The sequence below is a fragment of the Coffea eugenioides genome, chromosome 1, assembly GCF_003713205.1.
Source record: "Coffea eugenioides isolate CCC68of chromosome 1, Ceug_1.0, whole genome shotgun sequence".
Taxonomy (NCBI): domain Eukaryota; kingdom Viridiplantae; phylum Streptophyta; class Magnoliopsida; order Gentianales; family Rubiaceae; genus Coffea; species Coffea eugenioides.
Genome location: NC_040035.1, coordinates 43,667,489 through 43,739,577, shown reverse-complemented (window position 1 = coordinate 43,739,577; position 72,089 = coordinate 43,667,489). Strand labels below are relative to the sequence as shown.

Here is a 72,089-nt window from a genome sequence, read left to right as displayed (position 1 = left end):
TGAAAGATATACTTTTTAGCATAATTAATAACTCCCTCGCAATAATTTTCGTACTTTTTATTTTATAAGAATTACTCTAAAAACTTACAAAATATTTTCTCTTGTCTACTCAATCAAATCAAACCCTTAGCTTGGATTTTCCCTTTGAAAATATGTCAATTTGGAGTGAACAAACCCTTAGCAACACTAGCCTGTGATTGTGGTGACTCACGAACTAGAAAAACAAATATTTCTTTGGTAAAATTGTATGCAGTTCACATTTGTGCTAATGATACAATAACGTACAATTCATCCATTATAATTAATTCATATTTAGTAGGATAAGCACTAATAGGACTGAAAGCAACCCTTAACGAGCTGGACAGAGGTGTGTTTAAGATTTGTTTGAAAATTAAAATGAATGTTTGAACTTGGGTTGTGTTTGATAATTTATTTGAAAGAAATTGATCGAATTTGGTTTGAAATTTCATATGTATGTTCACGAAAAACTTGGCTCCACTTGGCTTGTCAAAATATCGAGTTCAAATACATACAACCAAGCTTGGCTTGACTTGAAATTTTATGTTTTATGATATAGATATTTTCATCCTAATTTGTTGGTTTTTTCCATTAATTTTTGCTCTATGATATTCAAGAAATCTATTACAATGAATTGGAGATATGATTTCAATTTTGCCTATTCAAGAAATCTACTGATGAATTAAAGATGTGATTAAAATTAATTATACCTATTCAAGAGATAAGAGTATTACATGCTTGCTATTTTATAAAATAAATAATATGTGGGAAGGAAAGAAGTGGAGTTAAAGAAGAAAACTATAGTATATTTTTATAAAATTTACTTACCTTATATGTTCCTGAACATATCAAGTCAAACAGCATGAAGATCGTGACTGGTTCGTTAATATTTTTGAGTTTGAAATCATGTTCGAGTTTGGATTGATACCTAAACAAACAAGTTTGAATGAGTCTGATTTGAATCGAGTTCAAGTCGAGTACCAAGTTGCTTAATTCGATTTACAGCTCTAAGCACTAACATAAAGTTAGACTCATAGTTATTAAACCTAGTTTGGAGTTCAACTTAAAGGGATGACTAGATCAGCGGCTCAACCGCGAGTTGCACAATAGTTATATTATATAATGTAATAATATAATTTAAATTATAAAAATAGTAAAACTTTTAAGCTAGTAGTTCAATCGGGGATTGTTTATTTTCAATTCATCGGTTGAACAGTCGGATCGTTGACTTGTCAACAAACTTGTTGCTTAATTGATTAATTAGCAGCCCAATCCGGTCTTATGACCGGTTCATCAGCTTGACCGCCTGGTCAAGCTGGGTTTATAACTATGGTTAGACTAATAACTTTTGAGACGTGGTTCCAAAACCTCTCGACTCCTCAGCCTTCAACTAGTAAATTAATATATCAGGGGAGGACTATTCAATCAGGAATGGCCGGGGATGACCCAAGTTTGTCGGGAGTTATTGCATCTTTAAAAAAAAAAAAAAAGGGTTTGTCGGGAGTTACATATAGTCTTAAATTAACAATCTTGAGAAACTAAAGTCATATACTTTTGAATAAATTGGTATAACTTACTTCTTTTATCGGTGCCCAAAAAAAGGATAACCTTCATTAAACGTGTATGAAATGACTTCTTTTACTACTAGCAGTGCCACAATTATGTTAAATGGAAAGAGTTTTCTTGCATCAATCAAGTTTCAGCTGACAAAACCAACCTGGTTCCAAATTATATTCTATGTTCACTTTCTTGTGCGAATGATGGACGGTATGTATCCCCGGATTAACACCTGGAAATCATGATTTTGAGAGATGACACAAGCCCTTTTGTCCCTCACAATAATAAAAAAAATCTGATTATGCACCGTAATCGGTTGATATGGTCTTTGCATTAAGGGTTTAACTAATGAGTATTTAGTGGACATTTATTAGTAAACTTATTTTCACGTTCAACTTATATGTAGCTACATTAATTTACTATCCTTATCATTATATGCATTTCTAATATAACTTTATTTTGTTTAAAAAAAATTAACATCTGCACTCTATCTTAATCAGTGCCCAATAACCCTAACTTTATGATTAAATACTTGCACTTCAGTTTCTTGATTAGATTGTGAGTTCAAAACCCCTTTCATCTTCTACAATTAAGGCCTTGTTTGGATTGCTTGTTTCCGTCGGAAAATATTATCGTTTTCCGTGATCACATTTCCCTATCACCTTTTTCCCTTACATATATCAAATCGCTACAATAATTTTTTCATGAAAAATGACGGAAATTGCAATCCAAACACAACCTAAACTTTCTGGGGAGAGCCCTTTTTCTCCGCCAACTTTGTTGAACAATACTGACTTACTAATGATGTGACTTACTGACGATTAGCAACTTATACAATAATGTGTCAGGATTGTAATGATTCCAAAAAAACATATAATAGTATCTCATAAAATCAATCTCAATTTATTACTGATTTAAGTAGAGTTGTGATTTGGAGGTTAGGCGTACAAGGTTAGGTATATCGTGTGATAGGCAATTGTCCACGAGGCAGTATAATGCTGGTACCGATAGGAACCTTAGCATCGTATTGGAGTGTCCGCATCTGATATGCCAGCTGAAAACCCAAAAAGCAACTCTATATAGACTTCTGTGAGAGAGAGGTCATATTCCTTTTCTTTTGTCTTCTTTGAATCATAAGAGACTGTTCTTTTCTCCGATCATAATTTCTTTTGATGTAAAAGTGAAAATGGCAATAAGACTTGTTAGATAACTCAACTTCACCCAGTTACAAAAAATGATTTCAGTCAGAAATCTACTGGAGCGAAGTACAAATGTACTGTAAGTACGAAAAAAGGAGCTTAACAATCAAAGTTTACAGAAGTTGCCGGCTTTTGGAGGTTCTTCTGGGGTTTAGGTTTGTAAAAGCCGTAACTCTAACTTCGGTTAGAAAAGGTCAAGATCAAAGTTTACAGGACAATTTCAGAAACGTCCCCTAAGGTTTGTTATAATATCACTCAGTTCCTCTAAAGTTTTTAAAATTTCACTTACCACCCTTATTAACTTGACAAGACTAAATATTCCTATCAAAATCACAAATTGACAATGTTACCTTTGCTCTTAATAACTATTTAACCAAAAAACCAAAACAAAATAAAATTTTAAAACCAAAAAATGTAAATTAAAAAAATAAATTGCTAGCTAATAATGATCCATATTTCTTTACGTTGAGGTTATGGTGGAACAGAAAAGGACATGGATAAATTAAATCTAATCAAGATCAGCCATTTAAGAGAATTTCGATGAGTAATTAACACTTTAAAAAATTTCGTGCACAGTTATAATTAAGAAAATCAAGATATTTTTTTGGGAAAATATGTTTTAATTCATGATGTGGTTTAAATTGTATTAAAAACTAAAATCATCTCTTCATACATGTGAATTTTTCAAGGTATAAATTTTACTTTTGTTTCAATACAACTAAATTAAATAGTTTATGTCAAGTAATTTACACTTCATACAAATTTAACCTTATTTTAATTTTTTATTGTTGTTATAAATTTCATAAGTTGGATAACATAAGGGTAGTATTGGAACAAAAATTTTATCTTCCTTGTATTTCCTCTAAAGGGGTTAAAATGTTATAAGAAATATCAATCCAAGAGAGATAAGTGAGATTTTAAACAACTCCAAGAGGATTGAGTGATATTATAAGAAATCTCGGGAGAAATTTCTGAAATTATCCCTAAGTTTACTTTCCCTTTTTCCTTCTATTCAATTCCAAGTGGACTAGCTGCATAAGAGTTTCAATGCATAAGAGTTTCAATCAGACGACCCCATACCAACCTTTTTAGCTTAGATCCTTGAAGAACGCTCTGAGAACATTATGAGAACACTATGAGAAACTTCGGAGCAACTAAACAAAGACGACAATTTACGCACGTCTGTAATTCAACCATTAAGAGTTTTGTTTTCAGTTTTAGTTAGAACGTAATACCACCCTCATATCTGCTTCCGAGTTTAGATCATCAGTCAACAATCGAAGGATAGGTTGGTGCAAATTTTCCAAGAACGTTTGCTCTACACATTAGGTTGATCAATAGCACGTGCCGAACAAACTTGAAGTAAAAACGAAGAAATAGAATCTGATTTCGCATCTGCCCAATTGGAAGGGAAAAAAAAAAAAAAAAAGCAAAGAAAGACGGTCACAGCATTGCCACGATACTCTTGTACCGTACCATGCTAATGCTGCCATGCAATGAAAATTACCTCTTGGAATCGCTTACGTACGTGCTGGACAAGAAACAAGTTGTCTATCCTCATCCAGGTCCATCTATTTTTTTATTTTTTTATTTTTTTTGTCTGACACAGAGGATGTCCAGTCAATTCTTATTGAGCCCGACTAATTTTCCTGCGCTCCGAGAGAGGAGACCCCACTCCACACCGAAGACATAAGCCACGGGACTTGAACCCTAATTGCCAGGTAAATAGCTATACCCTAAAGAGGGGGCACACCGTCCGAGCTACTCCGTGTGCGGTCCATCTATATATCTTGATTTATTGGCACATTCAGAAATTTCAATGTCATGTACTTGACAGTACGTGGGACCTAGTCCAAGAAAATTCAATTCACTCTGGACACATTACGTTGCAGTCTTTTTTGACTTCCCACTCTTCTCCATTCTCCTCAATGGTTTCATGAAAATCATATCTTGTTTGCTAGATTTTCATGGTAATAGTATAGTGTTACATTGAATTATTGAACAAGTTTTTCCTAATAAATATTGGTTATGGAAGTTAAAATATTGTAGCAGACCAATTACAACTATTTATAAGCGAAATTTTCACTATAGATGTTTGTTTCTTGTTATTTTTATTATTTGTATTTTTTTTTCTGGTTCGGCCAATCATTGAAATGAGGGTTGATTCGGATAGTGAGGGTTTTGTGCAGCTGATCAGTTAGAAATGGAGAAGGTTGGCACGTTGTTGTTTTTTTTATACTAATTATTGATGAATTATTTGGTCAAAGGATATCCACTTGTTCGACCCCAAAAATATATATTATTGTTTCTAAACTCTTTTTTTTTTTTTTTGTATGTCCTAAAGATTTGTCCATTTAAGTCTCTGCAGCATCTGAATCCTGAGTACTTCTCTTTCATGTGCAAAAAATGGCGGGCTGGTGATATATATATATAAATATGTATATATTTTGAGCCTGCTGCGGCGTTTGGTCAATGATGCTGACTCATTGCATTTATGAGAGAAGAAAAAAAAGGGTTGTATATGAATCGCACCAAACCAACTAAATGACCATTTCCTTCACCTAATTTAGCAGCTACGCCGATCATTTGGAGGGTGTTACCTACTGACGGTCTTGTTGGTAGCTGCTCCAATCCAAATTAGTTTACCAAATTTTAACATTTTCTTACATTCCTCGGTCATACTTTTCTGATAAAAATTGGTCCGTCTATGCTCTTGTGCTGAACTGTCATAAAATTTTCTATTCCTATGATTAAGTAGAAATTTTTGGACTTGAAACAGATACGGTTATGTTACGTGCTTTTATATTTGGTTGCTGTGTATTTACTATAATTTTTAGCGTACAATCACGTTACATTATTAAATCGAATATAAATTAAATATATTTTTATTCGTGTACGTCAATATTTTCACTAATACAACAAAATATTATTATTATTATACATCAAATTACAGAACAAGTACAATATTATTATGTTCGAATCGGAACTGTTCGTGTGGACCTTGAATTGTTTGGAGTTACACATGGAAACTGGAGAGAAACATAGTGTGATACCGATTAAACTTTATCCACATTTTTGGATATCGATAGAGTACTGGCGCAAGAGTGCAATAGCTTATCTTTTTTTTTTTTTTTTTTGCCTGAAACGATAAACCCTATATTTATTTTATTCTATTCTATATTATGGGTCAAGGGGAATCAAAGAGGTCAGGGAAAATCGAAGGGGACTGAACCACCTATCGATCCAGACGAGTGCAGTGCACACTCGTCCGATAGCCACTTGAAAGACGAGTGCAATAGCTTATCAGTCTATGAAGACTTGGATACGAGAAGAGAGAGAGAGAGAGAGAACCTAGAACCATGCATTTCCTCCTTTGTGTCTGTCTCTCTACCTCTGGTTCATTTCGCTCTCCTCTTCTCCACTTCATAAATGAGAAAGACGAACAATAACTTCACAAATGTGACGCAGGAGGGGGGCATCAACTTTTTCTTAAATGCGGATCAAATTCCTACCAGAAAAAAAACTGGCTGCTCAGTTATAACACAGACGAATGAACTGGCCTGAGAAGATTTTTATTTATTTAAGTCTCCTGCTTTTATGAGTTGTAAAAGAAGAAGAACAACGTTGAGAAAGCGTATGTTGATTATATATCCCAAGACTTACGTGTTTCTTTTTGTACGCTTTTCAAATCTTCCTTCAACAGGCTTGAATGTATCTTGTTGGTGCAGCCAAAATTTTGTAGTAGTGGGATGAACTCATAAATATCCATAATTTAATACTGAGTAAAATGCGTTAAGGACAACTAAATTTGTTAATATCCATAATTTAATACTGAGTAAATGCGTTAATATCCAAAATGCGTTAAAATGCGTTAAGCAATCCAAACAAGGCCTTAGGCCTTGTTTGGATTGCTTGTTTCCGTCGGAAAATATTGTCATTTTCCGTGATCACATTTCCCTATCATCTTTTTCCCTCACATATATCAAATCGCTACAGTATTTTTTCCATGAAAAATGACGGAAAATGCAATCCAAACACAAGCCAAGTGCGTTATGCAAATGAAAAAAATTCTTGAGGAGGAGTAGGGGCTAAAACTTTCGGATAACTTCATAAACCTCCCGAGTCTATGACAATTTCACTTTGTATCACTCTTATTTTGAATATTACACTTACCTCTCTTGTGTTTATTATTTGGATAACAAAATATAACAAACATTACAAATTTTGAATGGAAATCACAGACTACCTTTTTGCTTAAAAGAAAATAAATAGAAAAAGAGAAGAAGAAAAGAAACTACTGTAATGCCTTTCGTTTAAGTGTTACAAACCAGTACTACCACTAGAAACGAAGCTGGAGATGGACAAAAGTCCCTTCTTGTGTTGTGTGTAGGTAAGCAAGGGGTTTGAAATCCCTTGCCTGCATTTCTCGTTCAAGATTTTCTTGAACATTTTCAGAAATAGTTTAGTTGCGAATTTTCAATAGTTTGTTGGGCCCTTCCCCATCCCTTTCCCCCTACTATGCACTCAAAAAAAAAAAAAGAAGGTACTGCCACTAATGCCACGGCGTTACTACTGCCATCTTTGCTACGACAAGTAATCACAAAGCACTAGTCAGACAGCAATAAATAAATAAATAAATAATAACTGAAGGACCGACATAGACTTTTTCCTTTTTTTGGGCAAGAATTAACTTCTTCATTAATTAGAAAAGAATATTAAAGAAGGACATTGAATGGCTCGAAGTACATCCAGGATCATTATAACAAGGCAAAAAGAAAAAAAAAGAAAAGAAAAAAGCTTGAAAAGAAGGTGACTTGTATTTTGTTTCCTTTTTCTTTAATTTATTAGGTCCTCTTATTTGGTAGGTGAATCGAGTCTTGAGTGGGGGCTAGTATGATCATTTCAAAGTAACAAAGGAGTTAAGTGCAATACTCAAAATTAAGAGGGACTAGGTAAGAAAATCGAAAACATCGAGAGAGATTTCTGAAATTATCCCTCAAACTAAAACTTTCTATATGCATAAGCCAGGAGCAAACAAACCTATCTTTTTCGAGTGATGGTTTTTCTCTGCCTTCTTTTTAGAGTTCTGGAAAATATTTCTCTTAGATCTCTAAGCTAAATAGTATTTCTGTCTAAAAAGATAAAAAGAAGAAAAACCAACTTTTTGCTGTCTAAAAGATAACTAAAAACCATATAGATATTGCACAAAAAGGATCATTATTAGTGGCTCATCCAAAGAAAAGATCAAAAGCATAATCTCGGTTTTATGAAAGTTAAGAGCATTTTTTTAATCAGCCAGAAAACATCAACTAATCTGTAAGAGAATGCTTGTTCATGGCAATTATATAGTCTCGTTTTAATGAAAATTATGTTAATTGCGAATGATGAAGAAGGACGAACTCGACATGGAAAAAGACTAAGGAATATCTGCAAGAGTGCATCTAGAAAAAGTTATATTGGAAGGTAAGGCCGTGGAAAACGAAAGTCAATTTCCTACCAAACAAACGCGTATAAAAGGTGCTCGTAAGCCTTTTTTTTTTTTGTAACTTTCCTACCAAACAAACACCTATAAAAGAAAAAGTAGCTGTCTTTTCAAATGTTTCAACACATTTTTTTTTTTTGGTAAAACACTTCGTGCTAGCAACCAATCACGAGTAAGGCAAAATTAGCTTGAGAGAAATGTATACTTCTGGCCCAAAGAGAGAGTAAAACTACTCCTAAACACATCTCAAGGATTTGTTTAAACTAATATTCTGACTTGTGCTATGTGTGAGTTTATATTTTAAATTAAAATAATATTTATATTGTATGGGACAAAGTATATAAAAAATTCTAAAAAGAATTCAAAGAAGTGTCTGCTTTGCATATTAAAAAAAAAAAAAAGAAGGGTCTGCCTTTTCCAAGACAACATGTTAAGGCTCACAGCTTATCTTGGGCCAAATTCCAATTCTTACTCATTCTCCTAGAATTTGATATGACACCCCAGAAAATAAAGTTGAAAAAAGAAAAGACATGCTTTTAAGCTTACAGTAAGTGCATGGTAGCACTCCAAAACATCTCTGTTCTTTGAAACTAATTTTTACATATTCACATCAGGGGGGAAAATGGAAAGAAAGAACAACGACGTTATTGTGAAGGATGATGCATTTTCACTGTGAAAGGTGATAAGGTGCTTAAATTCTAGAGCATAAAAGGGGACCAAGCAGTGTACAATTAAAACACAATTCCGGGCAAGTGGGAAACACAAGTCTCAAATGCCCGGAACTTCCAGGTTGGTTGGTTGGTTGATATCATTTCACATGTGCAAGCTGGATGGTGCAGAGACTGTAAAAAGCTTTATTAAATTCTCATAATTGCTTAATTTTTTTCTACAACCATAACTATCTAATCTATTCCCACTCCATGATGCAGAGATGGTAAAAAGATTCACTGCAATTTCTAAATTTTTTAAGAACAAAAAGATTACACTTCTTGTGTGATGCACTAGGCAAGGCAAGGTTTGAACTTCGACCTAGTGTATGGAAGAGTTTTAAAAATATTCTCCTTGATCGGTCCAATGGTTTCAAAATTGCTTAATTAGATGGAGAAATTTTATACCTTTTTAACTCGATCAATTTCTTGCACCACCTAATCTAGAACGAAATAAGTAATAGGATGATTTCAGAAACCTCTTTCTGACAGTCTCTCTCCCCTTCCCATATAGGGTTTTCAAAATATCAGAGGTCTGCCCTGGTAGAATATTGGGTCCCACCTCTTACATCATCATGGGCAAAATGACTTAAATACCGGCACAACTTATTAGATATTTCACAATTATTTGGACAAATTTATTTAAATTAGTTATAAATATGGTTAATTGAATTAACGATAATTTAGAAGTGCAAATAATATCTAAAATGCCATGAGAAAAAGGGCACTAAATTCAGGCGCCCTAAAATTGCAAGAGCAAGAGATCACTTCAACTAGAGCAAGAAAAGTAGAGGTTTTTAAGCCATATGTGAAGATTTTCACCTTTATTGCAGAGGATTCAAGAGTTCTTTAAACCACATCTTCTGTTAAGTCTCTAAGAATTTTGTACAGAAAAATTTTTATTCTTTCGTAGCTTATGTTGATGTAGATGTTGTTTGTGTATGACAGATTATGCTTAGCTGATTTTCCATTTCAAAAACCTCCTCTAAAATTTCATTCTTGTTAAATTGCCTAGATACTGCTCATATGAAATTATCTCACTAATGCAAGGCTGAAGGGCATTTGTGGTATCAGGTTGTTCTCTCTCTCCAGCTCCCAAATTTTTTTATTGTTTGTATTTTTGAATTGTGTCGGATTTAATACTAGCTACTTACTTCTATGGGAGGTCTCTTATATTTTGGAAATCTCAGGAAAGGGGAGTGAGACCGTGGAAAAGCTCAAGGGAGGTTTCTGAAATTATCCCAATAAGTAACCCAAATATGACTACATCGATCCCGGCTACCTTGAGACAAATATGATGTAGACTCATTTTTATAAAAAAAAAAAAGAAAAAATTATTCTGATAAAGATGTTTTAGCCCTTCTGGAATGGGAGTCTTACCACTCTTATTACCAGATAGCAGCAAATCTAATTGGGGACAAATCTAATTGCAAGTCATCAGCTATCAAATATCTTTTTTGTCTTTCTAATACCGGAGATAACGTTGACTTAACTCCCAATTTGCTCTGGTGCATCCCATGTAGTTAGGTAGCCAACCTACTCTAATTTTTTGCACTTGTTTGGATTTTGTCAATAGTTTTCTAAACTCGATTTTTTTTTTTTTTGGTTTCATCTTTTCAGGTATATTATATCATTAATTCTTTTCATATAGGATTACCTCAATGATACATCTAATCAATTGTGCTGATATTGGAATAAGAGGTAGAAAGATGTGATGAATTTTACACTTGAGAGACCAATTATTTAAAGTGAAACATGGACAATGAAAAATTGAAATCGATACTGAACAAAATTGATGAAAAATGAAAATTTATCGTTCGAAATCCATATTTAGCCTTGTACTTATGGTTAGGAATTCAACACATTTTACGTAATTATTATTATTAGAGAAAATGACTTGTTTCATCCCTCACATTTCGTAAAAATATTATTTTCATCCCTCACATTTAAAACGAAGCAAATTGGTCCTTCACATTTAAAAACCCAAGCTTGTACATCCTAGAAATAAACTCTCAATTGTGAATCAAACCATCTAACAACCCGGTTACAAATTTTGGGGATAGAATTGATAGATCACTTGCAAAAACATATTTCCAACAAATAAATTAAAGCAATTAAAAAATCTTAATTAAAACCCGTTTGCTTCTTCAAAAGAACGAAATAGTGCTAAAGCTCTCAAGCACTAAACCCTTAGAGAACGAAATAGTGCTAAAGCTCTCAAGCACTAAACCCTTAGACATATTCCTCAGTTTTGTTGCACTAAGGGTTTAGTGCTTGAGAGTTTTAGCACTATTTTGTTCATTTGAAGAAACAAATGGGTTTTAATTAAGATTTTTTAATTATTTTAATTTATTTGTTGGAAATATGTTTCTGCGAGTGATCTACCAATTCTACCTCCAAATTTTGTAATCGGGTTGTTAGATGGTTTGATTCACAACTGAGAGTTTATTTCTAGGATGTAAAAACTTGGGTTTTTAAATGTGAAGGACTAATTTGCTTCGTTTTAAATGTAAAAGACGAAAATAATATTTTTACGAAATGTGAGGATGCAACGTGTCATTTTCCCTTATTATGATTACTCCATTTTACTTTAGTACGTTGTGGGCAATTGAAAAGAGGTACTGCTACGCATAAAAGTATAGTAAGAGCCAAATCATAACATAAGGCTGCCTAAACAGAAATGCATGAAACACGATGTGGGCACGGAAACTTTCAATGAAGGATGCGTTTTAAACTTTCATGTACATTGTAGTCACCAAAGAAAAGGTGGACAATTACAAATTTTCGAGTACGACTATCACGTGGGTTTTTTTGATCGACAATTTTTGATGTCTTTGTCAGAATAGACTAGACGAGATGCCTCGAGTAAATGGCAGATTCTTTGGTTACGTCTACATATTCAAGATTCATTGACGCACACACCATTCGTGCTGCCACTATGAGCTTAACGCAAAACCAACCCACGGCGGCCGTGGGCGCACGATTTCCACTTAAATTAATCTGTCATCATAAAATTCTAATTTGACTTCATATAACGTACATACAAATTGAGAATAGATGGGTCCTAATTATCTTGAGAAAGTGTAATATAAGAACGCATGAATCGTGGCAAATTTTCCTTTTCTCACTTAGTCAAAATATAAAAATATTCCCATTTGAATTGCTATTTTTAGAAGTTTAAAAAAAAATACATATCGTACCGATTTGATATCATGAGGTGATTCGAAAATGCGTTTGCAGAAACTATAAAAATTTCTCTACGAAAAATTGCAATCCAAAGGGTAGGGTTAACAATTGGGACCAGTGCCCGCGGGAAGCGGGGCAGGGCGGGGGAGTATGCCCCATCCCCTGCCCCGCCACCCGTTAAAAAAAATATTAAAAAATACTCATATATGTATATAATTATATATATAATATTTAATTTAATTAATTACAAATTTATAATAATATTATTATTAGTTATATGTATTATATATTATATATTAGTATATGTAATATAATTGATATTATCAATTATACTAATAATTATATATGTCTACTAATATAAATTATTAATTAGTTATAATAAATTTACTAATACATTTATACTAAATTTCTAATTATACTTGATACAATAACACTTTTTTCTAAAAAAAAAATACAATAATGATTTAGTGATTGTATTTGTATCAAAAAGTGAAAATTGACTGTTTTAGTTGTATTTGTTTCGTTACGTTGGATTGTATTCAAATAATTTTTATTTGAATGTTTTTATAAATTTCAATTATGAAATTACAATGGATAAGAACTTTGTGATGTGTTCATATTTTAGCATTTGATTATTTACTAAAATTTAACTATAATAAAATTATATAACAAATTTTATTAGTCACATGGATGCCTCTGCGGAGGAAGCAGGGCGCGGCGGTGGAAGCGGTTTCTAGAATTATATATTGGAATAACAAAATTAGGACCGGGAGCCATGAAGAACTGGTGGTTGGAACGAAAATTCGTAGACAGGAGATATTTTATTTTATTTTATTTATGGATCAAAAGGTGCCTAGTGTAAACAAAAACATTTGAGGCACTTTTTAGGAAAGAAAAAAATTTATTTAAATTGTATATAGTAGCATACTTTGTGAGGTATATTATTAGAATAAATCTTTTCTATACTGACAGTGTATACACTATCAATGTTGAATTCATGACATGTGTAAAAATTAAATTTTAAATTTAAATTTTACATAGTTATCGTTCATTTCAATATTGACAGTGTATATATTGTCTGTGTAAGAAAGATTAATCCATATGATTATACCTATTAATTGCATAGTCAACAACCACGGGGGCCACCCACCACCCCATAAATCTTGACGGGAAGTTCCACGCAGCTCACATTTGCACCTGACCCCCGGGGCCTACGTGTCACACATTTTATCCGTCAGATCACATGATGATCCTTCGGCCCAAATAAATTCTCAGCTAACCACCCAACACTCTTTGAGTCGCACCCTTTATTTAAAGAATGCCAATTTACAGTTGAACCAACTCTCCATACCCTTATTCCTTCCATTGATTTTTTCCTTTCTTCCTAAACATCATCCATTTCTAGTCTTGGCACAGAACAGAACAGAAAGCCACTCCACTTTCTTTCTTGCTTTCTGTTTCTGTGCGGCCTTTTCTTTTAAGGGGAAAAAAAGAGAGTCTCGTACCCAACATTTGTAAGTGTAACATTTGCTTTCTTGCCCGTGACCCCAAAAAAAAAAAGAAAAATTTATTTGTTCACCCAGGGAAAAAAAAGGATATGGAGCACGTACATGAAAATGGAAATGTCCATCATTCCAATCGCTTCTGCGTCCAAGATGATCCCTTGAATTGGAACGCGGCGGCGGAGTCATTGAAGGGGAGCCATTTGGATGAAGTGAAGAAAATGGTACGCGAATATCGGAAGCCACTAGTGAAGCTAGGTGGTGAAACGTTGACGGTAGCCCAGGTGGCAGCGGTGGCCGCAGTGCATGCAGGTGGTGGTGGTGGTGGGACGGTGGTGGAGCTGTGTGAGTCGGCCAAGGCTGGTGTGAAGGCCAGCAGTGAGTGGGTGGTGGAGAGCATGAACAATGGTACAGACAGTTATGGGGTCACAACTGGATTTGGCGCCACTTCTCACAGGAGAACAAAACAGGGAACTGCTTTGCAGACTGAGCTGATCAGGTTAGATTAATTATATATTAAGTGTGTGTATTAGCTAGTGTTTCACTGGTCCTTCCGTAAAAAATCTGGATATCTGCATATTCATATTCTACATTTCATAAATTTAAATGTTCAATGGCAACTTTGGAAATAAATTCACTAATATTCCGTTTGGATAGTGCCAAAATTTTTAAAAAAAAAAGACAGTAGATTATTTGGAATAATTTTTTTGAAAAAAATATCATAGAATTTTTTGATTTGATATATGTGAGATAAACAGATGAACAAATGATATAAGTAAATAAATTTTTACAAATAATTTACTATTCACTATTTTTAAAGAAGAACAGTTAAATTCTCAAATGCAGCAAATAATTTGAAACGGAGGAGGAAGTATATACCAAGCGACAGGGCAGGAAAAAAGAGGGTGACTGGTTGGGTTCAAAAGAGTTGATTAAGTTATTGGTTGCCGAGGGGAATTGTTGTCAGTCAAACAAGTTACAGAAAAAAAGGAGGGCTCTTGCATTGGTTTTGGGTTGATGAGGGGTAAATAATTAAGAGGATGGGACAAAGAGTAAAAGAATCTTTCCTGATTTCTTCCCTCTTATGTCATTACATCGATTTTAGCTTTTTTTAAGTGTAAAGTAGGGTCTTTACTCTTTATGGACCAAATTGTTAGGTACGTTGCTCAACTAATAATAATGAGAACTTGTTGTCTAGAGTAGTTGGTTGGCCCAGCTGGGAGAGCTTTAAAGTTCTGCTTGAATATCTTTTGACTTGCATTCTTGTCCAACATTTCTTGGAAATTTCATCAGTCTTGTAGCGGTTCCGTACCTTTCAGATTCCCCAGATATAGAATATAGAATTTTTTTCTGTCTCGAAAAAAGGGAGAACTTTTTGTCAAAAATGAATAAGTTAGGTGCATTGTCTATTTTATTTTTTTGCTAGGAGTCTTTTTAATACAGTTCATTGGGAAAAAAAACAAAAAGATGGAATATAGAAGAAAAAAAAATTTATTTCTAGTACAGTTAGATAGTAGAGAAAACAATTTTCGTTTTCTTGTAATCGCACGAGGTGGGAAGTGAAAACTTAAAATGTCACTTAAAGGACAGAGGAATAAGTGGAGAATTAATTCTGCCTTTCAGTCTAATACCAAGAGCCTGCCAACATAAAGGAAGTAGTGTAAAACTACTACGTACTGTCTTCTACCTAACCCCACCTTGACTGTAGGCGACATCGCCCGGCCCCCAGCAAGGATTAATTATCAAGCTTGTATCCTTGAGCAGGGCTGCTTTGCAAGCTAGGGCCTAGGAGTACTTGGCTAAATTGGGACACTACCTTCTGTTGAAAAAACAACTAAAAGTAGTAGGCGAGATAGCCCATAATATAGCCTACCATTGGAAGCTCCTTGCCGATTTTGTTGCCTAAATAAAATTGAAAACCCACACTTTTTTTTTTTGCATTTTGTATGAAAATGGTTTACTTGTGATAGTAAGCTGTCAATTGTGTTTTATGCCGACCCCAGTAGTTAACTGATTAACCTTTATCCCATCCCTGAGGGCATGGGTCCTGTGTTGATTGGACCATAGTTATGAAGAGCCAACATGGCCGATCACTGAAAATTAAATGTCAGGGCAGAATTGTTGCCCACCCTATCATTAATGTCATGAAAAAATACCATGCTCTTGGACATTATAGCGTGAAATATTTATGAATGTTATAAATTACTAATATGTTAATTAGTGTAAATCAATTTTGTAAAACCACTGAAAAAGAAACTATTTGACCCAATGCTGTTGAAAAATCAGGTTCTTGAATGCTGGAATTTTTGGAAATGGAGCAGAGTCAGGTCACACGTTGCCACATTCTGCAACAAGGGCTGCAATGCTAGTAAGGATCAACACCCTTCTACAGGGGTATTCAGGGATCAGATTTGAGATATTAGAAGCTCTTACAAGGCTTCTCAATCACAACGTCACTCCATGTTTGCCTCTCCGCGGCACGATCACTGCCTCTGGCGATTTAGTTCCTTTGTCATACATTGCAGGACTGTTGACTGGCCGTCCTAATTCTAGGTGTGTTGGGCCTAATGGTCGGTCCCTTGATGCCACGGAGGCATTTCAGATTGCTGGGATAAATTGCGGGTTCTTTGAGTTGCAGCCTAAGGAGGGTCTAGCACTGGTTAATGGCACAGCTGTAGGGTCGGGTTTGGCCTCCATGGTTCTGTTTGAGGCAAATTTATTGGTAATCTTATCTGAAGTTTTATCAGCAATTTTTGCTGAAGTTATGCACGGGAAACCGGAGTTCATTGATCATTTGATGCATAAACTGAAGCACCACCCTGGTCAGATAGAAGCCGCAGCCATAATGGAACACATTTTAGATGGCAGTTCCTATGTCAAGGCAGCAAAGGTTTTGCATGAAACGGATCCCCTCCAGAAGCCTAAACAGGATAGATATGCACTGCGTACTTCACCACAGTGGCTAGGACCTCAAATTGAAGTTATTAGATCATCCACAAAATCGATTGAACGGGAGATCAATTCTGTCAATGACAACCCTTTGATTGACGTGTCGAGAAACAAAGCCTTGCATGGAGGGAATTTTCAGGGGACTCCAATTGGTGTGTCAATGGACAACACCAGATTAGCTATAGCGTCCATAGGGAAACTCATGTTTGCTCAATTTTCTGAGCTCGTCAATGATTTCTACAATAATGGCTTGCCTTCTAATCTATCTGGAGGAAGAAATCCTAGCTTGGATTACGGGTTCAAAGGGGCCGAAATTGCAATGGCCGCCTATTGTTCTGAGCTTCAATTTTTGGCCAACCCTGTCACAAATCATGTACAGAGTGCCGAGCAACACAATCAGGATGTTAACTCTTTAGGATTGATTTCTTCTAGAAAAGCAGCTGAAGCAGTGGATATCTTGAAACTGATGTCTTCAACTTACCTAGTGGCACTTTGTCAGGCAATTGATCTGAGGCATTTGGAGGAAAATTTGAAAAACGCTGTCAAGAACACAGTTCACCAAGTGGCTAAAAAGGTTCTGACCACAGGCATCAATGGGGAGCTTCATCCTTCAAGATTCTGTGAAAAAGATTTACTTAAAGTGGTTGAGCGTGAATACGTGTTTACATATATAGATGATCCTTGCAGTGCAACTTATCCACTGATGCAAAAGCTAAGGCAAGTCCTTGTTGATCATGCCCTGATCAACAATGATGACCTAAATCCGAACACTTCGATTTTCCTCAAAGTTGGAGCTTTTGAAGAAGAGCTGAAGACCCTTTTGCCAATAGAAGTTGAAAGTGCAAGAAATGCATGTGAAAGTGGTAATCCTGCAGTCCCAAATAGGATCAAGAAATGCAGGTCTTACCCTTTATACAAATTTGTGAGGGAAGATTTGGCGACTGGATTCTTGACAGGAGAAAAGGCAAAGTCACCTGGAGAGGAATTTGATAAGGTTTTCTCCGCAATTTGTGATGGTAAGATGGTCGATCCATTGCTCGAGTGTCTCAAAGATTGGAATGGTGCTCCGCTACCCTTGTGTTAGATGCCACTCCACGGCACATTGAGCAGATTTTAGCTGTTGTACTCGGTGAAGACCGACAGAAGAGCAGGCTTCCTTAAGGAATATTTTGTTTTACTGTAGTAGCAAACTGTTTTTCTCTATATTTTTTTTTTGTCAATTGTCACCGTCTACTCTTACTCCCATCTATTGTTTTTTTCTACCTTTTTGTCTCTCGTGATTGATGTACAGATAAATTATTGTAATTTGTTGGAATTTCTTAGATTTTGTGAGGATTTTAATCATCATATATTATTGTTTTGACTAACATCCTATTTCCATACATGATTAACTTCCACGAGCTAACAAATTGAGTTACGCACTTGATCAACTCGAGCTTTAACCGAGATGCCTTATGAGCGCTCTTGATTCGTGCAATCGTAAATACCAGCTTAGGGTTGTGGAATAACTACTTAACCACTAAACCAACTTTTTGGAAAAAAAAAAAAAAATTGGTTCATACCTTATCAAACTTCTAATAAAAAAACTTAGAATGCATCCTACTGCCGTAAAACTTCAATTATCACCGTTCCCCTCCATCCCCCCCCCCCCCCCCCCTCCAATACCCTTCCTTGTGAGGGGTTGAGGACTAAATGGGCATTAAACAAGTAAACCCACGTCATGAATTACATCCTAACCAACAAGTCACTGAGCGAGGAGGCCGCTGAAACGCTAATATCCATTCGCACCTCCAATTTCCTCCATGTTATCTACCCGATCATCCAATTCTCTTTATGCACAAAAAAGAATTGCTATATTGCCAAGGCACATTTGGTCACTGGCCCAAATCTAACAGATACTATCACTATAAGGACCTACAGCAGTTCCCTACACCAAGTCTAATTCCCATAGGAGAACGTGACACTAGCGCCACCTGCCTGCCTCTACACTTCTTCCCGTGCGCTGGTCACAATTTGGGGTAACAACAGTACAGGCACTTTGCAGTTGTGACACACTTATTTCAGGAAATGTCCTTAAATCCACTAAAGAAGATAAATAGCTACATTTTCTTTTACATGCATCCAACTTTTAATCGTAGCCAGCGACTTCCATGGAAAGCTGTTTGAAGCGGCTTTCCTGCATTAGAGTTTGAAGCAGCCATCATACATCTTTGGGGGATATTGATACCACCAAAAAAGGTTTGAATCTAGTCAAGCATCAGGGATCAACAAATTTAATGCTAGAAAACCAGAAATTGCAACTTATTCGTGTTTGATTATGATTCCGAAGGCTGCAGCACGCTACGAGAGTCGAGAGTTTGATTCGATGAATGACAGTAACTGAAAATTCTATTCAGGTGAAGAGGAATGGAAATCGTACAACCCCCGATGAAGAGGAATGGATTCATTCATGCTGAGTATGAGACGAACTTGCAAACAAAGAAAAAAAATGTACTCCGTCTACACATATGTATACCTCAGGATACATGGAAAAAGTCAATCTTAAGGTGGACTGAACGCTACCCATGTAAACAACAGAGGAATATATACAGGGACCTTAAAATATAGAGTTGCTCCATCCCAAATGACTGAATTAACGAATAAGCTTCCTTCGCATGCCTTTAGATCTCAAAACATACTGTTGGCAAATCGTTTATTAGCTGTTAACAAGTCATATGCAACTGTCATTTGTAAACTAACAGGATTAGTGAGAGCTCTTATGGAAAGCTGTCAGCTGAACATGTACCCCAACTTCCATTCCATTTTATAGAGGGACATGATCAAACGTCCCACTGAAAACACACTAGACAGGTTACTTGGCAAAAGATGTGCATTTGCCAGTGGGCAACAATACATGCGTTTTACATTGGTCAGTCTTCATCATCAGACAAGCAAACAACATCAGAAGCTACAGCTGGAAGTTTTAGGCTACGGTCCACATTACCCGGTGCTCTGGTGACTGATGGATCTAGCATGCTCGTATTTAAACCAGAGCCAGCTAAGTGCTGCAATATAGTAGGCAGGTGGCCACCAGCTTGATTATCAATATCCATGAGCAACTCCACCGCAGATTGACTGGGGTTATGACAACCTGGCTGCACTCCACTTTCAGGTTGAGAAGGCCTACTACTAGAAACAGCTTGACTGATCCTGCTCGGTTGCAGTGCAGCTGTTGGTTGGGTTGGGGGTGAGGGGTTTTGTTGCAGCAAGAATTGTGAAGGCAATGGCAGTGGTTGTTGATTTGGAACAGGGGGAAGTGACACAGATCTTGCAGGCAAGTTGATTGGCACCTGTTGATTGGGAATATTGCCGGGAATGCACGAGCTACTAGCAGCGGCAGACGTGCAACCAGGTGGTCTGAAAGGTTGAAGATGTGGGGCTGGCGCACGTTTCTCTCCACTAACTCGAACACCACCAGTAGAAGGGGTAATGGCACTGATTTGGGGAGGTCTTGCAGGAACACTTGGAAAAAGTCCTGAAGAACGATGAAGAGATTGTACAGGTGGCATTGCAGTCTGTTGACTCACAGAAGGTAGGCCAGCAGGAGACAAGGTAGCAACAAAGGGATGTCTCCCTGTAGGCTGCAAGGATAACTGATTCACCCGCTGAATGAAACTGACAGGAGCACCTGCGGAAAAGAACATGTACTAAATTTAGATCTCAAAATTTCTAAAAATAGAAAAAAAAAATCCCCGAAAAGAAAAGCCCAATTAATAGTTCAGATAAAGGTCCAGCACTAGTGGCATTTTTCATCTTTGAAAAGTTCCAAATCAGTTTGTCTTGGAAAATCACACTCAAATACTTTACCAAATAATAAGAGGATATGCCGCATAGAAAAGTTCTTATTACAAAAGAAGATAAAAGTAATTCAGTCAATGCAGCAAAATTAACGTTCAGTGGCATATCCTTGACTTTAAGCTTAAAAGAGTCAAGTGTTACAAACTTAGATCAAGGAATAAATTTGACCGCAAATACACTTGAAGATCAGCAGTTTAGATATTGAATCAGCAATTTTTTTAATTTTCTACTTGAGAAGTGTCTTCCTCGGTCAGGCAGGAGGAGCATCAAGCAGCTTGAAGGATTAGTCCAAAGTTTCTAATACTCTAAAGAACATTTTGACTCCAGAGCAATTAACCATACATTAGTACAAAATTATGATACATTAGCATTGCAAACATAAAGTGCCAATGCAAGATCTAAATGCCAAACAAGAATGCCAACTTTACAATGGTTGAATTAAGTGCTTAATACTGTATTAACCCCCACACATAAAACAAGGGCTGTAACATTTCACACATATCAAGACATGCCAAAAGCTCAGTACCTTGCTGCATCGATAAAACCGCAGAAGGCTTAAGATCCAAGCATTTAGAGCGAAAAGCTTCAGCTAATATCTTGTTCATAAGAACCTTCTTCTGGTTTGTATCCAGTTCAGTCTTTTTCAACAGAAATGCTGTCTCAGCATCTCTATGTTTTGCTTCATATTTGCTACGAATTTGAGCAATCATTTCCTCTATTTCCTTTTCACATTCAGATTGAAACCGCAGCTTCTGTTGAATGCCAAAAAAGCTGTGTCATGAAAAAGATTTTGCTCTACACGTGCAGTAACCAAGAAGCAAGCTTAAACTTTACCGTGCTATCATGAAGTGTAGTAGTTTGTTCCACTTCTTTACGTATCCTCTCCAATTCATTTTGAAGTGGGTCAACCTGAAGAGGTAGAGGTAGATTCGAAGAAGCTACATGGTGCGGTTGACGTACTGAAAGGTGAGCTGATCCTTCAGCTACGGCCACGTTAGGCCTGGATTGTTGTAGAGCTTGGTTAATGAGTTCAGCTGCATTGTCAACCACTTGAGTTGGAACCACGCTATTGTGGGACACCACAGACAGCTCCGCACTGCAGTCATGATTAGTTCCATTGATTGTCTGTAAATTTAAGCCTGATCTGCCTTCAGTTGAAGGAGGTGGCACCAAGTTTTCCCCATTCAGAGAAACAGCTAGCTGAGAAAGCAGCACTGACCCTTCAACCACAGGGGAAGAAGCCTCAGAGGTCTGTAACGAGTTGCCCGTCTCAATATGGCCTTGATCAACAGATTCAGCTGCAGAAGGAAGACTACACACAGGAGGAGATGAACAATTGGAAACAAAATGGACAAAGTTCTCGCTGCTCTGGGGAACATCATCACGTGAATGCTCTGCACACCTGTCAACCAATTGGATAGAGGCCTCAGAGGTCTGCAGTGCATTGCTCCCTGCAATTTGACCTTGGTGAACAGCTTCAGTTATAGCAGGCTGCCTGCAGACAGGAGATGAAAGATTGGAAGCCTCAGAGATCCGCAGCGAGTTGGCCCTCTCAATATGGCCTTGATCAACAGATGCAGCCATGGTAGGTTGACTATACAGAGGAGTAAAACTATTGGAAGCGGGATGGATCAAGTTTTCACAGTTCTGGGGAACATTATCAAGTGAGAGCTCAGCAGATGTGTCAACCAATTGGATAGAGCCCTGCAGTGAGTTTCTCCCTTCGATTTGACCTTCATGAACAGCTTCAGCTATAGGAGGCAGCCTGCAGACAGGAGATGAAAGATTAGAAGCCAGCTGCACCAAGCGATCCACTGTCAAAGCCTCAGAGGTCTGCACAGAGTTGCTCCCATCGACATTATTTTGGTAAGCAGCTTCAGCAAAAGCTGGTTGACTACGAACAGGAGATGAATGGTGGGAAGCCAGCTGCACCAAGTTTTCTCCATCCTGAGAAAGAGCTTGGTGAGAAAGCTCCAGTGATTCCTCAACTAATTGGGTTGAAGTGTCAGAGGTCTGTCTAGAGTTGCTCCCTTCAACATGACTTTGCTGAACAGCTTCTGCAGTAGCAGGTTGACTGCAGACACGTGAAGAAAAATCAGAAGCTGGGTGCACCAAGTTCTCTCCAATACAAGCCTCAGAAGTCTCAGTATGAGCTTGGCCAACAGCATTAGCAGCAGTAGATTGACTGCAGACGGAAGGTGAACATTCAGAAACCAGCTGCACCAAGTTTTCCCCAGCCAGCAAAACAGCTTCATGAGAGAGATTCGCCGACCGCTCAAAGAATTGGGGAGAAGCATCAGAGTTCTGTAGAGGATTACTCCCTTCAATTGGAACTTGGTGAACGGCTTCAGCAGCAGGTTGACTTTGTTCAGGAGATGAAGAACTGGAAGCCAGCTGCAACGGCTCACTAGTTGCAGCTAATTGTGCATCACAATCTAACTGAATGTTTAATCCAGCTTCAAGCGGTGTAGAGCTTACCAATCCCACTGCTGTGTTCAGATCTCCTGCAATTGGCAAGTCTTCAATCTGCATATAAGCTGAATCCATATTAGGAATTTCATCATGCATCACCTAACAATTTAATATCTAACTTTAACATTCTCCCAATAATAATATCCATATTAGACCACATTTGAACTACCTTCTTGACAGCACTGAAAACACTAGACAACCGGACAAATGACAAAGGCCCATATTTCAATTGTCGAATACTTATTAATCTATGATACATACATCAGCTTAACTGTGATAATGTCAACAAATCTCAACCTAACAAAGAACATAAGACAGAAATTTAAATGTAGCAGAAAGTAAAAGGAGAGATCAACTAATTCACATAAAATGACACTAGTTACTCATCCATTTCCAAAAAGTCAGTAAAAGGAGAGATGAACTAATTCACATAAAATGAAACTAGTAACTCATCCAGTCCAAAAAGTCATTGAAAGCAGAGACGAACTAATTCACATACAATGACACTACTTACTCATCCGGTTCCAAAATAGACTTTCAACTTCCCTTCTTTGACAATTGCCAACATAACATTCAGAATACTCAAGACTGAATGATTTTTAACTATAAAATAACATAAACTGTCAATCTAAGTGCACTCTACAACCAAAAGTTGCAAACCACATCTTCTTCAATTAACTTGAACACTGCAACAAATCTCACTTTCCTGTCAAACATACTTTAAGTACTAAATCTATTTTCAAATAGGTGACTAATATTTTAACTGTGAAAACTGTTGGCTGTTATAAATCAAAACTAATCCATGTAATAAAAATCAATTAAAATCAATCATGAATATTAAATACACCTATACAAAATTGATTGAGGAAAACATCTTTCATTGCACCTCCAATGCTGCAATGGATTTTGTTAAAAAGAAAAAAATTGAGAGGGTTTGGCTAGAGAAATTGTTACGTACACATTGTGTAGGCGATTCTGGAGGAGGAAATGTTTGCACCATAATTAGATCTACTGATTGCATTTGTCCAGAGAGAGCAGTTCCGCAAATGGAGTTATGAGTCCGACCTTCCTGGTTCCCCCTGACATCAGAACCTATTGAATTTCCTGTACCATTTTCTGTATTAAACTCGAGAAGAGCACCCATTTCTGAAGTGCAGGCATTCCCAATTTCAGATCCAGCTGTCCTAGGCAGCCCTGAAGGTATCTCATAATCTTGACCACTTGATGAAATTTCACGAGTATTTTGCCCATTATAAGTAGCTAGATTAATGCAAACGATCTCCTCAGCTCCATTAGAGGAACAATTAGGAGTAATCTCCTGGGATGTCTGAGATAAATATTCTGCTGTTTTGGGCTGATCAAATCTGATAAAAGATGATGTGCCAACTGGTATAGTCTCTGATGCCTTTTCAGAAGTTGGATGCAGCAAAACAGGTGATGTTTCATCAGGAACACTACAAGAACCTGCATGCTTTGCGTTAACCTCAGGAGTAAAGTTAGAGGTGCGACTTGATTCTTTGGACTGGTCAACTCTGGTAACAGATGATGCTTCAGCTGCCACAATCTCTAATGCCTCATCTGAGACTGAATTCACTGCAATGGGTACTGTTTTAGATTGTGTACTATAGCCAGTAGCATCATCTGCTGCAGTCACTGGTATGTGAGACACTATCACAATACTACCTCGACTTACATGCACTATTCTATCTGGACTTTGTTCTCCCAAATCAGGTCTAGAATGATGGACCTCATTCTCAGGACACATCGAAGTAATACGTCCAGAACCCTCAGAAGACCCCATTTCACAATATTCAGATCCATGCATATGCTGCTCATTGACATTTCTCTGTTCGCTCAAGCCAGACTTCATCTGGGCTAACCAATCAGCAGCTCTTTTACTCTCTTCTTCAATTGCAGCTGCATGCCTTGCCTCAAGCTGTTTAAGTTGCATCTCCATGATACATTCATGCTCTTGAATTTTCTTCTCAAATTCACTGTCTGCTATCTTAAGCTTATCCATCTCCATTGCAGTTTGATTGTATGTTGTGCGTATGAAAGCTGACTCCAGCCGGTGTTCATTCTCTAATTGTACCCTCGTCTGCTCTCGCATTTTGTGGAACTTTTGAATTTCCTCCTCTTGCTTTTGATGAAGCTTTAACATGTCTTTACGTTTCTTCTGAAACTTTTTGAACTTCTTTCTAACCACATCATGTACTGTTAACTGATCTATTGTTCCCCACTGGGAAGGTTCCAGATTAAATGAGCTCTCTTCAACTTCAACTTTCACATTTTGCAGCTTAAAAAACTCTGATGGTGGCTCCCCTGCCTTTAGTGACTGTTCTGTAACATCTTCTGAAGCTGATACAACACTCTTTGAAGGCATTAAACCATTCTTGTTTCTTAAAAGCTGCAAAAATGTGCTCTTCAATGGCCGTAATTTATCATAAACTATGTCTGTCTCTTCTTTGGTGCATTGAAAATTCAATATCTGTTTCGCTAGATTAAGAGAATCCCTTCGTTCAATTTTTTCTTTCATGATTGAAGCTGCAATCCAACACTGGAAAATAAAGTAATGCAACATCATATTATTATAATCATTCCCAGAGGCAAAAACATTGACACTCATCAGCCTTCTTTAAACTTCAATAAATTTGTATGCTTGCAGCTGAGCATGCAAAAGAGATTACTTCTCCACAAAAGTTCTGCATGTTCAGAAGCCACTGGATGGCCGACTATGAGATGCTAAGTGCATTCAGAGTAGTTCTATGTAATGATACCATGATAAATAACTATATCACATTATGGTCAAAAGAATGTCTTCACAAAGTGCCCAAGCATAAAAATGTCACTTCCAATCAAAATCTCAAACAGTAAATGATAGAGATAAGTGGCAAATATCCACTAAGGTTTATAGGAGACGTGGGAAGGATGTGTTGAATGCCCAAGCATTGATTTGGCATGCTTTTGATGACAAGGAACCAACTTGGGAGTTGGTTTGAATTTTATGGAGTTTATTTTCTGATTTTCGCCTGCAGGGGTATTTTAGTAATTTGAATTAGCTGCAGGAATTTTATGTTTATGGTAATTTTCTGTTTAGTAGTTATTTTTGGTAATTAGTATTTTAGTTGTTATAGGGAATAAGAAAGCTTGCTTTCTAGCTTTCTACTAGAATTCTATTCTAGTTAGGAGTCCTAATTAGGATTGGAATGAGCTTTGTTCTAAGGTCTATAAATAACCACTTCTCCACAAAGAGAAGTCAGTTTTTTGGTCATTAATAAAATTTTCCTGCAGACTTAACGTCTTTCTTAGGGTTGTGTGATACATCCCAACTTTAGGTGTGATGCCTAAAGATTCCTAGGAGTGATTCCTAGAATTACCAATCGGTTTTCACCTTCTCAAGCATATTCTCCCATCCTATTCCAAGTTGCTATTATAAGTTCGGTGACATTCAATATCTAAGCTTTTCTACAAAGCTGTTGTGCCTACCAAGCTTTTGTGCTGCGTCAGTAAATATCAACAGCATATGTCCAGCTGTAAAATTAATTAAATTGGCTCAAATCATTGGTATACAAGCGCTAGGATAAAATTGCTTAATGCTACAATAAGATGACACAGCCACTTATTTTAACGAGACAGACTTAGAGCAGAGGGAATCTATAGACCCATGGAAGTGCTCGACTGTTAGCAAATCCAAGCAAGTGATGGATAAGAATAGAGAGGAGTACCTACTCAATTTACTAATGTCAATCTTCAGAATACTGCCATGGATCTTCTTAGGGGGTGTTTAATTCAAGCTCCAGAATTGGAATTGGAAACAGAATGATATAAAGAGAATCGGCATGGGTACATATGACTGGGATCATTGTAATTATTAGTGCTTGGTACAAAATCCATTGGAATGGGACTCAAAATTAATATTTTCTTTTTCTTTTCACAGTATGTTTCCTCTGCTTATATCAATCTTGAGCCTTTTTTGGTTTTTTACTCTCCAATCACCAATCAACAGCATAAACTCCCAAATAGAAGATTTGGCAAGTTCGTCTTTACGTTTCTCCTTGCCAATAGTTGGAACTTGGAACACGAGTAGAAAAATCCAAAAATTATCCAAGGAACCAAATAGCAATTTCCATCCTCCATCAAGATTTAATCTCCAGCAGCCCCAAATATTGTCCACCTAATGGCACAACTCAATGTTGCTATGAGCCATCACTTTGATTTCACAAGGAGAAGGAAGAAGTCAATTGGGGTAAGGATTGGGGATGACTTGACAGTAAGTGAGAAGTGGTGTGTTGAAGGGAAGACTGGTCAATGCTAAAGGTGGATGGAGGATGAGAAATCGGAGGGAAAAGGGGCATACTGGAGGTAAGAAGAGGGGAATTTTTGAAGGAGAGAAGAGGAATGGGTTTACTGGGGGTGGGGGGGGGAGGAGAGGAAAGGGAGGAGGAAGGAGTCGGTCAGAGGGGAGAGAAGGGAAGGTGATTGATCCAAAAAAAGGTTTAATAAAACTTATTTTGGAATCAGATGGAGGATTTGACAAAACCTCCCAACTTACTCGGGAATGAGAGTTACCAAGTTTTTAGAAATCATTCCAAAATTTCAAACCCCATACCCATTCGCCAAACATAAAAATTGGACATGATTCCAAATCCTGATTCTCATACCCTTGAACCAAATGCCACCCTAATTCATGCCATGAGACCAAAAGCGATCCTCTAAGGGTCTCTACTTTACATTCCTAACCCCCAACTGATTCACAACTGTATATCAACAGATATTGCAGAAAGAAAGACCATGCAAAGTAATACTGTGTAAAGAAAGCTTCTACTTAATATGCACGTCAAGTTGTTTCATTGAGTAATTATGATATCAGAAAATCAAACTCTCATGGTACCGAATCTTTCTAATTGCATGACCTTCAATGCATATCAACATTACACACTTTAGTAGCTAATTAAACCAAAGAAAGCATTCAGGGAAATGACTCCATAAAAACCCAAGGAATTGTCAAACATTCATAAATAACTGCGCCTGTCTTCTTCATAACCAGCCTGATAGGTAAGACTGTTAGGAAATTAGAACAAGTAATATTTAAGACACTAGCTAATATGATGATATTTGACAATGTTATGATCTTGGCATGCTGATTAGTTCATGGAAGATATGCAAGGGTAATAAGAAAATACTACAGGACTAAAGCCTATGAGGACTATGAACTGAGCATTCCTTTCTTTCAACTTCTAGTACTGCAACGTACAAAAGAGATTGATAAATCAGCAAAACCTGCCTAAAAAAGAGGAAATGGGTTGCCCAATTAATGCTACCACGGGTAGTGGATTGTTAAGATAACAAACTGAACTCAAGGCAAACCAGAGATGGCAACTAAATCTACAATCCATGGATACTGAACCCAATTCATCATTCTGAAGCATCACCCTTAAACTTGTAGGATATTTTCCCTCTCAATCTTTTGGTGGGAAGAGGGAAGTGTGGGTGGCAAAGAGGAGTTTCTCAGCCCACGTAAATGTCCCTAGAAGACTAGAAGAAGAATGAGTAAATCATCTTCCTTGAAGATGGGTGTGGAAAGGTGGGATGCATAGCTGCCTGCATTTCAATAAAATGTTGCCCCGAAAAAAGAAAAAATCGTTCTGCAATTTCTCTTGCACTATTAAGCCCTAAATATCCCAACCATAAAATTAGTTGGAAATGTCTTCCACAGAATAATTTGAAAAATTAGGGTAATGTAAATCTGTGTCACTAAGCATAAACAAACTAGGCTGCAACAGTTGAAACTTAGGATAAGTGTTCTTTTAATAGTGAACCCACTTAGGTATCATCTAAGGGAATGACGAATAAATGATCAGTCTAGAGCACGACACAAAAGATAGATGAGGCAGAAAATACGAACCAGAGACATCTGAAAAGCCTGTAGGATAGAGGCTCGTTCCTTGTTAACATGACGATTCTCCATGACATATTCCAGAAAGTTTTGTACCATAGAATTCACACCATTCTGCATTTAGAGAAGTGGACCCCACATTAGAGACTGCACAAAAACAGCAGTTCAAACAGCCAAACATCAGAATTAGACATACTAGGTGCTTGGACATACTTGTCTAACCAGCAAGGACATTTCAGTTCAAGACAAATAATGATCTGCATAGGAGAATAACATGGAAAGTAACCATTGGCTTCAACTAGACTAGAGGAAGCATTGTCACTGATGGACATAAGTTAAAAATGGAAAATTCGTGGCAGTACTCAACACTGAATTTCCCCACTAGTACAGAATCAGCATCCCAGATAACAGAATAGGCATACTACTAGTGCGTGCAGTTGATATAATTGGAGGTGCAAACCACAATGCTCCACAGAGATTGCGCAGTTCCATTTTTCCAATGTATAGTAAATTACCATGCGCTGTCATCTTCAAGACTATAAAGAAACTGCCTCAGCTAAAAGAGTTCATTTACCAAACATTAATCAGCAACTGGAGGCAAGCATGAAAAGTTTTCTGAAGCAAATCAAGCTGCTTCCCGTTCCCACCATAGGAATGCCATTGACCACAAGTCTTCATATAGGCAAAACCGAGATGAAGAAACAAGCTTGAATTTCAAACAAAATGTCCAGTTGACACCTTAATAACACTGCAAAAGGTTCTGCTAGATTCTTACATCAACAAACATGATTTCATTTTTCATTTTTGTATAAAATTGGCTGCCATTCCTAGGTTTTTTAATCTAAGCATTGCACTACAAACCACCTCCCAAAGATAGCATATAATTTTGGGAATGAGTTATAATAGTAAAAAATGGAAAAGGAAATTATTAGAGGCCAATGACTACCCATCACATGCAAGTAATCTCTCAGAATAATAAGAAAGAAATGGGTACTCAAACAATCACATTCTGCTTTCTATAAATCTTCATAAAGCATTTCACTATCCAAGCACTACCCAAGTCATCAACCTTAACTCCTAAAATCCAAATATCAATGAACAACAAAAAGTGGAGAAAAGTTTACTAAAAGTAGAATTCAACATTATCCAGCCTTAATACTTCTTATCATCCATCCCAGCCCGTAGCAGCTCACTCATTCCTAAGCCCAATCCATGCCCCATATATGCCAAAAAGAAAGTAACAACAAAAATGGGAAAAGAATGTGATATTTACCGAAAGCTTTAGAACATCACAAAGTTTAGCCATCTCTGCTCTCAGAAGAATATGAAGGCTCTTCTGTTCATTTGGTGTTCTTTCTTCAAGATGAGCCATGTCACTCTCATGTGAGAAAGGATTCTCACCAGAAAGAGGAATAGCTTTGTTTGCATTGCCCAATGTACAAGAAACTGATATTGGCAAAGACTCAGATTGATTGGCAGCTGCAGACACAGATGCTTCTGCTTAAGTATAGACCCTCTCACCAATCAAAGAGATGAAACAACTTAACTAGGATGGAGTAAAGAAGATTAAGTAAACAAAAGCTTTCGATTTATCAAGTATGACAGTGAGCATTTCCTTTAACATTTACCTGCCTTTGATCCTGGAGCTTGAATTCTCTCTTCAACCTCAGGTTGAAAAGATGGAGAATCAGAACCATCTAACACCTTCTGGTGCTTCTTTGCAGGTTCATCATTCTCAGCATAATGAACTCTCTTCCTGCTTCTCAAAGTTGATCCAGGCAACAATTTCCACCGAGGATTCCGTCCCTCCAACAGCTTCTTCCAATATATCTGGCGTTCTTCTCCATCAGTTGACTTAACCTCTCTCTCCCCAAGCAACAAACAATCTGAATGGTAAACACCCTCACTATGAAAAACTTTTGAAATTATAGAATCATGTTCATTGTTGTTCTTAGAAACATCGAGAAGTTTGGCCATGAAATCCTTAACAATATCATCCAATAGCCGCTGTTGTCCAGATGAAACATCGGCAGCAGATGCAGTGCTCTTTTCTGCATGATAATTGTCCAACCTCCTAAACAAGTATGAGGCACCCCACATGAGAAGAGTGTCATCAGTAGCACGACTTGAGCTTCGCAAGTTACTTTCAACATTCTTGTTGTGTTTTGCAAGTATCAATACTTTTTCTTCTAAAGTATACGATGAATAGAGCCTAAAAACTTTGATCTGGTCACTCTGTGAAATGATGGAAATTCGTTGTAGAGCCTTCATGTCATTTGCAGGATTCCAGTCAGTATCAAACAAGACAACAATGTCCACTGACAACTTGATGCTTGGCATACAAGCCCGAATGTCTAACAAAAACACGAACTCTCCGCCTTCCTTACTGTTGAACCTGTCCATAGTAGCCTGTCTTTTTGTCATTATGTCAAAAGTTGCTCCAAAACCCTCGTAAGAATTTTGTCCAAACCTTTGAGCCAGAAAATCTTCCAATATGCTTCCAATAGGTGTTCCCTCAGAACTGCCATTTGACTATCATTGGAAGGGGAAAACAAAAGCAAATTATAAGCCATGACAGAAGAAGGTAACAGGTCTATCCCAAAATGCATATGCTTGAAAATGATTCCCCATAGAAGAATGCAAGCTGTCAGTAAAAGGCGCAACAATACACTATGCAAACACAATGAATCCTCCTTCAACTTCAAATAAAAAGAATGTATTTCCAATTCCCCTCCATGTGTATATCTTCATGCATGTGAAAGACCATTAAAAGAATGATAAAAGAATGTCTGCACGTATGCACATGTGTGTGTGTGAGAGAAAGAGAGAGAGAGAGAGATCTGAAGTTTAACAAATGAAACTGCACCACAATAATACAGTTGCAGCCATAACTCAACACTTCCCCAAGTAGAAGAAAGTCAAAGGCCCAAGAAACCTAAGACACAAGCATCAAAAGAATGGCTAATAAACATTAATTGACAAACCCTAGAAATAATGTGTTCCTCACGGATCCAGATGTCCCATATAGTACAAATAAAATTTGGCCCAAAAAAATCAAATGGGAAAAGAGTTCACACAGATTCTGTGACCACATGCGATGACATTTACTGAAATACTCAACAGTCCACCTGGCACTCCAAAGAAAATAAAATCCGAGATACTAGTATGTATACTCCAGATTATTACACCTGCTGCTTGACAAACAACCACATTAATTTACTATAATGCTCCAAAATAAACTACAGCTATTCCTTCCTGTCAACCACCAATTCAAAAGGGAATACAGGTAAGATTGTTAGAGGGCCACCAATAGAATTTAAAATAGAATTTAACTATCTTACAGAATGACTTCAATGCCAAATTGTAAGAGAAAGCACTTAATCTTCTTATATTTTTCAACCAAAGTCTCCATATCCTGCTTTGCCTCAGCTATGTTACCACTTCCAAAAATTCGCTCATACGAAAAACTGAAGGTTCTTTATACTTCCACCAAAATCAGAAGATCAAGGTTCAATGCTGACAGCAGGATTTTAACTAGCAAGGGGAAGGTTGTATACAACTAGCTTTAGGAAGAAGCCATGCATACTAGATCGGATCTAATAGAATAACAAATCTGTCTTGAGAAAAAAACAAGATTACAATAATTCTTCACCATTTTATCCCCACAAAATTTACTTCAACACCTTTCACACTTGAGGGAATCATGAATGAAGATGTAAATTAGAAAAAATCAACCTCTCAAAGAATTTGCATCATTCACAAAGATAAAAGGCTTCATATTTAAGGATCTATGGACAAGAATTTGCCGAACTTGAAGGAGACAGACCCTAGAGACAACCCCTTTTTTGGTCTCTAAAGACAAACTTATTCCTCAGCAAACCAAAAGAATCAGCACTTAAAGGTGTATCATCACAAATGCTGGACCAAAGCAGAGCAAGGGGTAGGCACTCCCAAAGTTCCATGTGATATAAGTACAAAATCAAAGGAATCAATTCCTCATCTCCTTTTGCGTTCTTCTTGTTCATGGGATGGCATTGCAAATGCAACTGCACTTTGAAAAGGGGCAGGTTTTACTGATCCCAAAATGTGCAGAAAATTTTTTATACGCTCTTTGCGGTGACAAGAAGGGAAAGAAAATGACATGAGGTATTCACCATTTGGAAGGTAAGTAGGAATAATAGGAGGGAAAACAAATATGAGCTCCTCTTTCTTTGTCATACTTTTGGTTCACTTGTTTTCTTGCACTAAGAAAATTTTCCAATTCAGACATATCCTCAAACAACTGCCGTTTCCTTAGATTACAACATCCAACAATCAGGATGATGTGCTTGAAACCAAATATAGCCACCGCCATCGATCTGTCTTAAAAGGGGTTCAATCCTAGTCACTACCATTCCCTGCCTGCTATTTCCTCTCCAACCACCCTCACCCCAAAAAAAAATTTTCTTTGAAAGAAAAAGGGAAAATTCAACAACAGCAGCAGCAGTGGCAGTAGCAACAAAAAAATAATTTCCTGGAGACAGAAAGTTCCACAATTGTATGTCAACAGAATAGACAAATTATATACCTGGAAAAGGATGAGAACTCTAAGCTTGCGTCTTCTAATCTTAGAAAGAATCAGATCGAGAAGATGTAGTTTGCCACTAGCCGTTATTCCAACATCCAACATCTCAGGTGGTTGGAGTCCCTTAATGACTGAGGTTTTAGTATACAAGTCCACAGTATAGGGATGACTACAACACTGTAAAGGAAAACCAGAAATGAAAATTAAAATATTTCCAGTTCAACTGTAAGAAGAGAAACATTCTACATATGTTTTTAACACACCATCTCTAATTATTAGATGTAAAAGAGGAAATCAAGACAGGTTCCCTTAAAGAGAACCAAGACAGCATATTCGAGCTAGATAACATCAATGCAAACACATAGATGAAAATAGCATTGTGTACTGTAAAACACAGAAAAAATTATATGCAAAGCTGCAAACCGATTGTGTATACCTTCCGAAGTGTCTTCAGAATATCTAAGAGGGCCCCAACACCATCCCTCTTTGAAGGAGAGCAAAGAGCAATAGTGTTTTTAAGTAGCATGGAACAGTACTGCTCCAGCTGCAAGTTTGATATCGGAACAGGGACCCAGTACTCCACAAACTTAGAAGACTCAAATTTGCTTCCATATGCTGTAAAATGTGATAAGCTCTCCTTCAGTTTAACAAGATTATCACTCAGGTTCAACTTCAGATCTCCAGAAGAATCAAGCAATGACAACACATACTGGTACTCAGCTACAACATCCTGCGCATTTTGGAAGGTTTTACAGCCCCTTTATTTCCCTCTCTTAAATCTCCTTCACATTCCACACGAATCAAACAACTAGAAAAAGCTAAAAGGAGAAAAGTACCTTTAGTTGACTGCTAAAAAGAAGCAGCCTCACATTCGTTTGAAGCACCTTAATAAGTGCCACATTTGTGTTCATACTCCTTGATTGGCACTCATCAACTATAACTGCTTCCCATTTAATCTCTTTAAAAGTTTGTAAATCCTGCAGCCAATAGCATAACCAGCACAAATCAGAGACCATAAAACCCATCACTGTACCAGCACTTTTTCTTCCACACAAAATTTCCCACATTCCCAACACCCCATCTATACTGTAAAAATAACATCTGACTAGCAAAGAATCTTACACAGAATATTCAGTTGCTGCCACAACCTAAAGTAGTAGAACTCAATCCCCAAAAATTTTTTGATCACTAACAAATTGGACACAGAACCAATTATCATCTAAATGTTCTGTGGCCTAAAAGATTGTGCAGCAATGTACTGAAACAGGACCATACCTCACTAACAATTTCCATAGTAGATAACAATACTTGAAGCAATATACCACCACTTTCATCATAGAACTCCAGTGTCCTGATGATGCTCCTGGTATCCCTATTTCCACTGTAAACTACGACATCAACTGACAGTGCTATTCGCATAAATTCAACTTCCCACTGGGACAAAGCAGCGGAAGTTGTAACAATGAGAAAAGGCTGATGATGTTCAGACAATGCTTTGATGAATAAGATCACAGTCTCCAATTGATCCTGCAAAGACATAGTCAATGCTACATCTTAGCTTTCTTGAGGAAAAATAAATGCCAAAAGTTCAGCCTTCCTACTCGAGACACAAAGATGATCCATTAACAGCAAACTGCAATAAAGATACTGAAAGTAGCAGCAATACTAGTTTACAGGAAGCAATTGAGACTCCCATCAAAGACAATCAAGCACCACATTCAATACACAGTAAGTGCACAAATAATCCATATGCATGATAATACTGCATTAGCTTTCAACGGAGAAAATCACCTTCAGACTTATACCCAAATTTTCAATGACATCAAGAAAAACAATTAAACCTCCACCTCAACTCCATCTCATTGATAGAATTAACATTTTCCATGAATTTCCTCATTGCAAGAAAGGAAAATAAATAAATAAAAAGTGGCTACTAAAAAATTACCCAAAATACCATAAAATTGCTAATAGTTTACCTACAATACCACACAGTAGGTTAATGTTGGTCCACAGAAAACAACACATCTACTCTCATGCCAGCTCTAAAGCAGCATAGAGCACAAGCAAGCTCTAGGTGCCTTACAGATATCCAGAAACTTACAGCAAATTCACTCTTCTACAGAATAGATGGGTAAATATTCACTAACACATTTTAAAGGACTATCAAAAGGAAAGGACAAATGATTTCCAAATAGCAGTACAACAGACAAAAGTCACAAACTCACTCAATAAAAGTAAAGACACAATAAAGACCTATGCACCTGAATTCTAATCAACAATCAACAAATCACAAAATCAACCAAATAGGCAACTTTCAAGAGGATGGATCAATTAAACCAATTGCAGTAGCCAGCTCTTCCTTACCAGACAATTGACACGTCAACATCCAAAAGTTTAATCGCCTATTTAGCTTCGAATAATGTTGTTTTCAAAATATAATGAAGCTAAAAAGTGCACTAACCAAAAATAAACATTAACTTGTAAGTTTTTTAATCAGACATTTTCTACCGTTCTGTACAACCAGGAGGAAATAATACAGACCTAAAACAGTTGCAGCAGTACTTGAATCAAATCAATGATGTATCAACTCCGAAAATTTCACGTGCATTCAATGCCTATTCAGCAATTAAGTTAATGCAACCCCTAATGATGAATGGTAATGAATAGTCATTCAGATGTCTGTTGTTGCATCACGTTCTTGGTCTCATCCTCACAGTTTCACATCTACTCTACTCATGCAGTTCATGTGTACTTAAAAAAAGAGAAAGAAATTCATAGTCTGAAGTTTTCTTTCTAAGAAGTTAGCAAACAAGAACAGCTTCTTCTTTTGAGGCACAACTTTTATCTTTTGTAACTATAATATAATAGATAATGATAAGTTTGATAAAAAGTTTGAATATGACTACTTTAAGAACTCCGTACTGTTGCTGAAATATTACTAAAATCCCTCCCTCTGAAATTACTTCTAAAATCAAATTGCCTTTTGAGCAACAGCTAATATTCTTTTATTAGAGGTGTGTGTTCTGCTAACAAGAGAAAATCTGACAGAGAATCTGCAATTACAATTGTTATGGTATACTTGTAGTTTTTAACATCCTTATGTATGGTTAACCAGTTTCCCAAAAAATACTGCAAATTTTAAAGGACACAAGTTGCAGGAAAATGCAGGAAACTTTTACTGCCTTCCTGACAACAAGACACCCTGTAAAAAGAAAATAACTCCCTTCAATTTCCTACACTTCTTCTCGCAACCAAAGGTTAGGTAAATGTTCCAATCATACAACTGAGCAGGCCCATGCTAACACCTTAAGCCTCAAGGCAGCTATTATTACCAGAAAAGGGACACTTGTAAACACATCCGTTGGATTTTCAAACAAAAACATAACTATTTAAAGATTTAGGCTAAAGATCTGTGACTTGAGCAAATGGAACCAGAAAAGAAATTATGTATGCGCAACATTAAATTTCATCTGGTCCAAATTTGCATGTGACAACACAGCCATGAAAGCAGGTAGCTGACACTGACACTGAAATTTCATAGGCAGGGCGAACATGTGGACTGCCCTAATGCAAAAAAAGATTAAAAACAGCAAAAATGAAAGAAGCAGAAAGAAAGAAACTTGAGCATAGCTGTCAAACAAGCTCACCTGTTCATCAAAGACAACAACACTCTGGTTCTTATACCAAAACTCCCGCAGCTTGTTCACATTGTTTAACATATTGTCATCAGCTCTAAATGATCCTCCTGCTGGAAGTTTCTGCAGTTCAGTAAAAGCTCCCTTTGCACTCTGCAGTATCAGCAAGCAAAGACAAATGAAAATTGCAATTCTGTCGCACACAACTCTTTACACTTCATATTTTCACCACAAAAAATTTTTGCCACAAAACTCACTTACGGTACAATGACAAGTGAACATAAGCATCTCAATAGATGAAATAGAGAGCAGTTAGTAACATACAGCCTCCATCCCATTTTATATGTCATGGTCAACTTTGCACAAAGTTTAGAAAAAGTAACTTTGATCAAAACATATCAACTACCAATGCAACTCTTTCCATTATTGCCCCTCAAACTCCAATGTTATGTTAGTTGAACATGGAATATTAGAAAAGGAACAACTACCAAAAATATGAAGATGATTTGTAACCTTATTTACTGAAGGAACATCGCTAAAACGTTTTTTTTGGGGAATTGTATGAAGGGTACAATAGGAAAGTTGAGCTCTATATATTTCCATTTTTAAACCATAACAATTATTTTAGGACAAAGCAAAATAGTAACCAGGATATGAAAAGCAAGAAGCGTAGAAGTCTCTGCCATAAAGACTCCCCACTTAAGAAACTCCTCTTTTGTGTGTGCATATTTATATGCATACTTTTCAACAATAAATACCCTAAGTGGAAATTAGAATGTATTTCTAGGTGGAGACCAGAGGATACTAAAACTTTATGTTGAGGGAGAACCGATGATAATCCCCAAACCAGATTCAACACAATTATGCATCCAGGAACCTGGCACGCCATATCAAGGTGAAACCTCCAAATTTTACTAAAGTTTCTGGGACTACATTCCACTAAGGAGAAACTAAAGGCCAAAGTTAATGCATCCATGATCCAGCTCAACATCCAATCACTTGTTGAGACAAATATCCTCCAGCTCTTTAAAAAAAATACCCAGACAAACTAAAGAGAAAATGCAACCCACATGAAGATCCACTCTCTGAGTGATGGACAGCGTCAGAAAGAACTTAGATCCAAATCAGCAAGAAAGTTCTCAAGAAAGGAGGTAAAAATAAAGAAAATACTGATGCCCAGCATGCCAATTTACAGGCATTTTGTTGATCCAACAAGCACTAAACAATATATCAACTTAAAACAATTTAAAGTACGTTGCACATTTAACAGTGTAATTAAAGTCACCTTGTCAGACACTTTTCTTGTCTTCTGATGACGAATTTCATACTCTCTCACAAGTCTCTGCCCTTGAGGTGAATGTAGGAACTTCATGCTATCAACTTCCCATGTAGCATGCTCATAATCAAGCCCACGCCATTTGACAAGCCATTCAAATTGGCAATAGGGAACAGCATCATTATTTGAACTTGGATACTCATCCTGATGACTAAAGGACATTAAACGTCTCTTTCTAAGCAAACGATGTGGCAACCTCCACTCTGGGTTCCATGTAACAATCTGAAGCCCAAAAATAGAATCACCATATATCCCGAACAAAGTATAGTAAACTTTTAAGCAGAGTAAATGATCCAATTACTTTAAGCCATGAAAATATTGACCTGATGCTCTCTATTAAACTTTTCAACCAGAGAAGGAGATTCATGAAGCATCAATGTTTCTGATACCCAATGATTGTAAACGTGAGCAAGACCTTGATACTTAACAAGATACTGCTTCTGCCTACGTATTCCTGAGAAGCAATAAAGACAAAATTGGCATAACAAGAATAATTCCTAAATAAATCACAGTCAAGTAATAGAAATCATTTCTGAACATCATGCCAAATATTTTTGTCCCACGAAGCAAGTTAAAACAAAGGAATCAGACCAGACCTTTCATATCTGAAACTACAACTTCTCTAACATCCCAAATGGACTCTACTCCTTTTGACACTGTATGGACACCAAATTCTATCTTCTTCTTAACACAGAATGCACAGTGCCAGACTCCAGGTGTTTCATCAACTAAAGAAGGATCCAGACAAGATACATGGTAGCATCTTCTACAACTTTCTCCAGCGCAGAACCTACAAAGTAAGCAAAACCGTCACACAGTCTGAGGCATCTTCTAAGGTCAAACAGAAATCACAGGAGAAGGAATAAATCTGCTAAAGCAATAAAAAGCAAATCTATTTTAGTGTCAAAGGGTACCCCATAAGCAGCAGTACAAACACATTAACCCCCTTACTACAAGGTGAAACCACAACAAATCTAAATTAAGCTTGAAAAGGCGCAAAAAGGGACATACCCACACAAAAGAAAAAGTATCAGATGCAATCTAGTCCAAGACATTTTCCCAAATTGTCTAAACAATAAAAGCATAAAAGCATAAAAGCATAATTTACCCACAGGAGCTTTCCGCCCTTCTTGCACATCACGCACACATTTTGAACATCAGTCTTGGTGACTGAAAGAGTCTCCTTTGATCTTGGAATGCAATTGTGTCTCCCAACTGATTCTGAATTAAAGGCAGCTTCAAGATTTCCACTATCCTAAAATTTTACGGAGTCAAAAAAAGAAAATCATCACTCATAATGAGATCATAGCATATGGGTGTATAACAAAAAGTGGACAACATTGCAATAGCGATTTATACAAACATCCACGTTAAAGTTTTGCATGGTAAAATACTCCCATCAACAACGTGGCTTAAAAAGATAGCATGAGTGCAGGAAGAATGATGTACCAAAAAAATAATGACCATAATTAAAGGAGAGAAAAGAGAACCTAAGCTGCAATTTCCCATGTAAAACACCAAGAATTATAACTTAACAATTAAGTTCAGAAGTTAAATTCATTCTTACGAATAAAAGAAGCAAATGACTGATCAGAACAGCATGACAGTGCAATTGAGGGTGTTAAACTACAGCTAAAACAAAAGACATCTCAAATCATCATATAAGGAGCCTATGCAATTGAGTAAATTCACTTAACCAGGTAGCTTACTATATAGTCATGTGCTTGACAAAAAAATTGGGCCCCAAGCTTCGCAAAAGAGCTACATGTACCATGCAAAGAGCTGAATGCAAAAGAATTGGGCCCCAAGCTTCGCAAAAGCTACATGTAATCCCTTAACACTTCCTTTTTGACCAACCAAATTGAGTGAAAAGAAATTGGCCAATTTTTAATGAGATAAAACCATGTGATAGCATGCAAATTTTAACTATCAGCCTTGGCAATTAAGCTTATGCTTAAAATTTTTTGTTCATCTTTCTCACAGCAATTACGGTAAAATAACATTCAGAATAAAGCAATGCATCTGTTATGTTGTGCTATTATGACCATAGAGCAAAATTCATAACATTACTACAAACTAACCTTATTTCTTGAGATGTCACCTGAGGTACAGCTCAGAGTAGCTCCGCAAGAACAGAGTTCCTCTTTTGGTGAATCATAATCTGACCTGCCAAAAAAAATGATATACTATGGGTCCTGGATGTACAAAGCCAGTGGAAAAACAAAGATAGATAGCAGTAGCACCCAACAACTTTTCCATTGTGCATTATCTCTTGCTTTAGATACCGTACAGCCTAGCATAAAATCTACTGATAACCAGTAACTTGCATTTTGAAGAAAAATTGAAAATTTTCATACTGCAAGATGTATCAGCAATATGATCCGAGAATAAAAGAACAATCAAGCAGAACTGACAATACAGAGAAACAATGCCCTCTTACAGCCAAAAAAGATGAATTAGCTCAATTTCTTCTTTCCAAATGATAAGAAAAGAGAAAATTTGACTGCCTTTGAATCAGCAATATGATCCAAGAATAAAGAAACAACCAGGCAGGTCCGACAATGCAGAGAAACAATACCCTCTCACAACCAAAAACAACATGAATTAGCTCAATTTCTTCTTTCCAAGTAATAAAAGAAGGAAGAAATTTTGATTGCCTTTACTTTTTCCTCAAGCATACTTAATTGCATATATAATAACAGATCAAGAGCACAAAAAACCTAATTAAGAAAGGTACACCTATCATCTTCAGTAACACAAGCATAAGCCTTACAAGTAAGATGGAGTAAATTTACAAGCTTATTAAAGCCTTTCATATATGATGAATACATAAGCAAGAGTTCACCATAGATTTGTACTCAGTCAACCAAAATCACACTTAGTAAGAAATACACCATTTAGAGTTAAAGATACATTTGTACTCATTCAAGGAAAATGCACACTTAGATGGCTGTGCTAAATGCTATCCTGTACTAAAACCTGTATCACATATGAAGGTACATCAAGCACTATGAAAACCTGGTTAAAAGAACCCATTTTAGCCGGACAATCAACTCCAGTATTCCTGTCTGAGTAAACATCCATGAACACTCGGCAATCCTCGATGATGGTGGCAGCTAGTTTCCATGCATGGTTGCCTTTATTTAACAGATGGGCTGCTAAAAAAGTTGATATGATGCCTATAATACAGCTAGAAAGGACATCTCATGAAAAGTAAGACTACTGACAGATCATGAAGAAACTGTTTTGCCAAAAGGTATCCCTGAAAATATATGACTAGGAAGACCATGAAGACAAGTGTTCGTCCAAAGTTTATTGTGCCATCCACCTGCCAGTTTACAATTTTAATTTGTTTGGATTGTAGTTTATTTGACAATTTTATTTACTTAAATCAACACATTTTCCAACCACCTTTTTATCTCACATACATCACATCAAAAATGTGCTACGGTATTTTTTTCAAAAAATTATTCCAAATAATCTACTATCCAAACACACTCAATATATTTTCTAAACACACGTTATAATTTAATAAAGTGTTGAAGTACGTTGCTGTGGTAGATACATAAGGCTCTTTCAGATGAACTAAAGTAGTATCAGAAGTTAGGATTTCCACTTATGAGAAATTCTTTCAACCCTATATGGAGTTAAGTTTTATATATGAGGAATTGCTGAAATTTTCTTTCAGCCTCCAGAAACAAGATAATACATCAAAGTGCTCTCCAGTAATCTAACACCTATGGCATCCTTAATTGGGAGAAAAAGACAAAGGACTCTGTAAATGGTTGGAAAGTCTGCACCACAGGGATAAGCAACAATGTGGCATTCAAAGGAGCAGTAATGAAAATTCACTATACTGATGAGCTGTTGAAGAAAGTCCATGACCTTGGGAACCTATCAGCACGTATAACCGAGCTAAGGTAAAGGGCATTGACAAGAGAAAAGATTGATAACTCGAAAGAACAAGAGGTTGACAATTCCATTGGCTTAGCAGCATCTAATAGCATCAAAAAGCAATAGGAAGAACTTCAGCTCTGTTTACTTGAAGTTCAGAATGACATCAAGCAGATCCTGGAACGAGAGATTATGTAAAGAAGAGATTCTGGATCATTATTTCCAACAGCAACTTAGGAAGCCAAAGCAAAAGATGTAACAGTAAGACCAAGCACCATGACAGCACAGCAACCTACACCGTAAAATGGGATTATCCAACTGGTACTCTGTTATACAAATAACTCATTCAGAGAAAACATGCTCGTTAAATGTGAGGAGTGAAACACCACGTAAAGAAGGGGACTGCAACAGATGGATAATTCTAAACTAAAACTTAACAAAACCCAAACAAAGATTGCAAGGGAAAGATTTTTTAAGACAAATATGGAGGATTTGCTCCAGTGACACTTGTTTATCTGGGTTGCACATCTCAGAATGGGAGACTTTGAGAGAGATGGAAAAAGTGCTTGTAAAAGGCTCGAAATTGACCCCCCATCCCATCTGGATTGAAGTTAGTATAGAATGCACTGGGAAAGGAGAAGGACATACATCAGGTGACTACTAAACTAGGAATGCTTAAATTTTTGGATAAATCAGTATCTATTAGAGAGATGAATCAGGCTCCTTTCTCAAAAGATTCACTTGATAGGAAGATGGTCAATATGCACAGGACTATATTGGTATTTAGGTCTAAACGATGAAAGACCAGGAGCAATGCCCTTAATTTTCTAAACAATACAAACATAGCAATATACACACAAAAAAAGTGCACACTTGATGCATGATAATAACCTCATTTGAGAGCATTTCAAAAAATTTGAAATGAAACAACTGATCCCCGAAAATCGGGATATGCAAGGCTTTATAACAAAAAGAGAGAGGATCAAAGCACCTTCGCCTCTTACAGCAGACAGCACAGTTCCCAACAAAGCCATATATATCATTCTCCCCGGATGCTGCAGGATCAGACTCGGCAACCAGAGCAGAGACAGATTTACTAACAAGGATTCCTGTGACATCAGGCGCTACATTAATTGTAGACCCCTTTTCTTCTGATTGCATGCATCGGGCACCACTTTCCAACTTAGTATTACAACCAAGTGGACTCGCCATACAAGTCAACGTCACCATCTCAGGAATCTGAGAATTTCCAGTAGTAGAATTAATATTGGGCTCAGAGATCTTGGCATCACAATCTTTCAAACCAAATGCAGCTCCTGAGACAGCTCTCTCCAAAGGTTTTTCTCTCGAGTCTTCTGTGACCCTCATACCGCATTCATGTCCTTCATTCTTGTCCTCTAATTGTTTTAAACAACTCATGTTACCACCACTATCAACTTGAGGCAACAGGTCATGTCTTTCCAACTCGTCCTCCCTACCTGCATGCAGTAAACAATGACAAACAAGGAAGACATGCAGGTCAACCAAATCAGCCTGTTACCACCCAGAAGCAGCCAAAAGTTATATGAATTATGATTCAACTGCTTTCAACCATCTCAAATGTATCATAACATACACTACAAACTGCTTTCAACCATCTAAAATGCATCATAAAATACATTATGATTAATACCAATGACCAAATTAGCAAGCTCATTCTCCACTCAGTTCAAGATATTGGAATTAATATTATAGACACTAACATTTATGCAGCATGAATTTAAACGCTTGTATCCAACATAGATACTGGAAAAATATACCGTGCGAAAAATTCTAAGTTTTCAACAGTCATCACAATGTTAAGTGGAGGGCCTCGCATGAGAAATTTGCCTACCTGATGCTGAACATATTTGTTTTCGTTTGAACAAATCCTTGTAACTGCGAGCATCCATTCTCTTCCTCTTTACACCAAAAGATTCTTGGTTCCATTTTTCACCATGGTTGACGTTTTCAGTTCCCATCGTCAACTGCTTTACGCTCTTCTGTTTCTTTTCCCGCCTGCTCATTCTGTCCGCTGAACTGGACACTTTCTCCAAGCTCTTTGATCCATATGAAGTTGATGAACCAAGTGCTCTACTCCTGTCAGACCTTCTTAAAGGACTTGGGGCGCTCTGTTTCTCCAGTCTCTCAGATTTCCTGATAACCGGAAGAGGTGTTGATGGCATCCGCTTTTCAAGTCGTTCAGACTTCCTAGTACTTGATGGGCTCGATGTCATTTGTCCTGAGGATGATGCACCCTGAGTTGTCTGCCTTAAACGTGAAGCATCAACCTTTAACGTGCCAGAGTTCAAAGTTCCTTCCCCGCTATCCATACTTTTACCTGAACTGTCACCCTCAAAATCTTTATTTCTCTGCCTAGAGCGAGAATCATTAGCCATCCTTTCAGCTGCAAACCACTAAATTGTTCAGCTTAACTATTCCAAAATACGAAACAAAATTGACAAATACATTAAGGGCCTTTACAATTAGGTAGTAGCAAGTGGTACAGATCTCTCTTCCCGAATGCACTCTAAGCATAATCCTATAAACTAAAACCAATGAATCTCAATCAAGTATTATGCAAATCCTCACTAAATTACAATTTTCACCTCCCCTTCCTACCTAAAAAACTTCTTTCTTTGACAAAAAGAAAAAGGACATGGTTGTAGAACAGCTCCTTCTAGCTTGGTGCCCTAATACTTCAAGACTTGGGAACGAAGAACGAAGTGATAGCACAATGCAGGACTATTAGGGCAATTTCCAAAAGCCAAATCAAATCCTGTTAACATTATTTGATTTCCAAGTTAAGAAATTACAAATTCTTTGCCTAAAAAAAAAAAGAAATTACGAAATTTTGGAAAATGCTGAAAATGCAAAGCAAAATTCCAACCAATCCTACTTCCCTAGTGCAAATTTTAAGCTTAAAAACACTAATTAAGCTCAGAATTAACACTAGCAATACCAAGAAGCACTCTTAGTTACCTCTGGGTTTAAAGAAAACCCTAGATTCTTGAATCCACGGCTCCCGAAAAAAACCCTGGTTTCTAGCAGTACCTCGATGTTCGTGAATTTACTTCGGTGCTTACCAAGGTAGAAGAACGGCCATGCAACACACAAATGAAACAACTGCTGAACTCGTCATACCTCGGACTCTTACGGTGTTCCAGCGGCGGTGCAGGATTCTTTATTTCCATTTTTGCCCTTGACGGTTTTCATTGTTTAAAGGAAGCGAAACGTTGTAATGACTATTATACCCTTGGTTTCTTTTTATTTTTGGGTGGATAAAAGTAGACAATTCATTTTATTTCCATGGGTGAATATTTTAATAACTATTATACCCTTATTTCCTTTTATTTTTGGGTGGGTAATGTAGGAAATGGGAACAGAAGGTTAGAAATAGAATTATAATACACGCAAAGTTCTATTTAGGTTTAATTGCACGTTATTTCTTTAATTAGAGATCAGCAGTGATTCACTTCCTATGTTCACAAAATCTATAAATTGCTTCGTGAAGAGGCGATTTTTGGTGGCCGACCTGGTCGAGATGAGGTGAGGTGAATTCGTAAGTCCGAAGTGAAGAGGCGATTTTTGGTGGATAAGTAAGCCGACCTGAATCAGTCCTCTCTGAGATGAGGTGAGGTGAATTCGTGTGTCCGAAGTCGACCTCCTTGTCCGAAGTGAATGGCGGGGCTTCTCCCCTGGGATCACTCCGACGATCAAGTTAGTATGAGAACGAGAAATATGCTAGAGTATGAGCAAATGAACAGTGTATGCTTACTTGTTGGGAGTGTGTCTGGGGTATTTATAGAGGGAGAGTAGAGGACAAAGCGGAGGGCTTATGCTGGTGGGACCCACCCTCTGGTCATTACGGCTCTGTCCCGTGTCAGGAGGTCTGACTCTGACACTGTAACTGCCTGGGCATGATGACGGGGAGTATTGTGCAGGTGCCATTAAGTGCCTCCAGTGCTTTTCAGATAAAGCACTGGTCCTGGGTGATGTCAGATGGTTTGACATCATCAGCGTGCAGCTGAGGTGGGGGTGCCGAGGTCGGCTACACAGTAGGCTAGGGAAACGGCCGAGGTCGAGCTCAGGGATGATGCCCGGGACACGGATGAGCTCTGATGAGGGACGAGGTGAGTTCACCTCGGCCACTCGGGATGGCCGAGGTGAGCATCCTCAATAAGCCCCCCAAGCCTCGGATGCTCCGAGCAAGGGAGGTGCCGAGGCTTCCTAGTGCTGAAGTCATGAAGAGTCGAGGTTCCGAAACTGCTCCGGAAGATGCGGGGACTTGACACGTGGGCGAGTCAGTTGATAGGACGTGGTCACTGGTAACCGTCGCATCGTGAAGTAGTGGGACGTTTCGTGCAGTGGGTGTCAGCCGAAAGGACGGGGCATTAATGAAGAGAGAGAGACAGAAGGGCAGGTACTCAGTATCTTGAATTCGAAGAGTTGCCGCCTTTCCGTATTCTGGCTGCCTCTTCGGGTTCCCCTTAGACTCCTATAAATAGGGGGTCTTTCTCACCGCATGGCCCATCATTTTCTTCCTCTGCCTGGGACTTGCCAAATTTACGTCTGTTGCCGAGATAGAAAACACAAGGACAGGCTGCCAAGCCCCCGGCGGCTACACGCACTCCCACCAAGGTCGGCCAGAGCAGCTCGGCCACCGCGGCTACTGGGTCCACCTCGTCCGTGCCGGGGGGAGTGCCTCTCGGAGTCGTCACGGCACTCCCACCTCCTCAGGGCCGAGGCAAGCAGTTGAAGGCCCCGGTCAATCCAGTCTCGGGGACCTCGCTATGGAATCGTTTCCATAGCCCCCCAGTGTTTCCCGGGGAGGAGAAGACGCACTCCGGCAATCATTGGTGTCCGAACTGGAAGATTTCGGTCAACGACAGGTGCCAAAATCCTCGGGTCGCTCAAGAGCTAGTAATGCACTCCACTCTGCCAAGGGATTTGGAGTTCATGAAGAAACTGAGCCCGGCCGAGCTGGTTCAAAGTCTGATGGTGACCACGGCTTCCAACTCAGCTTTTGCGGCCGAGATGGCTCACAGATACTGTGCTCTAGTCGAGGAGCAGGATACCGGCAAGCTGCAGACTCAGATCTCCAAGTTGGAGAAACAACTGGCGGTGTCCGAATCCGAGAAGTCGGAGCTTCAGAGGCAACTTCAAGAGGCTGAAGCTAAGGGTGAGGAGGCCGAGGCTACGATGAATAGTCTTAGATCAGCCCTCGAGGAAGAGCAGAAGAGGGGGGACGAAGTGAAGAAGTCCCACGCACAAGCTCTCGAGGGTGCTGGAGCCTCGGCTGTGGACGCGTTTCGGAGGTCCGATGCCTTCATCAAGGACCTCGGCCAACTGCTTACGCCTAACTTCATGTTTGGCTTCACATCGGCCATTGACGAGGCCGCAACTCACCTCTCCTCCGAAGCCTTGGAGTCTTTGAAAAATCATGCCAGCTACAATGAAGACTCCAAGGAGTTATGTGATCGGATGGCCGAAGGCATTCAGGCAGGAAGGAACTTGGCCGAAGTCCAGGTCGAGTTCAACAAGTGGCTGTCCGAACTCGACGACGTGTTCGAGGACGTGGAAGTAAAGGAAGCTGAGGGAGACGAAGCCGGGGGGGACGAAGTCGGAGGGGACATCGGAAAAGAGCCTGGAGATGAACACCCCGGCGGAAAAGAGGCCGAAGAGGAGGCTGCCCAGGAGGGAGCCAAGACCGGGAATGGAGCCGAGACGGGGGTCTAGGCTCATATGCTTCGAGGGGGTGGTCGAGGTGGAAAGTGCTTAGCAGCATTCGGACCTCGGCCTTGTATTTTTTTTGTAACGCTCTTTTCTGTTGAATGAAATCTATTCCTTCTGTTCTCAGTATTTCAATTTCTTGTTTTGACTTCTTCCCTTGCTTGTCCCCCTTATTTTTTAACTGCGTAATAACCATATTGTTTTCAGGTCGTTAGCCGAGGTAGTAAAACGGGCAGATACCACCTTGATTTATAATGGGCCGAGGTGGCTCTTCGGGAGGTGCCACTGAGTAAGGCCGAGGTGGTAAAACGGGCAGATACCACCTTGATTTATAATGGGCCGAGGTGGCCCTTCGGGAGGTGCCACTGAGTAAGGCCGAGGTGGCCCTGCGGGAGGTGCCGCTGATTAAGGCCTAAGTGGCCCTGCGGGAGGTGCCACTGAGTAAGGCCGAGGTGGCCCTGCGGGAGGTGCCGCTGAGTAAGGCCTAAGTGGCCCTGCGGGAGGTGCCACTGCCGAGGTGGCCCTTCGGGAGGTGCCGCTGAGTAAGGCCGTGGCCCTGCGGGAGGTGCCACTGATTAAGGCCGAGGTGGCCCTTCGGGAGGTGCCACTGAGTAAGGCCGAGGTGGCCCTTCGGGAGGTGCCGCTGAGTAAGCCCGAGGTGGCCCTTCGGGAAGTGCCGCTGAGTAAGGCCGAGGTGGCCCTTCGGGAGGTGCAGCTGAGGAAGGTCGAGGTGGCCCTTCGGGAGGTGCCCTGAGTAAGGCCGAGGTGGCCCTGCGGGAGGTGCCACTGAGTAAGGCCTAGGACTGTCCGGGCCAAAATGACCATCCTCACTACCCGTGCCAAGACCTCGGCACTAATGAGCCATCTCGGTAACTCAGCTTACAATACCCTTTAGGGTCAGATTCCACAACTCGGTAAGGGCCTTCCCATTTCGGGCATAATTTCCCCTGCGGCTCAGCTCGGCTGACTGAATTTTTCCTCAGAACCAAGTCTCCAGGCTGGAATTGAGCGGTGTCAGCTCAACGTTCGAGGTGGACGATCTTCCTTTCACTATTCGATCGAAAATACTCCGGCGGTCCCGGAGTTGGGTTGAAGTGCCATTTGGGCCGGGTTCACCTCGGCCGGTGTCTCTCCTCCGGGGATCTGGCCCCGTACGAGATGCTTGGGCTTCTCGCTTCATGCGGTTCACATCCTCACTTCGGATTCCCTGGTCCACTCTATCCCAGAGTTCCCGAAGTGTACGGGGGTACTCCCGATGGATTTCAGTGTTGAAGATTCCCGCCACCAATCCGTTGGTAAAGGCCGCGATAGTTACCTGCTCGTTCTGGTCAGGTATCTGCACATTCTCCTCGTTGAACCTTTGAGTATACGAGCGAAGGGACTCGCCCTGACCCTGTTGCAGGTTCAAGAGGTAAGCTGAAGTCTTGGTGATTGGTCGAGATGATACAAAGCGGTGGATGAACCGGTCTATCAGCTCGTCCAGGGAGGAAATGCTCCCTGGTTCCAGACTCCAGAACCACTTCCGGGCAGTCCCATGTAGGAAGATGGGGAAAGCTCGGCAGATCACAGCGTCGGGGACGCAGTAGAGTCGGAAAGCGGAGATGAAGGCGCGGAGGTGATCCTCGGGGTCACCTCGGCCATCGTAGGTGTGCAAGTTTGGGAGCTTGAAGTTCGGGGGAACCATCTCCCCATTGATGTCATCAGTAAAGGGCGGAGCCCTCATGTACTCAGAAGCTAGGCCTCCGGGACGCCGAGGTGGGTCCTCGGCTCGTTTTCCCAATAGTCCCCGAGAAAACGCTCGGGAGATGGAGGCAATCTTGGAGGTTGCCTTGGATGAGGCTCGCCTGGAGGTGCTCCGAGATAGACGCCTATCTTCGGAGTCCTCGCCTGAGGGCACTTCAGGGGACTTCGTCGGTCTCCTCTTGGAAGACTCGGCTTTTTCTTTTCCCTGCCTCTTGAGGTACCTTCCTAGTTCCTCAAAGATGTTGGGGTTGTCCGTGACAAACTCGGCCATCTTGGCGATGGCCTCCTCATTGTTGGGCTGGGTCCTTTGGGACCCATGTTCCTCAGAGATACGGTCTTGCTGGGCTCCGGATGTCTGCCCAGCCCCAGTTGAGGGAACTCTTCCGCTTCTGGAGCGCGTGGATCTCATTTTAGCAGTAATCTCGTTCCCACAGACGGCGCCAATTGAAGAGGCGATTTTTGGTGGATAAGTAAGCCGACCTAAATCAGTCCTCTCTGAGATGAGGTGAGGTGAATTCGTGTGTCCGAAGTCAACCTTCTTGTCCGAAGTGAATGGCGGGGCTTCTCCCCTGGTATCACTCCGACGATTAAGTTAGTATGAGAACGAGAAAATGCTAGAGTATGAGCAAATGAACAGTGTATGCTTACTTGTTGGGAGTGTGTCTGGGGTATTTATAGAGGGAGAGTAGAGGACAAAGCGGAGGGCTTATGCTGGTGGGACCCACCCTCTGGTCATTACGGCTCTGTCCCGTGTCAGGAGGTCTGACTCTGACACTGTAACTGCCTGGGCATGATGACGGGGAGTATTGTGCAGGTGCCATTAAGTGCCTCCAGTGCTTTTCAGATAAAGCACTGGTCCTGGGTGATGTCAGATGGTTTGACATCATCAGCGTGCAGCTGAGGTGGGGGTGCCGAGGTCGGCTACACAGTAGGCTAGGGAAACGGCCGAGGCCGAGCTCAGGGATGATGCCCGGGACACGGATGAGCTCTGATGAGGGACGAGGTGAGTTCACCTCGGCCACTCGGGATGGCCGAGGTGAGCATCCTCACCATGCTTCTTAATATGATGTATTTCACAGAAAGTGTTCAAAAGGTAAAAAAAAATTTACAGACTGATCATCTTGTCCAACTTTCCCTTCCACAAACAATAAGTAGACAAAGTAACTTTACCAAATTAATTACTGAAGCAGAATCAGTAATGGTGCTCATGTATAGGCAAACACATAGACTTGTTCACAATTAGACAACCACCAGCATTTTTACCAAGTTCACTTCATTTACCAGAATCCATTTATTACAAGCTTTTATGCAGGACATCACTCCTAATTTTTCGAGTTTTGACCCAAATTGATATAGGAATCACTAGCTAGAGGATGATCAAGCAAAAAGCATAGCTTCATCAATTTCCCATGTAAATCTTTTTCATGGATTTCAGCAGATCAGCACTAATCTCTGTGGATCTGGCTCAAATCACGGATCATATCATCGACAGATTCACAATGCCTGATAAAACAGTAAATAAATTAAACTGAATTCTAGAGTATCTTAAGTTCAATATCATGTGAAGCAAGCAACCCTCTAAGTTGTTGCTTGGCACATTCCCTTAAAAATTGTTCATCGTCCATCTGCCAAGAACTAGAACTATGCGGCAAGTGAATATTTTCTTGAGGAATGATCACAATTTTCTCAAGGGAAATGGCATTTTCAGAGAAGAACTTAACAAGTTCAAGTTCACTTAACCAGATAACTCGAACACTTTATGATGTTGCAGTGGATAATTTACAGGTCTCTCCTAACTCTCTGCCCCCATTAACTCTTTCAAGTCCCAATGCAACCGTAAAGCATAAAATTCACAAACCTGAAGGTGAGAAGGAATAGCAAACTCTACCACATACAATAGATCAATAAACAAAAGAAAACAGCTACAGCAGGAGAAACTTCTAATACAAGGATAAAACATAAAGGAAAGATAACATAAAATTAAAGAGTAGTTATGATCATCTCTAGTGGTTCTTTCTTTGGGTATCATGCAAAAGTGTATATATAGACTGAAAGCTTAACCTACAAAGTTGTATAGCATGACTTAAATCAGATACACAGGTCACACAGAAAGTAGCTAGTGTGAGGATCTAGAAGCTAAAAGGAGATAATACTCAAAAGAAATATTAATTTCCAGGCTACACGGGAAATTAGCCTAAGAATTTGATACCTTTATTAGTTATTACTAGCTTCTCCATGTTGGACATATGCACTACCAGACGTTCCAGGAACTAGAAGAGTTCAAGAACTTCCCAGGGAGCATCAACCCTTCTGAGAGTGAATGCCTTGAGGTACTTAAAGCCAGTAAAAGGACGAGGGCTTTTTCCTAACGATTTCTCGCTTCTCAGGCCAAAGGCCCCAGATGGAAAAGTATAATTCTCTGAAGGCACATGAACAAACATGAAATCTGACAAGCCACCCCTAGCCTTTGGACATTCCTGGTAAATGCAAATTGAAGCCACTTATCAATTGCCTCTTGATGGGAATTGTACAAACCAAAATGATTCTTGAACTCATTGAACACAAAGGCGTTGTGTGATTGAAGCACTTTGTTTACCCATTGAACGAAGTTGCATGTTTTCCTTTTGCGTAAACTCATACACTTCGCTAGTAGGGGTGTAAACCACTCTAAACTAGCCAAACATGCTTGTGTTCAAGCTTGTTTATTATTTTGACGAACTCAAAATTATATTCAAGTTTGGCTTGTTTTGTAAAACCCTGAATTTTTCGATCTCCCTCTTGGTTAAAACTAATTAATTAATCAATATTATTAATTATTTTACTAGTTCTTTACTTAGTTTAATTATCTTTCGAAATTTATGTCAGTGTCCTATCTGATCACTACTTCTAAGGGATGGTGGGAGTTAATGGTGGTTGATAGCTTACTCACATTCTATATAAGTTTAGTAACTAACATAGCATATTCTTACTTATTCCACCTAACCAACATCAATATTATAGGAGAGAAGGTTGGGATAAACTATTGGTCATGTTCATACTATTGGAGAGAAAGTAGGGATGAACATGATTTTGGGATCCATTAATTAACTTCCTTCCCTCACCCCACCTAGTAGCGGTTAATTTATTTTGTCTATAAGACCACGTCCCAACATTGAAAACACTCAAGTTGAAAATGAAACTGGATAGCGAAAAAAGACGGGGGGAGGCGAATGATCAAGTCTTTCATCTTCACACCTTGAACAAGTAAGGTTCTGACTCAATTTTCTGATTTATTCATTTTATAAATTTACTTTAGTCTAAACTCCATTGGAAACATACCTGGAATTGTGTCTGCCACTAGGGCATTATAGTTCACAGTCCACCATGTTTCAATTAGTGTTGGGTATCAATATTTCATTAGGGATGGCAGTAGGGTGGGATTGGGATGGGGGCTGGGGGTTGCCTAAACATATCCCCTGCCTCCGCCCCCCTGTCACCCGCTCCCCCACCCCGCCTGCAGGAAAAAGTTTATAATTAGTAATTTAGTATAAATGTATAATTACTAAAAAGTATATAATAGAATAAATTTACAATTAGTAAAAGAATGTAATTAATGATTTAATATAAATATATTAGTATAACTAATCAATAATTTGTATTAATATAAATATATAATTATTAGTATAACTAACAATATTAATTATATTACATATGCATAATTTGATATTTATAACTAATAATATTAAATATGTTATGTACATAATTAAGATATATATATATATGTGTGTGTGTATATATAGACAAATATGTATATGTATATATATATTATTTAAGCGGGGACTATCCCCATGGCCCGTTTTGTAACTGGGGGGGGGGAGGGGGGAAACATTTTACCCCCCCGCCCCATTAACGCCCCACAAAATTGTACTCAATACTATATCACTTCCTTGTAGTCCATGCATAAGTTGGCTGCTTAACATTAGGCATTTAGTCCATCGTTTTATTTCCTTTTTTTGTTGTAAACCTTCTAACAAACAAACGATTCTCAATAACCAAATCGTATCAGCTTCAGAGATTCATCTAAAGTAATAAAATCCTTACTTGGAAATTAATTTGGTAGGGCAAAAATCTTCAATTTTTAATCACTACTTTCTGTTGGTTCAAATTAAACTTCATATATCTTCAATCTTCTCTCTCATATATTTTTCTTGCATCCTAAGGCAACTTCTTCTTCTTTTTTTGTCCTGAGTTTTGTTTTATATATTGCTAGGGTTTTAGAAGAAGGTTTTATATATCGCTAGCATTTTAGAAAGAAGAAAGGATGCCGAAGAACAAAGGTAAAGGTGGAAAAAACAGGAAGAATGGAAAGAACGAAGGCGAGGATGACGAGAAGAGAGAGTTGGTCCTCAAAGAAGAAGGTCAAGAATATGCCCAGGTGAAACAGATGCTGCGCAATGGGTGGTGCGAAGCCATGTCCATTGACGGGACTAAGCGGCTTTGTCACATCCGGGGAAAGATGCAGAAGATGTTATGGTACAGAAACCAGAGAGGCCAGAGTTTCTTTGCAGGAACCAGGGAGGAACAAATTAAAATGAAGGAATCAATAAACAATGAATCAATAGAGTGATTTATGTAAGAACCTGAACTTTTATTAATTGAATCGTGATAACAACTTCAAGAACAGAGATGGCGGATAAAAGCTAAGAAGGGGTAAGAATTGTAGGAAAAATTGGGAGGGAAGCTGAGGATTGCTCCTCAAGCAAATACAGACGAATCTGGATGAATAATGTTCAAAAGCTGCTGCTACTTGAGCAGAGAGGCCTCCTTATAAAGCTAACAAATCCTAACAGATTACTAACTAGGCCAATAAAAGCAAAACACGTGTCTTATTGCATCTGCAAGTTGCATCTACAAGTTGCCGCGCTTGAAGTTCTGTTAGAACAACTGAAACCCCAGGAAAGGCGTGATTCGTCGGCCACGCTTTTGACAACCTCTTGAACCAATGTCCACGCCTTCAGCTCTTGGTATCCACGCCTTTATGTTCTTGCTTCCTGGTTTCTGCTTACTCACGCCTTTTGTAATTGTTTTGCCCAGTGATCGCGCCTTTCTACTTCTGACATTCACGCCTTCTTTGTTCCTGCTGCCTAAGTCTTGCTTCCATCTTTAGATAGCTTCTCTACTCCATCACAATACCTCCCCCTCGCAACAATCCTTGTCCTCAAGGATGTCGAACAAAGTTCCAGGCTTCCAAACAAAGTCTTCAGATTGATATTTGGCAATTCGCAGCAAGCAAGTAGTATAAGGAAATAGCAAAGCTTGCTGATTCTTCTGAGTTTGATAAGGTTGGTGGTCAGCCAGGCCTTGTGGCTCCAAAATGTTTCCCACCTTTAAAGTTTTAAATTGCCCATCACTCCCAAAGTCAGGCCCTGGAATTAGTTTTAGCTGAGCAACAAGAGCTGAAATTCTAGAAGTAGCACCACCAACCATAAATAATCTTTTAAGAGCAGCTTGATCCGGATAATGCAAACCAAGGGATTTCTCTACTGCCTTCAAATGGTCTTGCAGGTTAGCATCAACACAACCAAGCAAGGTTAGAAGTCCTGCTGTTACTCCTGGATTTGAAACAGATAGGAGAATTCCTATGTAGCCATTACAGGCCAAGCCAGCCAGAAATTGCAGACCAAAGTACCTATTTGTTCCCTCTTTTAATTCCAAGAAATTAGCAAGTACTGATATAGCTTTTACTGGTGCATGTACCTGTATGATATCCCTATCTTGAAACACTATTGCTGGTAATATGCCGTAAACCAATGTGCTATTATCCTTACTAAAGTCAATTTGACTACACCATAACAAAGATTGGGAAGATATCTCATTAAGAAGTTCACTTTCCCCAACCACCATAATCACAATTTTACTTTTGTGACCACATATAGCAAGAGTAGAAAGTTGCCAAATGGAAATACGGACACCATAGATAACTGTTGTACACTTCTCTACTTCTCCTTTCTGTGGACATCTTCTTTCAAGCAATTTGAAGCTGCACTCCTGTACATATTTCAATTGTTCATTGCTGAAGTTTTCAAGCAAGATAACCTCACCGGGGTTGAACACGAAAATGAATGCATTTGCATCTTTTTTCACCCCAAGTGCAGTGTTTTTCACTATCCAAAATGAAGACAGAGAGCAGTACTCATTCACAGCAACATTAGGATTGCAGTCCTTACTTAATTTAGGCAACCCTTTGATCAAGCAAACAAGGTGTTCAACTATTGCAATGTAAAATATACCTTGCATCGAAACCGCACCAATTTTAGAGTCATTACAGTCTTTGTTCATTGCTATTTTAGTACCGCCTCCAGGATCAAATATCAAGTCATCAAGTGGTCTATTTTGTTGCGAAGGAACAATATTGACAGCAACATCATGCTTTTGCTCATCATTATCCATTTTCACAAGTTTAGATGCTAACATAGATTTTAGATATGAAGAACAGTTTCCAAACCGATAACCACTACAGGATAACTGATTCCAATTGATTTTCACCTCAGTGAACTTTTGCTTTACCTCGCGGCTGACCGAAGACCAATTTCTGGGACAATGGAGCGGTGAAGCAGAGTTAAATATTTCCTTGTTTATAGAGCCTTGTTGCCAAGCTAGCTCTCCTATAATCAATTCATAGCTAAGCCCTTGAGAGATAACACAATCGTTGTGAGCCAATCTATCAAACACTTGGTTTATAGCTTTTTCTTCTTGATAGTCCCTTGCTGATGTCTTATGTTGGTTCTCCTCTATGGCTTCCTCAGGGGAGCCATCTCCAAATCTCTCACAGAGAGCATTGCAGAGTTCTTCCCAAGGAATATCCTCCCTTCTACTGAATACACCATGGAACCAGATATCTGCCTTATCTCTGAAATAGAGTTCTGCAACCTCAGACCTCATTTCCTCCTCTACTCCATTGATTTTGAAGTACTTGTTGGCTTTTCTGATCCACTCCCTGGGATTCTCCCCTGTGAATGGTGGCAGGTCCACCTTGGGCAGCCTAGTGAATGTCCTGTTTTCCTTGAGCTCAGATCTATCTAAAACTCCTTTCTGCACCTCTTTCCTCCTGCCTCCTTCCTGATGACCTGAGTCCAGCTCTGAGCTGCTGCCTTCTGTATCCTTTCCCTTATCGTTCAATTTGGCAGCATTTGTGCTCATCATGCTCATATGCCTTCGTATTTCTGGTCCATATTTTTGAGAGCCTTCTCAGTGCTCTTCCTGCCTTGCCTCCATTGATCCTGACAGCCTGGTCTCAGTCCATCATCTTCTGTTAGCAAAAAAAGCTCTAACTACACTTCCCTAGCTCAGTGATTTCTTTCCTCATTTCGTCCTGTATTCTTAGTCATTCCCAATGCTCGTAGCTAGCTCTGATACCACTGTTATGGTACAGAAACCAGAGAGGCCAGAGTTTCTTTTGCAGAACCAGGGAGGAACAAATTAAAATTGAAGGAATCAATAAACAATGAATCAATAGAGTGATTTATGTTAAGAACCTGAACTTTTATTTAATTGAATCGTGATTAACAAACTTTCAAGAACAAGAGATGGCGGATAAAAGCTAGAAGGGGTAAGGAATTGTAGGAAAAATTGGTGAGGGAAGCTGAGGATTGCTCCTCAAGCAAATACAGACGGAATCTGGATGAATAATGTTCAAAAGCTGGCTGCTACTGAGCAGAGAGGTCCTCCTAATAAAAAAGCCTAACAATCCTACAGATTACTAACTAGGCCAATAAAAGCAAAACACGTGTCTTATGATCTTGCAAGTTGTGCACTCTACAAGTTGCCGCGCTTCAAGTTCTGTTAGAACAACTGAAACCCCAGGAAAGGCGTGATTCGTCGGCCACGCTTTTGACAACCTCTTGAACCAATGTCCACGCCTTCAGCTCTTGGTATCCACGCCTTTATGTTCTTGCTTCCTGGTTTCTGCTTACTCACGCCTTTTGTAATTGTTTTGCCCAGTGATCGCGCCTTTCTACTTCTGACATTCACGCCTTCTTTGTTCCTGCTGCCTAAGTCTTGCTTCCATCTTTAGATAGCTTCTCTACTCCATCAAAATACCTCCCCCTCGCAACAATCCTTGTCCTCAAGGATGTCGAACAAAGTTCCAGGCTTCCAAACAAAGTCTTCAGATTGATATTTGGCAATTCGCAGCAAGCAAGTAGTATAAGGAAATAGCAAAGCTTGCTGATTCTTCTGAGTTTGATAAGGTTGGTGGTCAGCCAGGCCTTGTGGCTCCAAAATGTTTCCCACCTTTAAAGTTTTAAATTGCCCATCACTCCCAAAGTCAAGCCCTGGAATTAGTTTTAGCTGAGCAACAAGAGCTGAAATTCTAGAAGTAGCACCACCAACCATAAATAATCTTTTAAGAGCAGCTTGATCCGGATAATGCAAACCAAGGGATTTCTCTACTGCCTTCAAATGGTCTTGCAGGTTAGCATCAACACAACCAAGCAAGGTTAGAAGTCCTGCTGTTACTCCTGGATTTGAAACAGATAGAAGAATTCCTATGTAGCCATTACAGGCCAAGCCAGCCAGAAATTGCAGACCAAAATACCTATTTGTTCCCTCTTTTAATTCCAAGAAATTAGCAAGTACTGATATAGCTTTTACTGGTGCATGTACCTGTATGATATCCCTATCTTGAAACACTATTGCTGGTAATATGCCGTAAACCAATGTGCTATTATCCTTACTAAAGTCAATTTGACTACACCATAACAAAGATTGGGAAGATATCTCATTAAGAAGTTCACTTTCCCCAACCTCCATAATCACAATTTTACTTTTGTGACCACATATAGCAAGAGTAGAAAGTTGCCAAATGGAAATACGGACACCATAGATAACTGTTGTACACTTCTCTACTTCTCCTTTCTGTGGACATCTTCTTTCAAGCAATTTGAAGCTGCACTCCTGTACATATTTCAATTGTTCATTGCTGAAGTTTTCAAGCAAGATAACCTCACCGGGGTTGAACACGAAAATGAATGCATTTGCATCTTTTTTCACCCCAAGTGCAGTGTTTTTCACTATCCAAAATGAAGACAGAGAGCAGTACTCATTCACAGCAACATTAGGATTGCAGTCCTTACTTAATTTAGGCAACCCTTTGATCAAGCAAACAAGGTGTTCAACTATTGCAATGTAAAATATACCTTGCATCGAAACCGGAACCAATTTTAGAGTCATTACAGTCTTTGTTCATTGCTATTTTAGTACCGCCTCCAGGATCAAATATCAAGTCATCAAGTGGTCTATTTTGTTGCGAAGGAACAATATTGACAGCAACATCATGCTTTTGCTCATCATTATCCATTTTCACAAGTTTAGATGCTAACATAGATTTTAGATATGAAGAACAGTTTCCAAACCGATAACCACTACAGGATAACTGATTCCAATTGATTTTCACCTCAGTGAACTTTTGCTTTACCTCGCGGCTGACCGAAGACCAATTTCTGGGACAATGGAGCGGTGAAGCAGAGTTAAATATTTCCTTGTTTATAGAGCCTTGTTGCCAAGCTAGCTCTCCTATAATCAATTCATAGCTAAGCCCTTGAGAGATAACACAATCGTTGTGAGCCAATCTATCAAACACTTGGTTTATAGCTTTTTCTTCTTGATAGTCCCTTGCTGATGTCTTATGTTGGTTCTCCTCTATGGCTTCCTCAGGGGAGCCATCTCCAAATCTCTCACAGAGAGCATTGCAGAGTTCTTCCCAAGGAATATCCTCCCTTCTACTGAATACACCATGGAACCAGATATCTGCCTTATTTCTGAAATAGAGTTCTGCAACCTCAGACCTCATTTCCTCCTCTACTCCATTGATTTTGAAGTACTTGTTGGCTTTTCTGATCCACTCCCTGGGATTCTCCCCTGTGAATGGTGGCAGGTCCACCTTGGGCAGCCTAGTGAATGTCCTGTTTTCCTTGAACTCAGATCTATCTAAAACTCCTTTCTACACCTCTTTCCTCCTGCCTCCTTCCTGATGACCTGAGTCCAGCTCTGAGCTGCTGCCTTCTGTATCCTTTCCCTTATCGTTCAATTTGGCCAGCATTTGTGCCATCATGCTCATCATGCCTTCGTATTTCTGGTCCAGATTTTTGAGAGCCTTCTCAGTGCTCTCCTGCCTGTGCTCCATGATCCTGACAGCCTGGTCTAGTCCATCACTTCTGTTAGCAAAAGCTCTAACTACACTCCCTAGCTCAGTGATTTCTTTCCTCATTTCGTCCTGATTCTTAGTCATTCCCAATGGCTCGTAGCTAGCTCTGATACCACTGTTATGGTACAGAAACCAGAGAGGCCAGAGTTTCTTTGCAGGAACCAGGGAGGAACAAATTAAAATGAAGGAATCAATAAACAATGAATCAATAGAGTGATTTATGTAAGAACCTGAACTTTTATTAATTGAATCGTGATAACAACTTCAAGAACAGAGATGGCGGATAAAAGCTAAGAAGGGGTAAGAATTGTAGGAAAAATTGGGAGGGAAGCTGAGGATTGCTCCTCAAGCAAATACAGACGAATCTGGATGAATAATGTTCAAAAGCTGCTGCTACTTGAGCAGAGAGGCCTCCTTATAAAGCTAACAAATCCTAACAGATTACTAACTAGGCCAATAAAAGCAAAACACGTGTCTTATTGCATCTGCAAGTTGCATCTACAAGTTGCCGCGCTTGAAGTTCTGTTAGAACAACTGAAACCCCAGGAAAGGCGTGATTCGTCGGCCACGCTTTTTGACAACCTCTTGAACCAATGTCCACGCCTTCAGCTCTTGGTATCCACGCCTTTATGTTCTTGCTTCCTGGTTTCTGCTTACTCACGCCTTTTGTAATTGTTTTGCCCAGTGATCGCGCCTTTCTACTTCTGACATTCACGCCTTCTTTGTTCCTGCTGCCTAAGTCTTGCTTCAATCTTTAGATAGCTTCTCTACTCCATCACAGAAGAAGGTTTGGATTGCTACCGGAGACATTGTCCTCGTTGGCCTTCGCGAGTACCAGGACGACAAGGCTGACGTGATCCACAAGTACATGGCGGATGAGGCCAGGAGCTTGCAGAAATTAGGGCAGTTGCCTGCAGGTATTGTGAAGGATGATCTTGTTTGTTGTGCTTGCCATGGTTGTCTCGATTTCGATGATGAGGACTTCGATGGAATCTAGATCTTGTTGTAGCCAAACTTCAAGTTCAAACCTTCATTGTTGAGGATTTGATGCTGTTTTTGACTAAGTTTTTTTTTTTGGTTACTGATCTGGGTTTTTTTAGGGTTAAGCTTTGTTTCCAAGTCTCTATATAATTATATTACATGCAAGCAATAAATCTGAGTGAAGTTGATTCAATTTGACCAGCACAAGAAAACTGATGTTCCTGCAACGGAATGGGAATCAACAAGAAGCCTTCTTTAAAGAACTTCATTATGTATATTGATTCAAAGTTTCTGATGAAACTGAGAGATGAGTTGTTCCATAAGCCTCCACTTTTTTTTTTTTGGTTCTAAATTTGCCATTTGGATGGTGCTGTATCAGCCTTCCAAGACTATAATGTGTAAAAGCCACTACTGAAACTAATTGCATCCAACTATGTTATAGTCGAAGCGCAATGGTTATAAGTTCCTAAACAGGCAGAATAGGTGACATTACCAAATTACAGAAGCAAATACAACAATGGTGTGGGGAACCATAAGACTTCTTCCAAAATTCACTTCATTCACCAAATTGTATTTCTTACAAGTCTTTATGTTTGGCAGCACCGATATACTTCGTTAAACTAAAAACCATACAGAAATCACTACACAATGGACAAAGCAAAAGCAAGACTACCTCAATTTCCTGCGCGCGAATCTTGTTCATCAGTTTTGGCAAAGCTAGAAAAATTCTATATAGATCTTGCACGCATCCTGGGTCACCTCGATTGATTTACAACCTTCTCCTGCCTAGTGAAAAGACAGACTTGGATTCTAAATTTTGGGATTTCCTGAAGAGTTTATGATCTTCTGAGCAGCTTCTAAACTCAATTCTTCATATACCTGAAAGATAACAGAACTTGGTTATGCAAAGTTGTATATGGACCAACGTAGAGGAAGTCAATTGCTTCAAGGCCCTTAGCAATAAGAAATGGAGAAAAAGATCAGACAGTGATTTCAAAAAGGTGCTAAACATAGACTAATATCCTTACAACTCTCTTGTAAACTTGTTGAAATGCCTTGCAAATCTTTTCTGCCTCAGTTGGACCAACCTGTTACACATCAAAATAATAGTTAAAAAGGACTTGGCCATTCTGGTTGTATCATTCCACTGAAACCTCCCAAAGCTAGTGTACAAGTCATAATCCTAACCACAATGGTATTAATTTTTTTTTCTTCATTTTCTCAATAGGCAGGCCAAACACGTAATACATACAATTAGGTTACACAACAAGCATGCACAAAACATTGAGATATGTAATAAATAGGTGACAGATAGGCCACATTACATGAGTATGCATAGAGCAGCCTATTCGAGCACCACCGAAACCAAAACATATACAACATGCAATAACAGCACGAATGCATCATAATACCACCAATAAAATAAGAAATAGGTCTTAGAAATATCAACTCACTAAAACCTGCTGTACAGCAATTAAACAAGCTACTTGTTGTATTGTTTGAAGCTTCTATAAGAGTATTCAATCACTTTGGATCATATAACTTGTAATGAATGCACAAACTTGTCCCTCTTTACCCACTTGTTATCCAGAATCCACACAACCTTAAACCACCAGACCCATATGTCTCACATCTGCCCTCTACTCCAATGAATTCTTTCCCTTCAGATCACCTTAACTCACATTGCATTTATGACCAGACTGTCGAAGCCATTAAGAAAACTAGTCATGTCTAATGTCCAAGCTATGCAAAGGTCCATTCAGTGAATAAATTTAGTAGTCAGGCCTAACAGAATTCACAGTGCATTTCAACCAGACTTACAGAAGTCATAAACAGAGCTGGTAAGCCATGTCCAACATATACAAAATTTCCTTCTCTACTTTCAAGACTAAAAAGATCCTGTTAAACTCTTCTCATAGTTTGTCTAACTCAGCACGATTCAGAGTCTACCATTCACAGTAATTATATGATAGTAAGAAAATCAGAAAAAATAAAACTACATTGGACAAAGGAAAAGAAAATCAAGAAGCTGAGAATACATTTGCAGTGAAGCTTTTCACCATCACAGACAAGCAGATACTTCAACTTCTTAGAACAACATCTTCCAGTTTATTCATGGTTGTACTTGAGAGATGGATATTCTCCACACTGTGGTATTCCGTTATGATTTTTGTAGAGCAACGGCACTGTTTTTTTTTATCTGATTCAGTGACCAAATGAGCTCTCCTTCAGCAAGAACAGATGCATGAGTGAACATTTGAGCTCTACTATCCCATTTCTGAAAAAACCATTTTGGTTGAAGTCCTATGAATCCTCTATTTAGGCTTATCTCTTCTAACCAGTTTTTTAAAAAGCATTCTGTGTCTCACCTCCTAGAGCGAGGATCCAGTATTAACTTGAGCCACAAGGGGAAACTGCAGGCAAACATTTTTTTTATTTATTAGTATTATTATTTATTTTTTGAAGTATACTAGCATTTTGCTCAGGACATTTCGAAACTAATTCTGTTAATGTATCTTCTGATGTTTGGATTAGCCCATTCATGCACCAATAAATTCTGGACCATCTTTCCTCTCATATTTCTACTCTGAAAGGAACATAGCTTCTAAACATAGAGATACAAGATTGCATACATTTAGCATGGATGTACAAGACCTATACACATTTAGCTCTTCACATGATCCCACAACATCAGAAGCTGAGGAGCATCACTCTTTTGTTTTGCTCTAACTGACGATAAGTTTCAACCCTAATGCAACTGATGATTAAATGGATCACTTTTCATTGCTTCTTGCACACCTTTTGAGCTTCTACTAGGTGACTACTGACAGTTTTAAGTATTTATCTTATTTCATCAAGTGTATAAAGCAGAATGTCAACTTAGGTAAACCTCTGAATATAATTATATTGCAAGTGAACTTAAGCAGAATGTCAACTTAAGCCCAACTCAAGACACATACATTTATGAACATTATCTTGACCAATAAAATTATACTTATGATTTATGAGGAGTAAACGAAAAAGGAAACGAAATTCCAGAAATTGTTTACGTTGTTCACAATCATCACAATTTGTATCACAATCGACATGGTTCAAGAATGCCTGCAGGAGCAGAAAAAACTGCATTGTATATTTACCACAGTAAGTAAAATGTATCAAGGACCTTATATATGCAAAGCAAGCCAATAGAATAATCATAAACATGATTAGGGAGAAGTTTACTTAAAAATGGAAAGGCAGGTTTTAAGGATTGGTGATGGAAGTAGGAACCCCCAAACTAGCGTTACTACGAAGTTTCATGGCATTACTTTTTTTTTCTCCCCTTTTACCGATTTTCATTTCATACTTAAGAATGAATGCCCTACATTACTCTTTAACTAAGAACACAAGTCATGGATGCAACAATGCATACCTTCTTCTCAGCAGCCGACTTCAATTTGTCCCAGAATGAATCTGTTGAAATGCAGAAACATAATTTAAACAATTGATTTTCATATCAACAACAATAAGGAAAATACATTTTGCATGCTGTATCCCGTTTCTCAGTCATGGTTCCGATTTACTGCTTCAAGAGGCAAAGTTTTAATTAAAAAAAAAAAAGAAAGACAAGCAAGATTTTACTGCAGCTTCTGTGCGCATGAAATTAAGTGATGGAAAAGAAGATGGGAAAATAACCATCTAGCTGCTATGGTTGACTATTAGCCATGAAAACAAGTCTCCTTTATAACTTTGAAATACAGAGTATGCAAGTTTGCAATCTGCTCTGGATCAGTTTTCAGTTCAAAGTTATTAACTGGGACAATGTGGATTAAAAAGCTGTTTTTCTCTGAGATGCCCAAACTGTATATGTTCAGAACCTGATAAATGGAGATAAGAAAAAGACAGCCCTACAACTTGAAGATTGAACTGCTTTGTTATCAACCTATAGGTTTTACCAGAGATATCTGACAAACTATTACATTTTTTTTTGTTTTTTTTTTGGGGGGGGGGGGGGCGGTGTTGGGCTGGAATAGGGAGGAAGAAGAGAATACTCACTCACTCCTATTTGCCACTTCGTTTGTAACATTAATCAACCTTGAACGAAATAAAAATAAGAACTACAGATACATACCATGGCTTTGAAGTGGACTATGCTGATCTTTTCTGTCCCCATCCAGCAGTTTAGTTACCTAATGAGGTTTAGTGTTAGTGTGCTGCAATGTGGAACATAAGCATTCAATAGTAAACTGAAGAAAAGATGTAGAACCTTCTTATTCCCTTTAGACCGAGAAGTTGATTGCCCCGAAGATTCCACATCAAGCTGAACCAAGATAAATTTGAATTAAAAAAAGTGTATTATCAACTTTTGGCAATTCAATGAACAAGCTTCCAATAAAAATCCTGTGTATGCACGTTTGTGAACTTTCTAACTACACAAAAATATCATATTAACCATACTTACTAAATAGACAAGTCACTAAATTCCCTCAAGGACAGTAATACCATGTACAAACCAAAAATAATATTGCAACAGATCATAACAAAAGACACAAAGCTCCATGTAAGCGCCTCTCCATATGTAATAACTTCTTTTGCCAAAAACTGGTATCTTGGAAAAACAATCAAAAAAATTACAGTTGAGCATCCATCCAAAAAAATTTGAACTTGACTGAACAAGAGCCTCGTTCCATTATCTCAAACACATGTATCCTCTTATACCACTCAAAATCTGTTCAGGTCATTCCTTACAGTCTAAGGGAAAGAAATGGATTACAAAACATGGTCGGATAATGCTAAATCTCTTTCTATCTTCTGTAACATTCTTCAGCACCATTAATCCAACATTGCAAGCAATTACACATTTTGGAGAAGCAACAAAAATTTAAGTTTTAATTTCTTTTCATCTAATAACTGACCAAACACCCCACCAAAAAAAAAGAAAAAAAAAAAGAAAAAGAATCCCACCTAGGCAGCCACATTTTTACTCCATCTTAAATCTTAATTTGTCCGGGGGAAGCCACATTGCTACTTCATGTTGAGAATTTAAACTAGAAACACAGTTTTAGTTTAATCAATCTGGTAACTAATTCCAGTTATGTTAATAGTCATCGTCCATAATTTTGAACCAACGAAAGAAAAAATCTCATCTTTGACATCCACATAAATCATGCCAACGACAACTGCAGAATTCAAAGGTTAAAATAACCAAAATGAAGAAACATATTATCACAGAAGAAGAGGAAAAAACAGTTTACGCAATAATCACGAGGTCGGACAATTGGGAAGAGCTCCAGAATACGTCGAAATTCAAACTCATCCATTGCGATGCTGATTGATACCTGAAAAAGAAAAAAGAGCCAAATTCATCAAAGCTCAAATGGGTTTAAACCAATTCAGACATGAATTAAATTAACAACTAACACTAAACCCAATAATAACTCCACATTTGAATTCTGAAAAATAACAAAACAAAACATAAAAAAGTAGAAAAATCCTTTTAAACCCGTCTGTATATTGGTTTAGATTTTTAAATAAAACCAAGTAAAGAGACCCAAAAGCAGATCAATTGAGAAAAGAGAGAGAAAACATACTTGAGAAAATCGTTGGTGGGCTTCAAATGGAAGGTCTAATTAGTGGGATTTTTTTTTTATTGTTTTTGGGAGGAGGGGGAGGCGGAGAAATCAATGAATGAGAAATATTGAGCACTTTCTTGTCTTCTGCTGAACTTCTTTGATTCGTTTTCTGGGAAAATTTCATGGATAGTCCTCCAACTATTTTCCAGATTCGAGATAGTGCTTAAAAGTTTTTAAACTTTTGGTGCTTTTTTCCTTTGCACCGCCTCATCTGGAATTCTTAAAATGAAAATTGGTGTTAGAAATCAGTATTGATACTGATTGCTACAATTAATATGTGATGGCTGGAAAAAAGAAAAAAAAAAAAAGCTGCCAAATGACTAGTTGTGAATAGGCTGTCAAATGGTACGGTGGGTTAACTCTTATCTCTCATATTTAAGATTTAGATTCACAAGCAAGTATAGATTATATTTAACTGGTTTGAAGTTGATTTAATCCCTTCCAAATTCTGATCGAACCTATCCCCTTTTCCATAATGTTAGTAGTTGTAGTTAAATACCATCGACAAAGATAGCATGTATGCGTAATGAAAAATATTAGATGTTTTTCCAAATATTATAGGATTGAAGATGGTTATAAATACTCAAACCAATAAAAAAAGTTTCATTAACCTCCCAAATATTTCTTCTTGTCTCTACTTTGAAATAATCAAATTCTTCATACTTGTGCTCAATTACTTGACTCAACTTTCATATGTTTCAAAATATTGCCTTACTAAGCCAACAATTGTTCTTTTATTTTTCTTTTCTATTTGGTCCCTTTTCCCTTTTCAAAATGACACTTCATTTGCATTGCATCCTTTGCCTTCGCACGCGACTTAATAAGCACTCTACCACTTTGACAAAGGTCAAACAACCTAAAAACTTGCACCACCTAATTTTGGAGTTAGTCAACCTTCTATATCCTCTTAGTAATAGTTTGTTCTTAGGATATTTCTAGTTGGATGAAAAGAACCTCCAAAATGAGACCTCTCCTTACAATTCAAAAGTGAAGAATGAAGAGAATTATGTCTTTTCAGATGGAGCCAAATTCTAGATTTTGTCATGTTTAGTGCCTAATTTGAAGGGAGAAAAATAGCTCTCTTTCGATCGAATCACAATATACAAAGTTTTCACATTCTGGTAGAAGTACAAATTTTTTTTGGGTAACTTAGTTTATCACTTAAGTCTGCTAATTTTTTCTTAATTTCATACCTTCCATATATAGAAAAACCAAAGGCTTCTATGTTGAAATTGATCTACGTGGCAGCAGAAGGGGAGCTGAGAAAATTTTGCTTCCGTTTATGCGTTGGGAATATTGATTACTTCTCCAAACAATACGTCATTCTTGAGGACATTTTTGTCTTTTTAGATAAAATTACTACGCTGTCCAGTGGGAAAAAAGGCTCTCAAAACAATAGCCAACTATTTAGGGGTGTTTCTGACTTTTTGCCTACCATTCTTGTCCTCTTTTTGGTAGTGTTTCCGCTTCGTTTTCTTTCTACTTCAGAAGAAGCATGATAGCAGCTAAGCTACTACTACAAACGGTAAAAAATTTGATGAGTTTTTTGCCTAAATTACGCTTGCCCTTGTGATTTCGAATCACACTTTATCTCATCTTTGACCACAACAAATATACTTGTAGATTTCATTATCTTCATGTTTAGCTCTACTTTTTCTCCTATGTTGCTCTCTCTCTGTTTCCGATTCCATTCTTTCTTCGTTTTCTTTCTGGTTCAGATGAAGAAAAGTACCACTTCAACTCCGCCAACAGTTGGTCAACAAATTGACGATTTTTCCCCTAAATGATGACTTTCTTTTCCTTCTGGTTCAACGGAACAAAAATACCACTTGAACTCCTCCACCACTTGGCCAACAATTTGGCAATTTTTTCCCATAAATTATGGCGGCTCATCCATATCCCAACCGTGAGATTGTTCCTTAAAGAGTCAAGTATGAAGTATGATTTCTATTCCTTACTAGAGATATAGGTTTGTCCTTTTGTCTTCCTTTTCCTTTTGTCTTTCTTTTCCTTTTGTTTTCCATTTCATTCCCCAGATGAGAAACTATCAAGATTGAAAGAAAAATCACTAACAATTCATTAACTTTGTGTCGTTATCTAGTGTGTTCATGATGGCTAATAGCATTGTTAGGGATATAGGTTTGTTCTTTTGTTGGCCAGTAGGCAAATTTTCAACAGTGAAAGAAAAATCTTTAACAACTCACAAAGCTTGTGTGTTTATATATTAGGAACACAAATACTGCTCACAAAAAAACTCCATGCTTCTTCCTCCTTTTCCTTTGCAACCTTTCCTACTAATTTTCTATGTCTAATTTTTTTCCCTACTAGATTAGATACTCTATATACTTTGTATTTTGGTTGCCAAATTTCCACAGGGGTTTAATTACACTGTGAAAGAATTGGTGCAGAAGTGCTTCTTATTTAGCGTTCACAGACTTCCATTCAGTAGTTGATTCAATTTCAGGTCACTCTCTCCAATCCTTCAGTATGCGCTGCAATTTTTCTCCCTAACTTTTATTGTGTTTCATATGTTAGCGATAGTTTTTCAGTTGTAAGTTTGTTTGGCCTTTTAGTGTTGGATCAGTCTCATTAGTTGAATATGATAAGTTACAAAAATTAGTTTGTGGTATTGTATATCTTGTTCAGTTCCTTCTATTTACCAGTTTGTTATGGTAATTAAACCTTCATGAGTCCATTTTTGTTCTTTCATTCCAGGTAAAGCCCCCCTTGAATTATCCACTAATGGAGGAGGAACAATATTAGACAACTGGTTCCTTTTCTTTTATTTTTTACAATTACAAATAGTAAGTTTTGAATCTAATTTGTATATTAAAAAGATTACCATATATAACACAAAATTTTTCCACCGATTCTTTCTAATCGAGCCTCTCGGTCTATCATTATTCCTCGAGAAGTAGAAATAATTACAATCCCCATCCCACCTAAAATTTGAGAAATTCGTTGAGAGTTAGCATAAATTCGTAGATCGGGTTGATTGATCCGTTTTAAATTTAAAATATTTCTATAGGGCCCTTTCCTGTTTCTTCTATGTCACGGCGTTAAAACCAAAAAATATTTGTTGTTTTCTCGATGTTTTCTCGCATTTTCGATAAAACCTTCTCGTAAAAGTATTTTAACGATATTTTCGGTAATATTAATAGATGTTATTCGAACCACTCTTTTTTTATCCATATCAGTATTTCGTATAGAGGTTATTATCACAGCAACAATGTCCCTACCCATGATTAACTAAAATTGTTAGTGACTCAAAATTTGATATAATCAATATGCTTTTCTTTTTTTTTACTTAATTTGTTTGTTTATGAGTAATTAATAAAGGTATATACGTGAGATATAATCTATTTCTTAATCTGTTTCTTTCAAATACCCTACTTTAAACATATCACGATCATATAATACCTCGGGAGCTAATGAGACTATTTTAGTAAAATTTAATTGTCTCAACTCCCGGGCGATTGCGCCAAAAATTTGAGTTCCTTCTGGATTTCCTTCTTGGTCAATAACAACTGCAGCGTTGTCATCATATCGTATTATCATACCATTGTCACGTTTGAGTTCTTTATAGGTACGCACAATTACAGCTTTGACTACTTCTGACCTTTCTAGGGGCATATTTGGTACTGCTTCTTTGATCACAGCAACAATAACATTACCAATATGAGCATATCTGTGACGCCCCCACTTCTCCCTAAGGCGAACCAAAGGGTATCTGCGGGACGCCTGCCCAACTCTCACCAGGACTCACGCAAAACATTCAAGCTTATAACTAATCTAATAGTCACAAGTACAAAAACATAAACACAGTGATGCGGAAGCGTTTAAGTTAACCATGGTCATCTATTATCCAACCCGTACATCGGGTGTTCAAAATACAACTTTGAACCCAAATTCATCTCATGCCCAAATGCTACATTCCAAATACAAAAGTACAACCCAAAACCAAGAGCCATAGACAAAATGATGATAGAAACCCTAAACAAAAGTACATCAGGAGGGTTTCTCCAATACGTCCCCGGATCCAGTTCTATTAAGGAAAACAAATCTACAGGGTGAGCAAAACGCTCGTGAGGCCAAGAACACACATGCAAGCACATTGCTCAAATAACAATCTCAATTTACAAGTCAAGCAATAATATTTCAATAATTAACAATTCAAGCGGGAAAAGTAAACAAAAACAATTCAAGGATATAGTAGCTCTCAGCAGCTGAGTTCCACTTGCACGAGCAATAACCTCCACGAATTGACACTCCGTCAATCGGGTAGGTTTAGTCTGTAGAACTCCACTTAACCTGTCCCCTTTCACCTTACATACCCCTGTATCGGACCCGCCTGTCATTAGTTTGTGGCGATACTATTCGAGTATGCCAAGCAAGACCTCTCATTAGGTCAAGCTTATATATCTCATGGTTCGCCAAGGTTCCCGACCAAGCCCATGCCGGCTCGAGTCCAAGGTCGGCCAATGAGATTTGGGCGTCCCCCATGTGCACTTGTGTGTCGAGGAGATTCACTCCAACGACGTATGCAGCTAGCATACCAATACATTTCATTCATTCAATGCATTTCAATCATTCATTCAATGCATTTCAATCATTAAAATTTTATTTCTAATGAGAACGAGTGTGGTAAAGTACACACTCGACTCCACTTTCAAGATTTTCAATCATTAATAACAATTAAACATGTAACAAGTTTACATACACCTGACACTCACCAAATATTAGGTGTGAGTAAGGTCAAGGGAAGTTCAAGCGTCCACCGGGGAATCCTCTTGAAGGTCCTCGTGTGTGCCTGAGCAAATAATAGTGAATTTATCATTCACATCCCAAATATCGAGGAATAATTCGTTCACTAGCATTAATCGAGGGAATTCCGTGAAAATGAACCTCAATTACTCGTAAATCGAGGTTTGAGTGGGGTTTGATAACGTTCAAAAGTATTTAAGTCTTTATCTAGGAAATCGGGGATAAAACGTTTAGATAATATCAAAAGAATAAAGAGTTCTTGAAAAACTCTATTTCCTTGAAATTGGAAAATTTCAGTTTTATTATGAATCTTTGAAAAATCGTAACTCACTCGGTACAAGTCGAGAATTGGAAAACTTTATACCGTTGGAAACCTCTTAGAAAGTACTATAAGTTCCTAGAAGACACTTTTCCATGAATCGAAGTGGAAAGTGCTCAAAAATGAGCTTGAAGGTACAGACTCGGTTTACAAGGTAGAATTAAGTTGGATTTCGGCCAACTTTGAAAATTCGGCACGATTCACACGTTGCAAACCAGCCTCTGAAATTTGTAACTCAATTAGAGTTGCAAGTGAGGTTTATAGCAAAGCAAGCGGATCAAGAATCGGAATTTCGAGTACCGAGATACGGTAGCTCAAAGTTGGGGGAATTCAAGACTGGAGAAAAATTTCCAGATTTGAACCTCCAACACTAGAAATTTAATTAGGTATCGAAATGAACTTGGATTGGTACCAAAATTGGCAGTATTTTACTCCTATATGAAAGGTATCTCTCTATCAAATTTCAGGGAAAAATACCCTCGGGAAGGTAGTTAACTAATCA

The 72,089-nt window shown here is 38.4% G+C and overlaps 4 protein-coding genes across 4 annotated transcripts; 2 read left to right on the top strand and 2 right to left on the bottom strand.

The window, feature by feature from the left end:
* Positions 1-13,505: 13,505 nt before the first annotated feature.
* On the top strand, positions 13,506-17,941 carry LOC113765290 (phenylalanine ammonia-lyase G4-like). Its single transcript, XM_027309420.1, has 2 exons — positions 13,506-14,150; positions 15,938-17,941. The coding sequence occupies exons 1-2, from the start codon at positions 13,747-13,749 to the stop codon at positions 17,682-17,684; spliced, it is 2,151 nt and encodes a 716-aa protein (XP_027165221.1). The 5' UTR covers positions 13,506-13,746; the 3' UTR covers positions 17,685-17,941.
* A 1,072-nt stretch (positions 17,942-19,013) lies between these two features.
* Positions 19,014-45,350, bottom strand: LOC113762770 (helicase protein MOM1). Its single transcript, XM_027306359.1, has 20 exons — positions 45,235-45,350; positions 44,108-44,659; positions 43,226-43,712; positions 40,422-40,506; positions 39,453-39,595; positions 38,937-39,130; positions 38,664-38,794; positions 38,290-38,562; positions 37,017-37,157; positions 34,645-34,896; positions 34,206-34,346; positions 33,806-34,099; positions 33,373-33,546; positions 30,434-31,337; positions 30,079-30,284; positions 28,815-28,919; positions 23,868-25,466; positions 21,272-22,963; positions 20,964-21,189; positions 19,014-20,267 (listed from the first exon to the last, which is right to left on the bottom strand). The coding sequence occupies exons 2-20, from the start codon at positions 44,649-44,651 to the stop codon at positions 19,510-19,512; spliced, it is 8,349 nt and encodes a 2,782-aa protein (XP_027162160.1). The 5' UTR covers positions 44,652-44,659; positions 45,235-45,350; the 3' UTR covers positions 19,014-19,509.
* An 8,678-nt stretch (positions 45,351-54,028) lies between these two features.
* Positions 54,029-60,908, top strand: LOC113773240 (eukaryotic translation initiation factor 1A-like). The gene is made up of 2 exons (XM_027317843.1): positions 54,029-54,234; positions 60,674-60,908. Exons 1-2 carry the CDS (start codon positions 54,029-54,031, stop codon positions 60,906-60,908), a joined length of 441 nt encoding a protein of 146 aa, XP_027173644.1.
* A 396-nt stretch (positions 60,909-61,304) lies between these two features.
* Positions 61,305-66,694, bottom strand: LOC113775236. Its single transcript, XM_027320028.1, has 7 exons — positions 66,463-66,694; positions 66,127-66,210; positions 65,139-65,192; positions 65,004-65,061; positions 64,305-64,345; positions 61,921-61,980; positions 61,305-61,771 (listed from the first exon to the last, which is right to left on the bottom strand). The coding sequence occupies exons 2-7, from the start codon at positions 66,190-66,192 to the stop codon at positions 61,703-61,705; spliced, it is 348 nt and encodes a 115-aa protein (XP_027175829.1). The 5' UTR covers positions 66,193-66,210; positions 66,463-66,694; the 3' UTR covers positions 61,305-61,702.
* Between the last annotated feature and the right edge of the window lie 5,395 nt (positions 66,695-72,089).

Coding starts and splice junctions, on each gene's coding strand:
- LOC113762770 (XM_027306359.1), bottom strand. CDS start 44,651: ATGGCTAATGATTCTCGCTCTAGGCAGAGAAATAAAGATTTTGAGGGT. Junction 30,285..30,433: donor AGCTCCAGGATCAAAGGCAG/GTAAATGTTAAA, acceptor CTGTGTCTGCAG/CTGCCAATCAATCTGAGTCT. Junction 25,467..28,814: donor AGGCTTTTCAGATGTCTCTG/GTTCGTATTTTC, acceptor TTTATTTTCCAG/TGTTGGATTGCAGCTTCAAT.
- LOC113765290 (XM_027309420.1), top strand. CDS start 13,747: ATGGAGCACGTACATGAAAATGGAAATGTCCATCATTCCAATCGCTTC. Junction 14,151..15,937: donor TTGCAGACTGAGCTGATCAG/GTTAGATTAATT, acceptor TTGAAAAATCAG/GTTCTTGAATGCTGGAATTT.
- LOC113775236 (XM_027320028.1), bottom strand. CDS start 66,192: ATGGATGAGTTTGAATTTCGACGTATTCTGGAGCTCTTCCCAATTGTC. Junction 65,062..65,138: donor GGTCTAAAGGGAATAAGAAG/GTTCTACATCTT, acceptor AAACCTCATTAG/GTAACTAAACTGCTGGATGG. Junction 61,772..61,920: donor AACAAGTTTACAAGAGAGTT/GTAAGGATATTA, acceptor GTTATCTTTCAG/GTATATGAAGAATTGAGTTT.
- LOC113773240 (XM_027317843.1), top strand. CDS start 54,029: ATGCCGAAGAACAAAGGTAAAGGTGGAAAAAACAGGAAGAATGGAAAG. Junction 54,235..60,673: donor CGGGGAAAGATGCAGAAGAT/GTTATGGTACAG, acceptor ATCTTTAGATAG/CTTCTCTACTCCATCACAGA.